The sequence below is a fragment of the Durio zibethinus genome, chromosome 7, assembly GCF_047325235.1.
Source record: "Durio zibethinus cultivar Kanyao isolate XHJ-2024 chromosome 7, ASM4732523v1, whole genome shotgun sequence".
Lineage (NCBI taxonomy): Eukaryota > Viridiplantae > Streptophyta > Magnoliopsida > Malvales > Malvaceae > Durio > Durio zibethinus.
This window is the reverse complement of record NC_143168.1, coordinates 25,422,416-25,484,422: the sequence shown is the minus strand read 5'-3', so window position 1 is coordinate 25,484,422 and position 62,007 is coordinate 25,422,416. Positions and strand designations below refer to the sequence as shown.

Here is a 62,007-nt window from a genome sequence, read left to right as displayed (position 1 = left end):
AAGTCTTGTGCTGTTACTAAACTTTGATAAAGTCCATCCCGATTCCTTTTAAATAAAGTACACCATTGGTCCTGTTACATTATAGGATTCTCCAATTTTCACCATTAATATTCGGTCCTTTGGATTCTCTAGTCATTCATTTTTTTTGTGCTTCCAAGAACCCTTCTTTCCGTCTATGAATTTGAAGTACTGTATAGTAAAGCATGTACCCAGCTGTAACTCAAACATTCGTTTGGAGTTGAAGAAAGATGGAAGTCCGAAGATGGGATGAGCTCAAGCCTGGTAATCACATTTTTACTAATAGGACACTTAAAAGGTATATATTCAACAAATGTTTCTAATTTCCATTTTCTTCTTCTTTCTATGCTTGGTTGTTGTAGCCTTTAAGGGGCGATTTTTATTTTTATTAAGAGACATCAATTAATTTCTTGATTTCGTAACAGGTAGGCATATATGTGGGTAGTTAATAGTACTAGACAAAAGTATTCTTTCTAAAATCAACTTATTAAAAAATATCATACTATTAACCTTTTTCAATATATGAGGTAGACCTTTTTCAAGCTTTAGGCTTGTCAGCTTGAATTAGAACGAGCAGTTCCAATCGTCTCAAGTCGAGTTTTGGATTTTCAAAATCAATTGGATTTGGCTCAACTCATTATATTATTATTTAATTAAATAATTATGTTTTAATTTAATTTTTTAAAATTTCAAAATTCTTAATCCAAATGCACTTGATCTTAAACCGTATTTGATAAAAAAGATAAAAAATATATAAAAAAAGATTTTGTAAATCGAATGTTAAGTTTCATAACCACTTTCTTATTTTGCATAGCTTAATTGTGAATTAAAATTTTTTTTTCATTCATAGACCTTTCCATCATTCCCATACCAAGCAAAATTTTAGTGAAGCCAATCATGCCAAGACCCCTTAGCAAATAAAATATGTTCCTTCAATTAATAAACACTGTAGATACCAAATTTGTCTAAGTTTTTAATTAAGTTTTGATTTAATATTTATCAGATATATGAGGTTTTCGAGTCGAAGTCCAATTTCAATTCAATTAGGCTTCAGGCTGGATTTTAATTCAATTGGGCCCAAAATTAGGCTCGAAGCCCAGCTTCGTTCTTTAAGTCCAAATCCTACTTGTTTTCCTTATTTATTTATTTTTATTTTTTTACATTAATATTAAAAAATATAAAAAATACAAAAAAAAAAAACAAAAGCTAAAAAACAAAAAGAAAAGACAAAAAAGGCCGGTAGCAGTGCCACCCCTTGTTCACCCCTGTTCATCCCTATTCACCATCCATGCCCTATGCTCCTAGCCATCATGCCCTACCACTGTCGGACAAGATAGAAGAAACAAAAAGATTAGGGAGCTCGTGCTTGCACACCCCCTCTACCAAACCTCGTGCCACTTACTTAGGCATAGTGTGTGTAATGTAAATGCATATGATAGTGTGTGTGAAAGAATATATAAGTTTTATGCCCCAAAAAATCAAATAAAAGTCAAAAAAGGAAAAAATGTTAGTAAACAGATAGTTACAATTTAAAACCATTAGACCAAATAATAGGATAAATTCAAAAATTATGGCTTGACTCTCTATAGTATCCCCAGTAGAGTCACCCAACTGTCATAACATATAGATTCGTAAATCTATAGCTAGACTTAACAAATGAATAGAGTCACCACCAATCATTTTTACTAGGTGTGATTGGTCACCCAAGGAATCTATCCTTTTAAGGAACTCTTAAGTTTGACTAAAGGTTCCTAAAAGAATAAATTCGGGTCTACTAACTAGAACAAGATTAGAGAGTAGACCCGAATTCGAGAGTCAATTACATGTGAGGAAAGTTATAGCACCCCCACATGCCCATCCAAAGGATGGTACCATATTATTTCAAATTTATCCTAAGATCTTGAGTCTAATGGTTTCCAATTTTATGTTAAATATTGGAAATAATTTTTAAGATTCTCCATCAATCTGGTAGAACTTTTTAAAAAATACGTCATCACCTTAAGAGTTTTCAAGGATCCCATTTGTTTCCTTAAAGAGGCTTCGTCGTTGGAAAAAGGTTTTATTATTTTTTTTGTTGAAAATATATTTAATTATTCCACTATTTGGGCCAAATTAGAAATATTTTCTTATTTTGAATTTCTAAATTTTTTCACCATTTGTGTCTATTTAGAAATTCTTCTTAATTTTTTTTCTTTGGAAAGAAAATAATATTACAATTATTTTTATTAAAATTTCATCTAAATTATTCCACCATTTGAGTCAAATTTAGAGAAAATTTCTCATCTAGAGATTTCTTAGGAATATACCATTTGAAATTTCTAAGAATCTCATCATTGGGTAATTATCACATATTTTCAACTAAAATTTTTTGTTTAGAAAAGAATACAATTACTTTTATGGAAACTTCATCTAAATTATTACACAATTTGAGCCAAAATTATAGGAAATTTCTCACCTAGAGATTTCTTAAAAATTTACCATTTTTTAAGAATCTCATCCTTCGATAATTTGTATTTAATTAAAAAATTTTATTATTTTTATATTTTTTCATTTGTTTATTTTTTTGTTTGAAAATAAATATTAATTATTATTATTGAAACTTTATCTAAATTATTCCACCATTTGGGACAAATTTAGATAAAATTTCTCACCTAAGAATTTTATAGAACTTACCATTTGAAATTTCTATAAATTTCATCATTGGATAATTAATATTTATTCCCAAAATTTTTATTTTTATTATTTTTATTTAATTTAATAGAAAAGGAAAAAATACTAAAGAAAAAAAACAAATACATAAATAAAATACGTAAATAAAATAAATAAAAAAATAAAAAAAAATCTGAAAGTGGCTCAACTAGGAATTTGGAATGGCTCTACTACAGAAACAAAAAATGGCTCATGGGCTCAACTGGAAGACACGACTTGGCTCAACTCGGCTTTAGGGATTAGTTGGCATGCAAGTCGAATGTGGGTCAAAAACAAGTTGGCACTCAGGTTGGGTCGCTCGATGGCAAAACGTGCGGATCATTTACGATTTTTAATGCCAAAATGACGTCGTCTTGTGCAAGTATAAAAGACAAAAATCTTGTTTTCCCTTTAGACGCCTCTCTTCCTTCTCTCTCTTTTCCTTTCTTTTCTCTCCCTCTCTCTCTAATAGAACCCAGAATCTGATTGAATTTTCGTCGAATTCTAGTAAAGCATGCCAAAATCTATAAGAACACGTCGAAAAATTCAAATTTTGTTGGAAAAATTCATTGGAATCTAGAAATTTCAAAAATTTTTGAGAAAAAAATTTGCTCGAAAATTCCAAAAAAAATCCTAAAATTTCTAAAATTTACCTATGCCTTTTTAAAACACCTTTTGCTTCTGTTTTCTCTCTTTTTTGTGTTCTGTTTCATCTTATTAGTATAAGTATTTATAGAATTAATTAGGAGAGTTCCTAATTAACTCTAAGTCCCCATTTGACTTAATTTTTGCCTTATCTCATAAAAATCCAGTTTAACCATGATTCTGCCACCAATCCTATCCACGGTAAAACCTTTTTTTTTTAAAAAATTAAAATTAAATTTTTTGTCACCTAAAAACTAAAAAAAATAGATAAATAAGCAAAAACAAAAAAAAAAAACAAAGATCGGCCTAAAAATAAAACCAAAAAATAAAAAAAAATGGACAATTAAGACTGACTTCTATATCCCATCGAGCTAGGCCCAATAGGCTGAGGCCCACACCCCATTAAACTAGACCCAATGGACTTGGGTTCGGACCAATTAGGGTATTTACAATTACCCTTTTTTATGCATTTTCTGTGCAACAAGAATTATGCAAAGACATAGACACCTTGTATATGATTATCCCAACACATTCATTTTTTTTCTTTTTTTTTGAAAAAAGTAAACAAAGCTCCTCTAAATAGAGACTCAACAACTTTTAGAAAATAAATTGCTCATCTAAACAGAGACAACAAAACTTTTAAAAAAATAAATTACTCCTCTAAATAAAGGCAACCACAACTTTGAAAAATAAAATGCTCCTTTAAATAGAGGTAACAGAACTTTGAAAAAATAAATTGCTCCTCTAAATAGAGGCAACCACAACTTTGGAAAATAAAATGCTCCTATAAATAAAGGCAACAAAACTTTGGAAAAATAAAATACTCCTCTGAATAGAGGCAACAGAACTGTGAAAAAATAAATTGCTCCTTTAAATAGAGGCAACACAACTTTAGAAAAATAAATAGCTGCTCTAAATAGAGGCAACAGAACTTTGAAAAAATAAATGGCTCCTCTAAATAGAGGCAATAGAGCAACAAAACTTTGAAAAAATAAATTGCTTGTTGACAATCATAACCAAACGAGTCATAGATCATGTCTGATGAAATTTGTAATGAAAACTCAAAAATTCACAATTTGAGTTCAATAGCCAAAGGTTCGGATTCACAAGAACTTTTCAACTTCGTAAAAATTCACTAAAATTTGATTCTCAAAATTTTAATTTCACAAGAATTTGATTCAAAAGATCTTAAGATTTGTATTTGCAAATTGCAAGACTTGTATCCACATTCAAAGAGTCTCATTTGAATTTTGGAGATTCATATCCAAAAGTTTAAAGCTTCTCACATTCGACAAATTCAGGGTTTACATCCAAAAATTTTAAAGCTTTTCGTTTGAATTTTGGAGATTCACATCCAAAAGTTCAAATCTTCTTATTCAAGTTCAAAGGCTTCCATGCAATAAAACTTAGAGTTTCACATCTAAGTTCAAAGGTTTTTACTCAAAAATTTAGAGATTCGCATCTAAAAGTTAAGTTTGAAGCTTTTCGTTTTAATTTTGGAGATTCACATCTAAAAGTTTAAAACTTTTCATTCTAGTTCGAAGATTCACATTCGACAAACTTTAGGGTTTCACACCTCAAAGATTCTCATTTTGAAACTAAAAAATTCTCATTTGAGTTCAAAGACTCCCATTTGAGAACTCAAAAATTCTCATCAAAAGATTCACAATTTGTTTTTCAAGTGACTCAAAATTGTGCATGCAATGAATGTCATGATCAATGATGCAAATATTTTCTCAATGATGCAAATACAACAATTTAGATTCTTGTAATGTCATATTCTTAATCATGATTCAAATATTTACTGCATAATGCAAATGCATATCCAAACCAAAGTTTCAAATAGTCTCCAAACAATAATGCAAACGTTTTGCATGTAATGTGGATGTCAATGTCATGAAATTTTAATCAAAATGTGGTATTATAGTTCTCAAGACTCCACCATCTCACATTTTCCCCTTGTTTAGCTTCTTAACACTTTGGAACAAGTTTCATCAACTAATCATCATTATTTCCATCACTTGATCACCATTTAGAGGCTTCTCAGCACTAACAGATTCCAAAACAAGTTTCATCCACCATCACTAGGTCACTACTCATAGGTGTCTCAGCATTAGCCATTCTAAAACAAATTTTATCGTCCATCACTAGGTCACCACTCATAGGTTTCTCAACCCTAACAAATTCTAGAACAAACTTTGTCACTAATCTATATTATTTTCATCATTCGATCATAATTCATAGGTTATGTCGATCGATTCATCCTAGTATTCATCACTTGGTCATATCACCTTTTTAGGTTTTTGCACTCTCTTTATTTGTTGACTAACCCATCACCATATTCATCATTTGATCACATCATGTGTTATCTTAAATCATCCTTTTTAAGTTTCTATGATCTCTTCATTTTTCCTTTATCATCTTGGATTTTTTTTCAAAGGAATGCAAGACTCGTTTACACACATTGTCATTCACTCATCATCATTTTAAATCATGAAAAATATAATGCATTCACTCATTTTCTCGATTCATTCTAGGGATGCGAGAACACAAAGTGAACTGAGGAAAAGACAATCAATGAAAAATGAGTTTGGTACAAAACAAATAGGGAAAGAAACAAGTTAGATGCATGTCATTAGGATGAATGGTATATCCAAATAATGAATATTCAGACAATTATGAACATTAATCCAAGATTTTTTTTCAAAAACTCATTCCATTGACTTTGAGCTCATTGAAATTTGCCCCAGCTTCAAAAGATCTTCATATGTCTCTGATCTCTCATCCATGTGAACTGTTTATCAAACTTTTAGCTTAAAAATTTTTCTACATAAATTGCCCTTTCGGATTTTCAATTTGAGTCTTCATTTTCTCTCATTTTCTTTCTTTTTTTTTTTCTCTTTTTTTTTTCTTTTTTTTTCTTTTTTTCATTCGTTCACCTATCTTTCACATCAATCTTTAAAGCAACCAAGCATGATTCTATCATTCCATCATGAGCATGTCTTAGCCCAACATATGACCATTCAATTCAAGCATTCAAATTTGATCCAAATGAACTTTTAAAGGTTGTAATGTAGGCCATGGTGAAAGGTCATGAAAGAAATGGATAAAGTAGGCTCAAAACATGTGTTTAAAGGGTTCAAAACCAAAAGATCATCACTTGATGTAGCTTGACATTTTACCTCACTCTACACCATTCATTACTTGTTTTTTTTTCATCTCATTCCTCACAAAATGACTCATATTACTTTACCCTAAATAAGGTGTGACATTTTTCTTTGCTCTTTTTCTTTTTTTCTTACCTTTTTTTTAGATTTTTTGTGATCTTTAGGCTCTTTTCTTTCTAAAAAATTATCCTCCAGTGTGGAGGGTGATCTTTGATTGAGGTTTTTTTAGAAAAAAAAATCATAGTAGGCTCAAAGAGGTAGCAATGAATGGGTTTTCAAATGGTAAAGGAAAGATGGTCACTTTTCATCTCAAATGTTAATGCTTTCCTTGAACATCATCTATTAAGCAAAAATAAGCTCACAAATTATATAAAGGACTGCATATATTCAAGACATTAATTTCACATCTGTTAGTAGCTGACTTCTTTTACTCAAATAGTCTCCTCAAATCAACATGAATGAGTTCTCAAAATTAAATCTCAGAATTATTGTTATCATTGTCTAAACATTCATCATCTGAAATTTGAGAATTGGAATGAAAAGTATGAAAGGTAACGAAGTATGGAATAATGGTTGAATGAAAAAAATGTAATGAAATGCATTAACTTGCCTTTTATTGAAATGATAACAAGTGAAATCCTAATGCATAAAAGAAATCCTAACATTACTCTAAAAAAAATCCTAAAATAGCAAGCAGCCTCCAACCAGCCTTAACATCTTTCTCAAAATTATGTCCTTGTGCAATCGGGTGAAGAATTTTTATCGACATCTTGCCTCCTGATTCATTGCAGCTTTTCAGGCCCTTTTGGATCAACATGTTCTTGATTCTCATTCAGAGCATTGACATTGTGATTAGGCAATGGATTACCACTAACATTAGGTGTTGTTGCTCTTCCTTGATCAAAACTTACCATCCCATCTTTGATTAACCGTTGTACCTTATGTTTCAACGTGGTGCAATTTTTAGTGGAATGACCAGTAATTCCATAGTGGTAGTCACAATGAGCTGTAGGATCATACCACTTGGGATAGGGTGACTTGAGTGGCTTCACACAACTAGAGACAATCAAGTGATTATTGTAGAGCTCTCAGTATAACTCTGTATAAGTCATAGGAATTGAATCAAATACGAGTTTTTTTTAAGTAGCTCGTAGCTCTTGTAAACCATTTGCTAGGCTAATAGGATGAATTAAGGGTCTTATAAGAGATTGAATGTTAAGGCTGTATGTGAAAGCTTGCTGATATATTGGTGGATAGGATGGCAATGAGGTTGGTTGGTATGGGTAGGATGAAGTATTGTTCACTACAGGATAGTATAGAGAGTAACCTTGTGGTGGATAAAGTTGATAACCCTTGTACTGTCTATCAAAGCTCACAACTTGAATTTTGACCTCTTTCTTCTCTAACGCCTTCTTGGTTTCTCCTCTTTTTAACTTACCATTTTTAATGTCTTTTTTAATAATTCCACCTGAGATCACCATATCAGTGAAATTTTTTGTTGCATTCTCTGTCATTTTTTTTTATAATAGAGAGATTTTAAAGTGCTGACAAACAATACTGTGGTCTCTTTCTCAGTCAAAGAAGGCTACACTTGAGAAGTAATATCCCTTCACCTCTGGGCATATTCTTTAAATGATTTAGTTGCTTTGTTTTCCATATTCTATAAAGAAAGGTAATTTGGGACTAAGTCGATGATATACTGATAATGACTAATGAAATCATTGGCCATATCACTCAAAGAGTAAATACGGGTCCTACTAACTAGACATACCACCTAGCAGCAGAGCCCGTAAGGTTGTCTTGAAACACATGCATCAACAGTTTCTCATTATTAGCATGGGCTGCTATTTTTTAATAGTATATGGTAATGTAGGTCTTCAAACACTTTATTCCATCATATTTTTCAAACTTTGAAACCTTGAATTTTAGAAGAATAACCACATTTGAAACTAAACAAAGTCCAGTAGCATTTACTGAACCAGAAAAACCAGTGCCCTCTACAGCCCATAACCTTTCCTCTAATAGGTTCATTTTTTGTTTAGCTTTTGAGGCTTCTAAAGTCTTTTTCTTTTTGGGCCTCAATTTTTTTTATCCTTTGGATCATCCAAATTAGGGACTGATATTGGTTCTACTACCTTTTCAGTAAAGATAGAATTTATGTAGCTCTGATATTGTGGTGGATTTAAAACTGATAGCATTTTAGGGTATGTGTACCCTACTGGATATGTGAACTACCATGGTGGTGGACCTTGTGCAGGTTGGGCTTGATGTGGCCCAAAATTAGAAGGGTATAGTGGGTCATCCACCTCTTGTGATGGTGGTCTTGTTGGCTAGTACTTTCTTCTATCCTTTTTCTCTTGTTTAACTTGTTCAAAGCCTCCAAAATCCTATTCAACTCTCCTTCTAGCTTATCTTGAGCTTTATCTATCTTCTTGAGATGATTAAAATTTTTTTGTTCTATATGTCTAGCTCGAGCTCTTATGTTGTACTAGTGAGTTGATTATGTGGGATTCTTGGTTGATGGAGCTATCCTTGAACCTTGATACCACAATTATGATTAGAAATGATATGCTTTATGCATGGTATGTTTGTGCATAAATGAAATGTAGATCTTCATTAATGAAATGAGAATGATGTAAATGATCATGAAAATGATTCATAGAATGAAATGATGCAGATGCACAAAATTAGACAAACAACATGGTTAGTTTTATGAATGAAATGAAAGTGATGCAAATACTCAATGTTACATATGATAATGAAAATGATGCACAAAGTCAGACAATCAAAATGGTTAGCAAGTCACAAATTGTTCCTTCTTATGTCCTACCTTCAGGTTACATCTATCATTGGGTATGAAGGGTTTTATCCTAAGGCTGGCCTCTTAAGTGTACACTATATACAGGGTTAGGTGATTTTAACCACTAAAGGTTCCCAAATTGTTCTTTATATCATTGTCCATCATAGACTAGTAACGCATTCCAATCCTCACCCATCACTAGCTACCAATGAAAAAAATTCAATTTGAGTGGGAATATTTCGCTAGCCATTGCGGAGATTATCATCTCACAAGAGCGTAGGTACTTTACTCCCTCCTAAAAGGGACGGAGCCTAGGTATAGAGCTCATATAACATAAATGCATGTGATAGTGTGTGTGAAGGAATATATAAGTTTCATGCCCCAAAAAATCAAATAAAAAAATGTTAGTAAACAGATAATTACAATTTAAAACCATTAAACCAAATAATAAGATAAATTCAAAAATTATGGCTTGACTCTCTATAGTATCCCCAGTGGAGTCACCAAACTATCATAACATATAGATCCGTAAATTTATAGCTAGACTTAACAAATGAATGGAGTCGCCACCAATCTTTTTTACTAGGTGTGATTGGCCACCTAAGGAATTTATCATTTTAAGGAACTCCTAAGCTTGACTAAAAGTCCCTAAAAGAATAAGTTAAAGTCTACTAACCAAAATAGGATTCGGGAGTCAATTACATGTGAGGAAGGTTATAGCACCCCCACATGCCCATCCAAAGGATGGTACTATATTATTTCAAATTTATCCTAAGGTTTTGAGTCTAATGGTTTCAAATTTTATGTTAAATATTGGAAATAATTTTTAAGATTCACCATTAATCTAGTAGAACCCTTAAAAAAATACTTTCTCACCTCAAGAGTATTCAAGGATCCCATTTGTTTCCTTAAAGAAGCTCCGTCATTGGAAAAAGGTTTTATTATTATTTTTTGTTTCTTTTTTTGTTGAAAATATATCTAATTATTCCACAATTTGGGTCAAATTAAAAATATTTTCTTATTTTGAATTTCTAAATTTTTTCACCATTTGAGCCTATTTAGAAATTCTTCTTAATTTTTTTCTTTGGAAATAAAATAATATAACAATTATTTTTATTGAAATTTCATCTAAATTATTCTACCATTTGAGCCAAATTTAGAGAAAATTTCTCACCTAGAGATTTCTTAGAAATTTACCATTTGAAATTTCTAAGAATCTCATCATTGGATAATTTGTATTTAATTTAAAAATTTTATTATTTTTATATTTTTTCATTTGTTTATTTTTTTGTTTGAAAATAAATATTAATTATTATTGTTGAAACTTTATCTAAATTATTCCATCATTTGAGACAAATTTAGATAAAATTTCTCACCTAAGAATTTTATAAAACTTACTATTTGAAACTTTTATAAATTCCATCATTGGATAATTAATATTTATTTTCAAAATATTTATTTTTATTATTTTTTATTTAATTTAATAAAAAAGGAAAAAATATTAAACAAAAAAAAGAAATACATAAATAAAATAAATAAGAAAATACCAAAAAAATTGAAAACAGCTCGACTAGGAATTTGGAATAGCTCGGCTGCAGAAACAAAAAGCGACTGGTGGGCTCGATTGGAAGACGTAGCTCGGCTCATGGGATCAACTGGCATGCGGGCCGAGTGCGAGTCAAAAATGGGTTGGCGCTCGAGTCAGGTCGCCCGATGGCAAAACGTGCGAATCCTCTGAGATTTTTAATGTCAAAACGATGTCGTCTTACGCAAGTATAAAAGGCAAAAATCTTGTTTTTCCTTCATACGCCTCCCTTCCTTCTCTCTCTCTTCCCCTCTTTTCTCTTCCTCTATCTCTAACAAAACCCAAAATCCGATTGAATTTTTGTCGGATTCTGGAAAAGCATGTGGGAATCTATAAGAACACACCGAAAAATTCAAATTTCACCGAAATCTAGAAATTTTAGAAAATTTTCAGAAAAAAATTTACCCGAAAATTCCAGAAAAAATCCTAAATTTTCTAAAATTTACCTATGCCTTTCTAAACACCTTTTGCTTCTATTTTCTCTCTTTTTTGTGTTTTGTTTCGTCTGATCAGTAGAATTAATTAGGAGAGTTCCTAATCCACTCTAAGTCCCCATTTGACTTAATTTCTACCTTATCTCATAAAAATCCAGTTCAACCATGATTTTGCCACCAATCCTATCCATGGCAAAACCTTTTTTTTTAAAAAAAAATTAAAACTAATTTTTTTTGTGTCACGTAAAAACTAAAAAAAACAGATAAATCAACAAAAACAAAAAAAAAAAGAAGATCAGCTCAAAAATAAAACCAAAAAATAAAAAAATGGACAATTAGGATTGACTTTTATATCCCATAGAGCTAAACCCAATGGGCTGAGGCCCACACCCCATTGAACCAGGCCCAATGGACTTGGGCCTGGACCAATTAGGGTGTCTACACGTTACTATATCTGGATGGATCCCATGCCTATTTGTGAATCAGAAAGACCCCATATGCGCTGAATATACCGGTTATTTCGAGCACAGGAGAAAGCTGGAAAATTTTGGGGCCGGGGCTATTGCGAGGTTAACAAGCCAGCACTCACTCGCAAATCTATTTATGAGTTCGGTGGGAATAAAAGGTGTCGAAACTTCGGAACCGTTGCATCTGCTTCCTTCTGCAAATCTGACAGTGAATCTAAATCCTCCAACAGATATCACGCAAGCTCATGGGCTATACCAGTGGTGGAGGCCTGACCTGAACTTGAGGTGCAGTGTTTACAAGTACTAATAGTACTTTGTGGTTTTCATTGCAGTGGATTAAGGAAACATAGATTACATTGTCTTCTTCGTGTCATCAACTGCATGATGCCAGCCGATTATCTCAGGAATAATACTATAGGCTTTACAACTCGTCTTTAAAAAAAATGAAAAATGAAAATCTATAATATATAATTTGCTATAAATCCCAATAATAATTTCCTGAGGCTTGTTTGAGTCTCAGTGTGCCCCTGTCTTTGCCTGGTTGTAGTAAGATTGTACTATATTACTGGAAATGAAAAAGCTTTTTGTAGATTGGACTAACTCCTGCCATGTGTTTAATGGCATTCGATCAGGTTTATATTTTATTAGCAGTATCTGAAAGATTTATTTAATATATTAAAAACAATGGTTCGTTCCGACTGACACCCTGTTCAAATAGCCTAAATGGATTGAAAAGACCATTGATTACCGATTGAACCGGTCGGCCAATTCGATTATGATAACACTGCAAAAAGAGACTCGGATATATAAGCTTGCGTTACGTATATATGCAAGCGTTCACTCTTCACTCATCACTTGTAGTGTGTCATGGTCACCATAATAAGGCAGATGATTCATCAACGATGCATTTTGGGTTGCGTAAGAACATTTTCCTCATAGTTAATTCGATTCTCCACTCTTGGCTTGAATGGCTTAATTCCATTGCATACTTATCTGAATTTGTTACGAGGAAGATTTTACATAATAACCCAACTTGAATTTCAAGTCTTGTGCTGTTACTAAACTTTGATAAAGTCCATCCCCATATCTTTTAAATAAAGTACACCATTCGTTCTGCTACTTTATAGGATTCTCCAATTTTCACCATTAATATTCGGTCCTTTGGATTCTCTAATCATTCATTTCTTTTGTGCTTCCAAGAACCCTTCTTTCCGTCTATGAATTTGAAGTACTGTATAGTAAAGTATGTACCCAGCTGTAACTCAAACATTGGCTTGGAGTTAAAGGAAGAAAGATGGAAGTCCGGAAATGGTATGAGCTCAAGCCTGGTAATCAGATTTTTACTAATAGGACACTTAAAAAGTATATATTTAACAAATGTTTCTAATTTCCATTTTCTTCTTCTTTCTGTGCATGGTTGTTGTAGCCCTTAAGGGGCGATTTTTATTTTTATTAAGAGACATCAATTAATTTCTTAATTTCGTAACAGGTAGAAATATATGTCGGTAATTAATAGTACTAGACAAAGGTATTCTTTCTAAAATCAAGTTATTAAAAGAAAAGTATCATACTATTAACCTTTTTCAAGCTTCATGCCTGTCAGCTTGACTTACAACGGGCAGTTCCAATTGTCTCAAGTCTGAGTTTTGGGTTTTCAAAATCAATTGGATTTGGCTCAACTCATGATATTATTATTTAATTAAATAATTATGTTTTAATTTAATTTTTTAAAATTTCAAAATTAATCCAAATGCACTTGATCTTAAACTTTATTTGATAAAAAAGATAAAAAGAAAAAACGATTTTGTAAATCGAATGTTAAGTTTCACAATCACTTTCTTGTTTTGCTTAGCTTAATTGTTAATTAAAAAAAAAAATTCATTCATAGACCTTTCCATCATTCCCATACCAAGCAAAATCTTAGCGAAGCCAATCATGCCAAGACACCTTAGCAAATAAAATATGTTCCTTCACTTAGTGAACAGCAATGAAATTGATTTTCAAGGATGGTTATTTTGGAATCCTTTGTATATTTGGAGTAGCTCCAGTCTGTTAATATTCTCATTTTGAATGCCATTTGATCACTCCTATATTTTGTTGTTAGTAGCCATTCAAATTTTATATAAATATATAAAAGCCAAAGCGTCTAACAAAAAAAAAAAATTTTGATGTGGATAATTTATATTTTTTATATGTGGATAATTTAAAAAATTGATATATATTCAAAATTAATTATGTATTTTAAATTTAAAATTGAGAATTTAATGATAAAATAAATTTAATTTAAAATATCTTATTTCTATTATTATAAAACACATTCAATGATTCTTATTAATATTTTATTTTTAAATGATTAAATGACTAAAATAAAATAAAAACCAAATCAAGAGTAATTTATGCTTGACAATTAGAATAGTCAAGTACAATGTGTATTTAATCCTCTTGAGAGAAATAAAAAATATATTTTTAAATTAATCTAATAATGATAATAAAATTAAATTTTTATGAAATGACAGTTTTTATACATTTCATAAATTACTCTATTACTTCCATTTTTATTTTTTAGTCTATTTATTATAATAAATATTAAATACCTTGAACACCTTATTAATCTTATACTTTATCTTATACAAATATATAAAAATCAAAATCTTCGACAAAAAAGAAAATATTCAATTTGAATGTTCTATTTTTTACATATATACAGTCATGAAGAAATGCCATATATTATCTAATAAATATATTTTATTTTATTTTATGCATTTTTAATTTTAAAAAATCAATATGCTTAATTTGATTTAATTAATTTGTAATGTAAAAAAAAGTAAATTTATTTAACTTAGATTATTACATTTATTTTCTTTTAAATATTCATTACTCTTACATTATATAAATAAGTTTCAATTCAATTTGTAATCAAAGTTAATTGTTTTTTTTTTACCTTAAATCACTCTCAATTAAATTTTATTTAAAATTTTTCTCACCTACTTCAACATTATAAATGGGAATATGTTTTTGTCCATTTGAGATAATAGAATGGGTTTTTGTTCTATAATTCTATTATGTTCCATCTCTTTTTTTTCTTTTTTTATTTGTTCCATTGATATGTTTCTTTTTTTTTTCATTTGTTTTATTCCTCTTTATTTCAAAATGTGATTTCTTTTATTGTTTTTTAATATTACAATATGCTTTTTAGCCAAAAGAAAAAAAAAAAACCTAATTTACTTTTAGTTTTTGAAACAATATCAGTATAATATACAAATATGTTGATATGCCTTTGAAATTAATCTAAACATTTCATACACAATATAAAATGGCTTGCTTTATTTTATCTCTATCTTTAATTTTTAGTTTATTTTTTAATGAAGTAATTTATAATTTTTAAGTGCAAATATATATACATATGTTATATGATTAATATTGACTACAAAATTTTACTAGCTTTTCTAATTGCTAGCAAGTTATCACCAGGAACATGTCTGATCTCAAATACTATAATAAAGGATTTTTGCCATGAAGAAAATAGGATATGATATGCAAGGGAATGTCTAAACAAATATGGATGGATTACACAAAAGAGTCTTGCATGGGATTAACAATTTCTAAATTTCAATTATTCCAATACCAAATGAAATTCAATTATCTTTTACATATAAATGAAAACAAAATTTTAATTTGTTATCTAAATTATAAATGTATTGATTTTTTAAATATTATTATATGTAATGAGAATTATGCTAATTCATTTGCTTGGTCATATCCTTTGAAAGTTCAAAACGAAATTGAAGTTCACATTAATCACTTAACGTACAATCTCCATCAATTACCTTTAACGAAATTAATTAATATCTTTTAAGTTTGAGAAATGCATTAAAAATGTGTTGCAATTCAATGGAGTAAATTGAACAATAGAGATAATAAATTATTGTATTACTCAAGATTTGTTATTTATCCATCAATAGGCCTTGACAATTTGAAAAAAAAAAAAATGGATCCAATAATAAGAAATTGTGTTAATAGGCACAAAGTTTTTAAGAGTAAATTTTTTTTTAAAAATTAAAATAAAAATAAAGTTTTCATATAATGTTAGTATTTATCAAATTGAGTGTTATTAATAAAGCAAAGTTAAATGAAAAGTTAAATCTCTCAAGAGATTAAAAGTTAAGAATTGATTTATCCGAATGGATTATACAGTAAATATAATATTACAATTGTTTTCTTATAAATATCCAATGTTTTTGCCTTTTACGAGTAAATTAAAATTCAAGTTGCAATTAAAATTTAATTTTTCATTATTGTTTACCTTAAATTGATCAAAATTAAATTACATTCTTAACTTTTAACTTTTAACATTCAACATTGACACTACATAAGAATAGGAGTTTGCCTTAATGTATTACCATTTAATGATTAATACTAAAAAAATTTTAAATTTAAATTATTATCAAAAGACCAAATTTTAATTTTATATATTATCTTTCTAATATTACAATACTACATTAAATGAAAGATTTATTTTCTATCTCATGAGAAAAGAATTTGTGTTACTTCTAATTAATTAATTCATATAAAAGATATATTTTAAAAAAATTATTATCTATCAACTATTTCACATTTGAACAAAACTTATAAAATTTGAAAATATATAGTTATTAAATTAATAACTATATACTTTTTATACAAAAACTTATTAATTTCATTGTCTTATTTATATAAATTTTATCTTACATTAAATTAGTACTATGTAGTCTTAATTTGATTTTTATATTATCTAATATTTTATATTTATAATCTAGCCTCAAATATAATTTTCAAATACATGTACATATCAATAGGAAAAAGTGTTATGTAATAAATGTGCTTACTAATAAAATCTTTTAATTTTATTATTTAATGGTTAATTGACAAAGATAAATATCAGTGAATTCACTGCACTTAAATTATTAGATTTTTTTAACATAAAAAGCTAAAATTTAACATATATTTTTTAGATTATAAATTCTCTTAATGTTTTTGTTTGATTGATGAGTTCATAAAAATTAAAATAACTTACTTTAAAGTGAGTGATTGTCCAATCATGAATTAATGTTATATTTTCATGTTCTTTATCACACATTTTACACTAAAATCCAAATTTCTTTTAATTTTATGTTACCAAACCTAATAAATAGGTTGTTGGAAAAATAAAGACAAAATATGCTTTTCAATTTTAAATGAAATTATCTATAGAGAATATTTTATATTTTTATTTCATATTAAATTAAATACAATAACAACATATAAATTTAGTTAAAAGAAATATAATATTATCCTGTTAAATTTAATTAATTAAAATAATTTTATAAAAAAATAAAAATCCCGTGCATCACACATATCACAAACTAGTTGCATTTCAAAAGCAAAGAAGTAAAAACTTTAAAGGCATCTGGGATTATGGATATATGAGAATCTTATTCAAACCAAATGAAACAAAGAATAAGGAAGATGCCATCTCCATTATTATTGGTAGTTTTCCAAAATTTTCAAACGAACTGCCCCATAACTTTTGACTAATTCGATATTACCTTGTGGCAATCAAAGACAGAAATAAGCACCGAAGTTAAAATAAAATCAATAACAAAGGAGCCCTTTTGTTTGAGGGTTGCCCCATATTTGTTGTCCCATAAAGAAGTGAGATATTTTTCTTCCTCGTTTTTATTTTTTTTCTAGTTTCTTTCGATAAGATTTGGTGGATACTTTTCTATTTCCTTCAGGTTTGAATGTATTTAAGTCTCTATCAAGTGGTATGCAACTTATAAGTCTCCAAGATAGGATTGGAGTTGCCTATCCAAGTTTGGTCTTTTTTTTTTTTCTTTTTATGTTTGGTACTAAAGACCGCTTGTCCGCTTTACATTACATATGCTCGTGATATAGGCATACTGAAATTGCCAAAAATAATAATAATAATAATAATAATAAATAATAACTAAAACTAGGAAAGGAATAAAACAATGGTAACAATGACATATGACCATGCCTCACTTGACTAGGCACTTGTCTTGTTAATTAATAGATAATGCATTACCCGACTAATTTTGATCCATGATATAAAAGAGGAATATGATTCATTCAGATCAAATTTTGGACTGGTGAAATCAGCAGTACTGCCTAACAAGCAAGCACTATAATTTGGTGCTTTATTTGGCCTATAGTAATTATATGCCAAAACTAGCATTATGCAAGGGTTCACATGACATTTCTACAACATCATGCCCTAACTAGTTGGGCCACGTGATTTGTTCAAAATTTGGCTTTGCATAAGAATTAAGAACTTATTCATTGTGGGGGGGGGGGGGGGGGTATTTTTCTTACTTTATTCTTTGTAGAAAAAGTTATCAACCATCCGTTGCCTTCTAGATTGTTTCAAAAAAATGATTTTAGATCATGATTTTTCAAAATTGTTCTAAATAAATTATTTCCTTTTTTTGGGGAATATTTTTAAAAGATTGTGGATTCAAAAGTTGAATTTTAAAAGTTTCAAATAAAAATGAAATATTACCAAAAACAAATTGTTCTCAGCTTGGATTATCTTCTACTTCTTTTTCTTTTTTCAAGCCTAATAAAATTAATAATAGTGTATTTCACCACAAATACTGGACAAAATGATGCATCGTATAATGTATTAGCTTGTATATTCCTCTTATGGCTTAAAAAAGAAACATGTTGATAAGAATTAATCGGCAATATATATTTTTACTTTATATACATGTAAGATTCTTCATTCTCACAGTTATGAATTCCATCTATAAATTGTGGTGTTCAGTACAAAGCTGCACATCAAACTTAAATTCTAAGTCTAAAGAGTAAAGAGCGAGAAAAGATGAAAACTGTACGAAGGGATGCCCTTAGGCCAGGAGATCACATCTTTTCTGATAGGAAGTCACGTCTTTACTTTCACCATGGTATATATATACTCTCTCTCTTTTCTATTATTAACAACTCATTAATGCAACTTATAATTTCTAGGAGATGAGAATTTCAATCTTCTATATATAATTTCTTTTTCAACAATTTTATATTTTTATGAATGATTATCTATTATTAATTATTACAATTAAGGTTTGACTTGTGTAGAGATTTTGGCTTCAAATTTGAAGAATTTAGGTCTGGATCTTTTTTCTTTTGATAATTCAGGTCTGGATTTTTAATCAAGAGCGACAAGAAACCTATTTTTAACCCAATATTTGGATTGAGAAGTAGTGAGATGAAGATAAACAACCGATTATGTTTTTATTTAAATTTTACACTTGAGTAATTTTTTAACTTTACAAATAAAATTAGAAAATTATCGCATGTCCAGTTCTTTCTTTTAATTTTTTAATATTTTATTATATCTTAAGAAGCATGTGTATCCTTTTTAATCATATTCTGACAGTATTAGACGTGATAATTTCTCAAAAGTAAAATCTCATAAAAATTTAAGTTTATAGACAAATTTGCCTTGCATAATTTGGAGTAATAGGTTGTCAAATCTTGAAATAAATATATTTTAATTTATTTCTAAAACAAGAGAGACCTTAATTTGACGCCAGGCATATATGTGGGGGATGACATGGTGATTCACCTGATGGGACCAAGCAAGACTTACGCCAGGCCACCATGCAAAAAATGTGGGTTCAAGCCACAGACTGGAATCTTCAAAACCTGCCTCGATTGCTTCCTGGAAGGTCACTCACTGTACCGCTATGAATATGATGTCTCCTACTTGAAGTTGGTTTTTAAACGCCGTGGTTCTTGCAGCACTTGGGATTGCAAACCGGCAAATGAAGTTGTCGAGACAGCTCATCGTCTGCTCCAAGACAAGAGCTTCGGCACCTACAATTTTTTTCTTAACAATTGTGAGGACTTTGCAGTGTATTGCAAAACGGGTGTGGCCATGAGCAATCAAACAGCAGGCTTATTTGGATTTAACTTGGTTGGTGCTGTTGGCTATGCAGTTACAAAAGGGATCTATGAAACCGTGGCCAATTAAGAAGAACTCGGAACTTATCACCACCATAATTATCATATAATTCAAAAGCTCAACAAATTAACTGACAAAATTTAAAGGACCAAACTATATACGTTATAAATATGGTTTAGAAACACTTCTATGGAATTACTCTCTCTATGTCTAGAGAGTGTTCTAGTTGCATATATTTATAATGATAATATATGTACAATAGATAAAAAATAAATGATAAATAATATAGTCAAGATTATGGCTACAGATTAGACAATATATCAGCTAATATTACATAAATTATTGCACAGAATCTGTGATTGGATGTAATCATTATTATTCCCCCTCAAGTTGATGTGTGAGAGGGAAAGAACACCCAACTTGCCACGCAGTATCTGAAAATAATTTTACGGAAGAGCATTGGTGAATATATCAATAAGATAATGAGAAGAACGCACAAAACGAGTAACCAAAGAGCCTTGAGCAACTTTTTCATGAGCAAAGTGGTAGTCGATCTCAATGTGTTTCGTTCGTGCATGAAACACTAAATTATAAGACATATAAAGGGCATTGGTATTGTCACAATATAAAATAGATGGTTAAGACACGTGAACACTAAGATCACACATGAGAGAGGCAAGCCAAGTGAATTTTGCTGCTGTTGAAGCAATAGCTTTGTACTCAGCCTCTGCATTGGATCTTGCAACAGTTTGTTGTTTCTTAACTTCCCAAGATATCAGATTAGTACTATATATAAAATACATAAATATTTGTTATTTTTGTGTGTTACATATCTATTATATGTTATTAATACATTTAAAATAACTATTGTACTTTCAAAATATAAATAATATGTGAGAAAAGTTTAAACCACAAGAGATTTGATGGAATTTACCTTTCATGAATTATACTTTTAAAATATAAATAATTGATTGTTTTGAAAATATAATTAAGAAAATAAACATGTGAAATGAAAAACACCATAAGTAATAGACTTTCACTTCTGATTGCAATTAAGGATTGATATTCATTAACTAATTTTATATTATTTCAATCACAACTTTATTATCATAAATAAAATATTGAAGGAAAATAAAATAAAATAAAAAAATTTAAATTCTATCTTTTGGTGTTTTGGTTAGTGTGGAAGAGTGAGAAACAACAATTAAACTCCTATGTTTTCTTTTTTCCTAGTTATATATGTTGGGCTAAAAGCCTCCAATCCAATCACACCAGCGGAAGCAAAATCAAACACATAAGAGACAATAATTTAATGTGGTTCGGTCCAACTGACCTACATCCACGGATGAGAAAAAAGATCCACTAGTTGTAGAGAATTACAAACATACATCAAATCATCAACCTCACTCAACAATCAATACTCATAAGACACTCTCAATCTCCTCTAGTCTATGGAGTATTCTCAACCCAAACAAACACAAACCCAAACTCTTGTGCACCTTTTCAACACAACCAAACACATACCTATATATTCCCATACATCATACCTACGTGAACCCTTTCAATCTCCTCTAGTCCACTCACAAACAAACATACACACCTATAAGACGTAGAGCCCCAATACTCCTATGGGGTGTCTATCCCACAAAACCCTACAACTTTCTTACATTTTTTTCTCATACCTAACCCTGTAGAGATTTCACCTATTTATAACCATACAAACTTGCCCATTAAGAATCCCTCTCCTCTTAGAATTCTTCTCCTGTAAGTCAAACTTGCCTATTAAGAATCCCTTTCCTTTTAGAATTCTTCTCTTACAAGTCAAACTTACCTATTAAGAATCCTCTTTCTCTTGAAATTCTTCTTTTGCAAGTCTTCTTGTCCATCAAGCAATATCTGACAAATCTCAAACAAATCTCAAACAAATCTCTTATGGGATTTGAGTCAATATTCCCAACAATCTCCACCTTGACTCAAATTTCATCAATCATCTGTCTTTATGCTAGACATGTTTGGCTCCACCTGCAATGGAAGTCTCACAATCATCTTCTCTTCTCTTATGTCTTCACGCTTCATACAAATCAATTATTAATCTTCAAAACTTAAACTCGAACTCTTCTCTTGAATCGAGCTTTTCTGGACTTGCTTCTTCCCATGTCTCAAACCATGCACTTCCTAAACCTCGAACTTTCAGCTCTTTCACGTCTCGAACCTTCGACTCTTTCACGTCTCGAACCTTCGGCTCTTTCCACATCTTAAATCTTCAACTCTTCTCACATTTCAAACCTTCAGCTCTGATACCACTTGTTGGGGAACACCACAGCTCTGATACCATTTGTTAAGGAACACCACAGCTCTGATACCATTTATTGGGAAACACCACAGCTCCGATACCATTTGTTGGGCTAAAAACCTCCAATCCAATCACACCAGCGGAAGCGAAATCAAACAATAAATCAAACACATAAGAGACAATAATTTAACGTGGTTCGATCTAACTGACCTACATCCACAGATAAGAAAAAAGATCCACTAGTTGTAGAGAATTACAAACATACATCAAATCATCAACCTCACTCAACAATCAATACTCATAAGACACTCTCAATCTCCTCTAGTCCTATAGAGTATTCTCAACCAAAACAAATACAAACCCAAACTCTTATGCACCCTTTCAACACAACCAAACACATACCTACATGTTCTCGTACATCATACCTATGTGGACCCTCTCAATCTCCTCTAGTCCACTCATAAACAGACATACACACCTATAAGACGTAGAGCCCCAATACTCCTATGGGGTGTTTATCCCATAAAACCCTACAACTCTCTTACATATTTTTCTCATACCTAACCCTGTAGAGACTTCACTTATTTATAACCATACAAACTTGCCCATTAAGAATCCCTCTCCTCTTAGAATTCTTCTTCTGTAAGTCAAACTTGCCTATTAAGAATCTCTTTCCTTTTAGAATTCTTCTCTTACAAGTCAAACTTACCTATTAAGAATCTTCTTTCTCTTGGAATTCTTCTTTTGCAAGTCTTCTTGTCCATCAAGCAATATCTGATAAATCTTAAACAAATCTCAAACAAATCTCTTATGGGATTTGAGTCAATATTCCCAACAATATATACAGGTTGTAATTAGTTTATTTGGTTTATTCATTAATTTATAATTATGTTAGGTACGTATGTGTTCCCGATTTTTAACGGTGAATCGGTGATTGTAAATTTTAGTTGTACATATAATTTCATTAAAAAAAAATACTAACTATTGTGTCCTATGGCAAAGACAGCTGCTTTTGTGCATGTCTCCCTAACAAACCACATCAAATTTATTTCAAATCTTCATTAATCATCACCCACATCTGGTTTAATTGCACCAAAATCTCAGCAATATTCATGGAAATCAACAAGAAAAAACAAGAATTTCAAGTGTTATGATGGCCTCTGGAAGTGAACATTTTAGCTTTTCAGGGCCTTCGCACTTAAATAGTATTGATTGGAACAATGCAAATAATCGGAGGTCTGTAGCAGCCTGTTTGGTTAGGGGTGTCTACGTGCTGAAAAGTGATCGCCAATCAAAATGTAAAGGTTCTCAATGTCTTGCTCCTCCTTGGCGGGGGTTTTTCCACTTCAAGTTGATTCATTAGCTTGTTGATGATGATGATAATTCCATCTTCGGTGCATTTTTCAATATAATCCTCCATCTTATGCATATCATCATACAATTGATAGGAGCCCTCGCTATGTAATTGTTAGTAGATTTAAGAAAACAGAAATAGTAAGAAAGAAGAAAATATAGCTTTGAGGTGTGAATAACACTGTCTTAAAGGCAATTATGCCTATAGGATACAACAAAGCCTTAAAACTCTCTAAATAAGAAGTAGTGAAAATGGTTATACTAAAAGATTTATTTATAATGAATGAACAAATATGAACTTCTATTCAGATAGTTATGACCTTCTATATAATCATGACATTTATAAATAACAATCTATTTATATTTCAATAGTTATGACCATTTGTCATATGATAATTATTTCTGTTCAATCATAATTATTTAAAATATGAATAAAATTAATACAAAAATTAATTTTATTCATCAATAATTAAATCTTTCTATCCAATGTGAGATGCACCACATTCTAAACTACCAACAATCCCTCACTAGTTTGAAATGTTGGTGCTTAACTTTAACCTTTCACACAAATAAATATTATGAATATAAAAAGGTATCTTTCGATTTAAACCTTCAATTAGCGTATATATCTTAGAATTCTAACAAAGTTGATGATGTCCGTAGATTAAATCTCAACTCCTAATGTTAAAATTGAAGATATAACACACATAATATTTGTTTAATATTCTGTCAGAGGTTTATAATCACTTTAGCACTATTATGACCATGTGCTTATCCTTATTCATAAACATTTACAAGAAAGTTTTCAATTTTCTTGTTGAAGCGGCACCACTTCAATATTTATAGAGGTGGAGTTTCTTATTTATGTCTCCATTGCTATAGACATTTAATTATTAACTCCATTAAGAGTTCAATCTCATCCTCCATTTACGCAATGGCTTACACTAGTATTCCAAATATATAAAATGGGTTGACTAGTGTTTACAGACACATAACAATAATTTGTTATTACCTATTAAACTTTGCAATTAGAGGTTACTAATTCAAAGTTAGGTTCCCATTATTGGTGTCTAAAAGGAATTTTAAACCCATTCCACTTGTGGTGCTTCTTACCAGATTTCTAGGTAATGCCTTGGTAAGAGGATCTGCTAAGTTTTTAGCAGATTTAACATATATGATGGTAATTATCCCATTTTTTATCAATTATCTGATATAATTATGTCTTAGACTAATATGTCTAGATTTTTTATTATAAATTTCACTATAAGCTCTAGACATAGTAGCTTCACTATCACAATACAAGGAAATGGTTGTTATTGGTTATGGCCACAACTCTATATCTATTAATAAATTTCTTAGCCATTCAGCTTCATTGCCTGCTACAGCTAAAGCTATAAATTTAGATTCCATAGTTGAATGTGAAATGCAAGTTTGTTTCTTGGATGCTCAACTAATTGCACAACCTCCAAGGGTAAACATCCATCCTGAAGTGGATTTATTGTCACTTATACTAGTGATCCAACTTGCATCTAAATATCCTTCCAAAATAGCCGGATCTCCAGAATAAAATAAGCCAAAATCTTTAGTTCTTTTAAGATAACTGTAGACACCCAATTGGGTCCGGGCCCAGATCAATTGGGCCTGACCCAAATGGGTAAGGCCCATTTCAATCCTGTATATTTTTTTTCTTCTTTTGTATTTTATGTATTCTATTATTATTATTATTATTATTATTATTATGTATATCTTTATTTATTTATTTATTTTTATTCAGATTAGATTTATATGTATTTTATTTATACAGTTATATATTATTATTATTTTTTTTGTGTAATATATTTTTGGGTTTATCTTATTTTATTTGTTATTATTATTTTTTTAATCATCTGTTAATTCTATCTTCTTTTTCCCGAATTATCTGATATTATTTTTAATTTTTAATTTTTGATTTTCTTTTCTAATTATCTAGTTTTTTTTTATTTTGATTTTGGAGGGCTGAGATTGAAGGCTGAAGAATCCCATTGGAAGTGGGAATTCAATCAGAAGAGTCCAGTGGGATTCAAAGATTGAATTCCCGTCCAAGGAGGAATTGGGATTGATCAGAAACTCCTAATCAATCCCTATATAAAGCACCTCCTGGAACAGTTCAGAAACACAGAAAACAGTAAGCAAAGCTACTGATTTGAGAGAAAAAGAGGCGTATAGGAAGTTAGAAAAAGTTTAGGAGTGTTCTGGGAGTGAGAAAAATTTTTTTAGAAATTTTTGGCGAAAATTTTTTCTGGAAATTTCTGGGAAATTTCCAGATTCCGGCGAAAATTCCGGCGAAGTTTGAATTTTCCGACGAAAATTCCGGCCAACATTGAAGTTTTCGGTGACCTGCCCAGTTTCCGGCGAAGAATCCCAGAAACCGGCGACTTTCCGGCCAACTTCCGGTGAAATTTCCAGATTCCGGCGAAAATTTTCAGAATCCGGCACCGGTGTTCTTCGGTTTCTAGAGAGAAGGGAGAGAAAAAGGAAGAAGAGAGAGAGAGGGGGAGGAGCGTTCTGCCGAAAAACGGAAGAAGGTGCCTTTTATACCCTCCCAAAACGACGTCGTTTTGGCCTTAAGTAACCTAGAGGATCCGCGCGTTTTGCCGTAATCCGACCCGACCAGGGCGTCGACCCGCTTTCTGACCCGCGCGTGCCAGCCCACTCCGAGCCGAGCCGAGCCGAGCCGAGCCGCCAAGCCGCTCCCCCGAGCCGTTTTCTCTTCCTTGAGCCGAGCCGAGTCGAGCCGCGATCCGAGCCGCTCCAGGTTTTTTTTTTTTTATTTCTTTGTTTATTTGTTTATTTTATTTTTTATTTTTTATTTATTAGATTAGGTTTATGTAATATTCTTTTTATTTATTTTTTATTATTTTATTTTCTTTAAATAAAAATAAAAAAATTCTAAAAAAATATTTTTAGGGAAAAGTTGAAAGTATCAATTTTCCTTAGAAATAAATTTTCAAAAAATATTTTTGGGGAAAAGTTGAAAGTATCAATTTTCCTCAGAAATAATTTCAAAAAAAAACATTTTTAGGGAAAAGTTGAAAGTATCAATTTTCCTTAGAAATAAATTTTCAAAAAAAGGGTTTTTGAGGAAAAGTTGAAAGTATCAATTTTCCTTGAAAATCGAAATTTCCAAAAAATATTTTTGGAGAAAAGTTGAAAGTATCAATTTTCCCTAAAAAAAAATTCATTCTTTCCTTCTTTTCTATCTTAATTTTGATTTTGTTTTTTCTTTAAATAATCCGACGACGGAGCCTCTGCAAGTGAAACAGTAGTTTTTCTTGCATACTCTTGAGGTGAGGGAATTTTCTCAATTTTCTGCTAAAAGTATTAGAGTCAATTGAGAAAATTTCCAATAATTAATTACTTGGTAAAATTTTAAGGCTTTTGGATAACACAAATTCAAGCTGGTACCATCTTTTGATGGGCGTTGTGAGGGTGCTATAACCTTCCTCACACGTAACCGAACTCCCGAACCCTGTTCTGGTTAGCAGACCTGAACCTATTCTTTTAGGGACCCTTAAACTTAGGTGTTCCCTGAAAGGACAAATTCTTTAGGTGGCCAATCGCACCTAGATAAAAAAGATTGGTGGCGACTCCTTTAAGTCAATGTCTAGCGATAGATCCCCGGATCTAGACGTTATGACAGCTTGGCGACTCCACTGGGGACTTTGAGAGTCAGGCCAGCAAATAATTTGTGTTATCCAAAAGCCAAATAAAATTGAACCATTTTTGTATATATATGTTATTGTTCATTCATGTTTATTTACTTTGTTAATTATGTCATTCATGTGCATGTGCATAACATGAGCTCTATACCCGAGCTCCGTCCCTCTAGGAGGGAGTAAAGTACCTATTGCTTTCGTGAGGTCTAATGCCTCCGCAGTGGCTAGCGAAATACTCCCACTCAAATTGAACCTTTTCCGCTTGTAGCCTGTAATGGGTGAGGATTAGGGTGCCTTACTAGTCTGTGATGGACAAGGATGTAAGGAACAATTTGAAAACCTTTAGACTTTGACTTTAAAACCACATGTAGTGAACCTTAAGAGTGCCTAACCCTAGGATAGAGCCCTTTCTACCCAATGATAGATATACCCTGAAATTAGGACACAAAAAAGGTGTTTATCTAATCATTTTGATTGCTTAACTTTGTGTATTATTTTTTGTAATGTTATGCATCAGCATCACTTTCATTTCATTCATGAAACTAACTATGTTGTTTGTCTGATTGTATGCATCCGCATTACTTTCATGACCATGTTTTAACACAATCATTTGCATTCATTTCATACTAGATTTCATTCAGAAAAATGTACATTTCATTTGTGTATCAAAGCATCATACATAAGGCACAGCATGACATTTCTAATCATAAGTATGGTACTCAAGGTCCCAGAATAGCTCCATCTAGCAAAAACCATGCTCATCCATACAACACAAGATCCAGAGCAAGACAAATGGAGGAAGAAAATTCTCATAGATTTGAAAAGTTAGAAAAAGCTCAGGAGAAGATTGAAAATGAACTAAGCAAGATTCTGGAAGCTCTAAATAACATGAATAAGAGGAAAGGAGTCGAAGGAAATACAAGCCAACAAGTTTCCCATTTACAAGAAGTGGCTGACCCTTTGTACCCTCTAGGTTTTGGCCCACCTCAAGCCCAGTCTGCTCAAGAGGTCCCACCACAACACTTTGCATATCCTGGAATGCCATCATCCTTCAACCCAGGGCAATATAACAGTTATATAAATCCTGTCTTCACCGAAAAGGTAGCAGAACCAATTCCTGATCTAGATGATTTAAAAGAAAAAGAGAAGGAAAAGATGAGAGTAGAAGCTGAGGAAAGTTTCAAGATTAGTATGCTAGAGCAGAGGCTAAGGGCTGTGGAAGGATTTAGCTTTTATGGGTCAGTAGATGTTGCTGGGCTCTGCCTAGTCCCTGATGTGGTTATTCCCTATAAGTTCAAAGTACCAAAATTTGAAAAATATGATGGTACCAAGTGCCTCAAAACCCACATCACCATGTATTGCAGGAAGATGGCAGCTCATGCTCATGATGAAAAACTCTTGATGCATATTTTCCAGGACAGTCTTACTGGCTCTGCCGCTAGATGGTATGTTCAGTTGGATAGGACTCGTATTCGCTCTTGGAGTGATATGGCACATGACTTCATCAGTCAATATCGACACATTATCGATTTGGCTCCTGATCGTTTATCTTTACAGAATCTGGAGAAAAAGTCAAACGAGTCTTTTAAAGAGTATGCCCAGAGATGGAGAGATATAGCTTCACAGGTACAACCTCCTCTGACAGAAAAAGAGACCACAGTGCTGTTTGTCAGCACTTTGAAACCTCCATATTATGAGAAGATGATAGGGAATGCAACAAAGAATTTTGCTGACATGGTGATCTCTGGAGAAATTATTGAGAGTGCCATAAAAAATGGCAAATTGAAAGGAGGAGAAACCAAGAAGGCATCAGAAAAGAAAGAAGCTCAAGCTCAAGCTGTGAGCTTTGATAGATAACAATTCAGGGGTTATCAACCCTATCCATCCCAAGGCTACTCTCCATACTATCCCGCTGTGAATAATACCTCATCCTACCCATACCAGCTAGCTCCACAACCATCTTATTCATCCACTTACCGCCTTAATATTCAAGCTCCGGTAAGAACCCAAATTCGCCCTACTAACCCAGCAAGTGGCTCACGAGAACAATGGACTGCTCGAGAAAAACCTGTATTTGATCCGATCCCTATGACTTATACAGAGTTATATCGAGAACTCTATAATAGCCACTTGATTGCCTCCAGTCATGTAGAACCACTTAAACCACCCTATCCAAAGTGGTATGATCCTACAGCCCGTTGTGATTATCATTATGGAATTACTGGCCATTCTACTGAAAATTACACTGCTTTAAAATATAAGGTGCAACGGTTGGTCAATGATGGAATGGTAAGTTTTGATCAAGGAAAAACAACAGCACCTAATGTTAGTGTACTGAGCGAAAGTCAAGAACAGAAAGGATCCGGAGATTCACAATGAATTGAGGGGCAAGATATCAATGGAGATAAGGCTGGTTGAAGGTTTCTTTTGTCATTTTGGGATTTTTTTCAAACAATGTTAGATTTTTTTGCAATATGACTTCACTTGTTATCATTTTAATAAAGGCAAGTCAATGCATTTCATTACATTTTTCTCTTTCACTTGACCATTACTCCATGCTTTGTTACCTTCCATAACTTCACATCCCCATTCTTAAATTTCAGATGATGAATATTTAGACAATAATAACAATAATTCTGAGATTTAATTTTGAGAACTCATCCACGTCAATGTGAAGAGATGATTTGAGCAAAAAGTAAGCTATTACTGAAGGTGAAATAGATATGTCTTGAAGGTGTGTAATCTTTTATACAAGTTCATGAGCTTTGTTCAATAGATGATGTTCAAGAAAGGTATTCACAATTGAGATGAAAAATGGCCATCTTTCTTTTACCATTTGAAAAACCATTTATTGTTACCCCTTTGAGCTTATCATTTTTTTGAAGAACCCCAACCAAGGATCACCCTCTACACTGGAGGGTAATTTTTGAAAAAAAAAAAAAAAAAAACCATAAAAGGTCTCAAAGATGAAAAGAGAAAGAAAAGCAAAAGAAAAAAATAAATGCCACACATGACTTGGGGCAAAGTAATGAGAATCCTTTGTGTGAGGAAAGAAAAAATAGCGAAACGATGTGGGGCAAAATGCCAAGCTGCATCAAATGATCCTTCGGTCTTGAACCTTTTTAATACATGTTTTGAGCCTATTATATCCATTTTTTTTATGACCCTTCACCTTGACCTACATTACAACCTTGAAAAGTCCATTTGGATCAAGTGTGAATACTCAACTTGAATGATCATATGTTGAGCGAAGGCATGCTCATGATGAAGCGATGGAATCATGCTACATTACCTTAAAAGTTTGATGTATGAAGGATGTCAATAATAGGTGAAGAATGAGAAAAAAAAGATGATGAAAAAAAAAAAAAAAAAAAGAAAGAAAGAAGAAAAAATGAAAAAAATGAAAAAATGAAAAAATAAAAAAAGAGATTCAAATTGAAAACCTGAAATGGTGATTTTGGTACCAAAAAAAAAAAAAAAGATCCAGGTCAAATGGCTCACATGAATGAAAGATCAAAGACATCTGAAGATCCCTCAAAGACTGGGGCAGAGTTCGCCAAGCTCAAGATGACTTCAACAGTAAATGGAATGAGTTTTTGAAAAAAAAATCCTAGATTAATGTTGAAAATTGTCTGAATATTCATCATTTGGACATACCATTCACCTCAATGACATCTAATTTATTTCCTTTCCCATTTATTTTCTACCAAAATAGATCTCCATTGATTATCTTTACCATAATTCACCTTCTGTTCTCTTATTGTTTCACCCCTAGAATGAATTGAGAAAATGCTTGATTGCATTGTATTTGTCAGGATTTGAAATGATAACGAATGAATGAATATGTGCTTAAAAGAGTCTTGCATTCATTTGAAAAGAAATCTAAGATGATGGTGGAGACAAAATGAAGAAATGGTAGAAACCTAGAGGAGATGATTTAGAAGGATATATGATGTGATCAAATGAAGAAATGGGGCAGTGATACAATCAAGTGATGAGTACGAGGATGAATTGGTCAATATGACTTGCAAGTTGTGATTGAATGATGAAGATAAAATCTGTTTTGGAAAGGTTAATGCTGAGACACCTATGAGTAATGACCCAGTGATGGTGGATGAAACTTGTTTTGAAATTTGTTAGTGCTGAGAAATTCATTGAATGATGGTCAAGTGATGATCGATCGATGAAGCTTATTCCAAAGTATTGAGAAACTGAACAAGGAAGAATGTGAGTGGAAAAGATAAATTGAGAGCTACATTGGTTCGATCCTAGAAGAGCAGTGCAATTGGATCCTTAAGGAATCAAAGGGCTTGACGCCCAAGAAAGAAAAAAAGAGCTTGAGAAACTTGAGTACCATACATTAAACAGGAATTAATTGGCCAACATTTGCATAGCATGCATTGAAAATCATGCACATTGCATAGCATACACTACTTTCAGGAAAGTATAGTGTACAAATTCAAGAAGCAGGGGTGTTCCAACATCCCATATGGAGAAGACAAATATGAAAAGACTTTGCAAGTTTGAGAAGAAACTTGTCAGGTAAGTTCCTAATCCTTGAAATAGGATGTCTCTTGGTATCGGGGTTGATTTATAAGACCTTTGGGCATAATCTCCTGAAATCCCTTCAAACACAACTTTCAACTCCTTCAGACATGATCGTCTAGGAGTATTTACTTTTCCAAAGTCGTGGTACCTCTGTTTAGAGGAGCAATTTACTTTTCCAAGTTCGTTGCCTCTGTTTAGAGGAGCAATTTACTTTTCCAAAGTCGTGGTACCTCTGTTTAGAGGAGCAATTTACTTTTCCAAGTTCGTTGCCTCTGTTTAGAGGAGCAATTTACTTTTCAAAGTCGTGGTACCTCTGTTTAGAGGAGCAATTTACTTTTCAAAGTTCGTTGCCTCTGTTTAGAAGAGCAATTTACTTTTCAAAGTCGTGGTGCCTCTGTTGAGAGGAGCAATTTATTTTTCCAAAGTCGTGGTGCCTCTGTTGAGAGGAGCAATTTACTTTTCAAAGTTCGTTGCCTCTGTTTAGAGGAGCAATTTACTTTTCAAAGTCGTGGTGCCTCTGTTGAGAGGAGCAATTTATTTTTCCAAAGTCGTGGTGCCTCTGTTTAGAAGAGCAATTTACTTTTCAAAGTCGTGGTGCCTCTGTTGAGAGGAGCAATTTATTTTTCCAAAGTCGTGGTGCCTCTGTTGAGAGGAGCAATTTACTTTCCAAAGTCCGTTGCCTCTGTTTAGAGGAGCAATTTACTTTCAAAAGTCGTTGAGTCTCTGTTTAGAGGAGCTTCGGCCAAAAAAAAAAACAAAAAAACAAAAACAAAAAAAATCAAAAAAATCAAAAAAATAAAAACAAAAATAAAAAAAATCAAAAATAAAAATGTTGAGTTGAGTCTTGATTGGGTGTCTACGTCTTTGCGCAATTTCTGTTTCACAGAAAATGTGCAAAGAGGGGCAGCTGTAGACACCCAATTGGGCCTGACCCAAATGGGTAAGGCCCATTTCAATCTTGTATATTTTTTTTCTTCTTTTGTATTTTATGTATTCTATTATTATTATTATTATTATTATGTATATCTTTATTTATTTATTTATTTTTATTCAGATTAGATTTATATGTATTTTATTTATACAGTTATATATTATTTTTTTTTTTTTGTGTAATATATTTTTGGGTTTATCTTATTTTATTTGTTATTATTTTTTTTTAATCATCTGTTAATTCTATCTTCTTTTTCCCGAATTATCTGATATTATTTTTAATTTTTAATTTTTGATTTTCTTTTCTAATTATCTAGTTTTTTTTTTATTTTGATTTTGGAGGGCTGAGATTGAAGGCTGAAGAATCCCATTGGAAGTGGGAATTCAATCAGAAGAGTCCAGTGGGATTCAAAGATTGAATTCCCGTCCAAGGAGGAATTGGGATTGATCAGAAACTCCTGATCAATCCCTATATAAAGCACCTCCTGGAATAGTTCAGAAACACAGAAAACAGTAAGCAAAACTACTGATTTGAGAGAAAAGGAGGCGTATAGGAAGTTAGAAAAAGTTTAGGAGTGTTCTGGGAGTGAGAAAAATTTTTTTAGAAATTTTTGGCGAAAATTTTTTCTGGAAATTTCTGGGAAATTTCCAGATTCCGGCGAAAATTCCGACGAAGTTTGAATTTTCCGGCGAAAATTCCGGCCAACATTGAAGTTTTCGGCGACCTGCCCAGTTTCCGGCGAAGAATCCCAGAAACCGGCGACTTTCCGGCCAACTTCCGGTGAAATTTCCAGATTCCGGCGAAAATTTCCAAAATCCGGCACCGGTGTTCTTCGGTTTCTAGAGAGAAGGGAGAGAAAAAGGAAGAAGAGAGAGAGAGGGGGAGGAGCGTTCTGCCGAAAAACGGAAGAAGGTGCCTTTTATACCCTCCCAAAACGACGTCGTTTTGGCCTTAAGTAACCCAGAGGATCCGCGCTTTTTGCCGTAACCCGACCCGACCCGGGCGTCGACCCGCTTTCTGACCCGCGCGTGCCAGCCCACTCCGAGCCGAGCCAAGCCGCCAAGTCGCTCCCCCGAGCCGTTTTCTCTTCCTTGAGCCGAGCCGAGCCGAGCCGCTCCAGGTTTTTTTTTTTTTATTTCTTTGTTTATTTGTTTATTTTATTTTTTATTTGTTTATTTAGTAGATTAGGTTTATGTAATATTCTTTTTATTTATTTTTTATTATTTTATTTTCTTTAAATAAAAATAAAAAAATTCTAAAAAAATATTTTTAGGGAAAAGTTGAAAGTATCAATTTTCCTTAGAAATAAATTTCCAAAAAATATTTTTGGGGAAAAGTTGAAAGTATCAATTTTCCTCAGAAATAAATTTAAAAAAAAAACATTTTTAGGGAAAAGTTGAAAGTATCAATTTTCCTTAGAAATAAATTTTCAAAAAAAGGGTTTTTGAGGAAAAGTTGAAAGTATCAATTTTCCTTGAAAATCGAAATTTCCAAAAAATATTTTTGGGGAAAAGTTGAAAGTATCAATTTTCCCTAAAAAAAAATTCATTCTTTCCTTCTTTTCTATCTTAATTTTGATTTTGTTTTTTCTTTAAATAATCCGACGACGGAGCCTCTGCAAGTGAAACAGTAGTTTTTCTTGCATACTCTTGAGGTGAGGGAATTTTCTCAATTTTCTGCTAAAAGTATTAGAGTCAATTGAGAAAATTTCCAATAATTAATTACTTGGTAAAATTTTAAGGCTTTTGGATAACACAAATTCAAGCTGGTACCATCTTTTGATGGGCGTTGTGAGGGTGCTATAACCTTCCTCACACGTAACCGAACTCCCGAACCCTGTTCTGGTTAGCAGACCTGAACCTATTCTTTTAGGGACCCTTAAACTTAGGTGTTCCCTGAAAGGACAAATTCTTTAGGTGGCCAATCGCACCTAGATAAAAAAGATTGGTGGCGACTCCTTTAAGTCAATGTCTAGCGATAGATCCCCGGATCTAGACGTTATGACAATAACCTAGAACTCTTTCTATGGCTTTCCAATGATTTATACTAGGCTTACTTGTATATCTCGATAACTTGCAAATAGCAAAATCTATATCTGGCCTAGTATAATGCATAGCATACATAATACTTCCAATAGCACTAGCATATTCAAGTTGTGCAATTACATTATCTTGATTTTCTGTTAATTTTATACTTGTATCATATGGAGTATTGGTTTCTTTTATATTGAGATACTTAAACTTATTAAGTAGTTTCTCAATATAATAACTTTGATTAAGAATGAAACCCTTATTATATCTCTTAACTTTAATTCCCAAAATGATATCAACTTCATTTAAATCTTTCATTTTGAAATTAGAAATTAGATACCTTTTGGTTACATTCATGCCAATCATATTAATACCAAAAATTAGCATATCATCCACATAGAGACATATTATAACTCCATATTCTTTAGTAAATTTTGAGTAAATACACTTATCTGTTCCATTATGTTTAAAACTATTGGCTACTATAATTGAATAAAACTTTTCATGCCATTGTTTAGGAGCTTGCTTTAGCCCATAAAGTGACTTAATTAATTTACAAACTCTATTCTCATTACCTGGAAGAATAAAACATTCTGGTTGTTCCATGTATATTTCTTCCTTTAAGTCACCATTTAAAAAGACTGTTTTAACATCCATTTGATGCACATGCAGTTTATGAATGGAAGCCAAAGCTATAAGAACTCTAATGGATGTTATTCTAGCTACTGGAGCATATGTATCAAAATAATCTATGCCTTTCTTTTGTTTAAAACCTTTTGCAACTAATCTTGCTTTAAAGGTTTGTATAGAACCATCTGTATTATATTTCTTTCTAAACACCCATTTACATCCTATAGGTTTAGAACCTGGAGGTAAATCTACCAAGACCCATGTATTATTGGACATGATTGAATCCATTTCATCATTAATAGCTTCTTTCCAAAAAGCAACATCTCTTGAAGTCATAGCTTTATTAAATGTTTTAGGGTCTTTATCTACATTTAGTAGAATTGATGTTTTCTTAAGCACTTTGGTTCTATTCCCTTTTACTAGGAATATTATAGAATCTGGAGAAACAAAATTAGAAAGCAAAAAATTATCTTTCTAACTCTTTTACTCCTTCTAATTTCAACAGAATCATTACTTTCTTTTTTTTTTATTTTCGTTCGTAGGAATCATTTCAATTTGTTTCTCCATATCAATTTTGGTATCACATATAAACTTATTTTCAAAAAATTCTACATGAATAGATTCAACAATAACATTAATATTTAAATCAAGAAGTCTATATGTTTTTGAATTCTGTGCATAACCAACAAAAATACTTTTAATACGTCTAGGTCCTAATTTTGATTTATGAGGATGAGGTATTTTATAAAAGGCAATGCACCCCCACATTTTAAAATAATCCAAATTTGGTTTTCTGCCATGGTTCCAAAGTTCATATGGTGTCTTTAAGAATTTCTTTGAAAGAATTCTATTATGTATGTGGCATGTTGTTAAAAGTGCCTCTCCCCAAAGATTCAGAGGTAATTTAGCATTTAATAATATACTATTTACCATATCAACCAAGGTTTTATTTTTTCTTTCGGCTAAACCATTTTGTTGGGGTGCATAAGGGGCTGTCCTTTGTTGAATAATTCCATTATCTTCACAAAAAAGAAAAAATGAATCTGGAAAATATTCGCCACCCCTATCTATTCGAAGAATTTTGATTTTCATCTCCTTTTGATTTTCAACAACTGATTTATATTCTTTGAATTTATCAAAGGCTTCATCTTTTGTTTTCATTAGATACATAAAAGTATAACGAGAACTATCATCTATAAATGCTATAAAATACCTTTTTTCTCCCCTTGTTAATAAACCATTTAGCTCACAAATATCAGAATGTATAAGTTCTAATAATTTTGTATTTATTTCAACTTTAGGAAAATGATTCTTAGTCATTTTTGCTTTGACATAGATTTCACATTTAATGTCATGATTTTTCTAGTATGTTATATAACCATGCTTAGTCATATGATTCATATAATGATAATTTAAATGTCCTACTCTAGCATGCCATAAAGAAGAAGAATGCTCAACAATATAAGCAGAAACATTATTTATTTCATCAATGTTTAGTTTAAACATACCATCCAATGAATACACCATTGGAATATTCTTTTCCAATGAATACACCATTTTTGGAGACTATAACTTTATCAGACTCTAGTACAATCTTAAAGCCTTTTTTTTTTACATAATAGATTTACAGATACAAGGTTCTTTCTAATCTCAGGAACATGAAAAATATTAATTAGAGTTAGTTTTTGCTTTAAGGTGAATTTCAATTCAACCATTCTTTTTCCAATCACTTTGGCAAGAACATGATTTCCCATAAGGATGTTTTCTGGTTTCTTACATTCTTTATAAGTTTTAAACTACTTTTTGTTGTTGCAAACATGAATTGTTGTACCAAAATCTAGCCACCATTCAGATGACTTATTTGTAATAGACATACGAACTTTGGTGATCATTCCAATTTGCATGTCAATCACCATTGCAACAAGTTCATTAATTTCTTGCTTAACCAGATTTGTCTTGCTTTCAAAACTAGAACCAATGTTAATTCCAACGTTTTTAAATCTGCAATCTTTAATCAAATGTCCTTTCTTTCCACAATAGAAATACATTTTGTTCTTGTTAAATTTAAACTTCTTAAATCCATTCTTCTTGACTTTAAAATTGTTTTGAAATTTACCAAAAGACTTGTTAGTTTTTTCAGAATTTTATCCACTCACGTAATTCACTTTGGAACTTCCAAAGAAGAGTGCATCTCTTGCATGATTTTTTACTTCAATCTGTACGTGAGTTTGAAATTTTTTAATAGTGAAAGTATTTGTTGAATGCAGAACTTTCTTCCTATATCCATTCCATGATGGAGGAAGTTTTGACAAAATAGCTCTAACTTGAAGTGAATCAGGAACCTTAATTTCCAGCTCACTTAACTTAGAGACCAAAATTTGCAAATCGTGCACTTGGTCCATGATTGGTTTATCATCAGTTATTGAAAATTTAAAGTATTTCAAAGCCAAAAACTTATCTGTACCCTTCTTTTCGTTCATGTATTTGTGCTCAAGAGCAGTCCATATCTCTTTTGGTGTTTTCGTATTTCTGTATAGGTCATATAAATGGTCAGATAATGAATTTAGAATATAACCTCGACAGACAAGTTCATCTTCTTCACGTTTGCTTCTTGTTGCCTTAATAGTATCAGAATCTTCAAGAGTTGGTTTTGGAATTGGTTTCAAATTTGGATCAAGTACATAAAACATCTTCAATGCTATCAATAGAAAAACCATTTTGTCCTTCCACCTAGTGTAGTTTGATCCATTAAAACGATCAAGTCTGATTACATCTTGATTTTGAAAATGAACCTTCATGCTTGATTCCAAATCCATAGCAGTAGTAGGGACAATAATAAATGTAGTATCCATAATTGCCTTTAAATTGTTAGTAGATTTAAGAAAACAAAAATAGTAAGAAAAAAGAAAATATGGCTTTGAGGTGTGAATAACACTGTCTTAAAGGCAATTATGCCTATAGGATACAACAAAGCCTTAAAACTCTCTAAATCAAAAGTAGTGAAAATGGTTATACTGAAAGATTTATTTATAATGAATGAACAGATATAAACTTCTATTCAGATAATTATGACCTTCTATACAATCATGACCTTTATGAATAACAATCTATTTATATTAAATAGTTATGACCATTTGTCATATGCTAATTATTTATGTTCAATCATAATTATTTAAAATATGAATAAAATTAATACAAAAATTAATTTTATTTATCAATAATTAAATCTTTCTATCCAATGTGGGATGCATCACATTCTAAACTACCAACAGTAATTGTCTTTCAAGGTACCTTAATGAAATGAGACTCCTTTGCAAGATATCTTCACTTGGATATCGATGTAATCCGAAATGGACTCCACCAGACTACTCGTTTTGCGATTGCCATAAAAGCTGTTCGAGACGTGGTTTTTGCTGTGCGTGGTTCAAATGTCTGGTTAACTGGTCATTCCCTCGGAGCAGCCATGGCAATGCTTGCTGGAAAGACTATGGCCAAGACAGGCTATTTCTTGGAAGCTTTCCTCTTTAACCCGCCATTCGTACTCCCCCAATTGAGAGAATCAAAGATAAGAAAGTGAGACATGGACTTCGATTTGCAGGCACTGTAATCAAGGCTAGCTGGACTTGCTTTTGCTGCTGCTACAAATGGTAACAATAACAATTCAAGGAATGGAAATGGATATGAAGATTCATTCACTGCTATATTTGGATGGATCCCATGCCTATTTGTGAATCAGAAAGACCCCATATGCGCTGAATATATCGGTTATTTCGAGCACAGGAGAAAGCTGGAAGATATTGGGGCTGGGACTTTTGCAAGGTTAACAAGCCAGCACTCACTGGCGAATCTATTTATGTGTGCAGTGGGAATAAAAGGTGTGGAAACTTCGGAACCGTTGCATCTGCTTCCTTCTGCAAATCTGACAGTTAATAAATCCTCCACCAGATATCATGCAAGCTCATGGGCTATACCATTGGTGGAGGCCTGACCTGAACTTGAGGTGCATGTTTACAAGTACTAATAGTACTTTGTGGTTTTCATTGCAGTGAATTAAGGAAACATAGATTGCATTGTCTTCTTCGTGTCATTAACTACTTGATGCCAGCCGACTATCTCAGGAATAATACTATAGGCTTTACAACTCGCCTTTCAAAAAAATGAAAAATGAAAATCTATAATATATAATTTTGATATAAATCCCAATAGTAATTTCCTGAGGCTTGTTTGAGCCTAAGTTTGCCCCCTGTCTTTGACTCGTTATATTAAGATTGTACTATATTACTGGAAATGAAAAAGCTTTTTGAATATTGGACTAACTCCTGTCGATGAGTTTAATGGCATTTGATCAGGTTTATATTTTATTATCAGTATCTAAAAGATTTATTTAATATATTAAAAATAATGGTTCGGTCCGACTAGCAACCTGTTCAAATAGCCTTCTTGGATTGAAAAGACCATTGATTACCGATTGAATCGGTCGGCCGATTCGGTTATGACAACACTGCAAAAAGAAACTCGGATACATTGGCTTGTGTTGCATATATATGCAAGCGTTCACTCTTCGTTCATCACTTGTACTGTGTCATGGTCACCATAATAAGGCAGATGATTCATCAACGATGCATTTTGGTTTGCGTAAGAACATTTTCCTCATAGTTATTCGATTCTCTACTCTTGGCTTTCATATGCAATTTGATGGCTTAGTTCCATTGCATGCTTGTCTGAATTTGTTATGGGGCCGATTTTACATAATACGCCAGCATGAATTTCAAGTCTTGTGCTGTTACTAAACTTTGATAAAGTCCATCCCTATATCTTTTAAACAAAGTACACCATTGGTCCTGCTACTTTATAGGATTCTCCAATTTTCACCATTAATATTTGGTCTTTTGGATTCTCTAATCATTCAATTTTTTTGTGCTTCCAAGAACCCTTCTTTCCTTCTATGAATTTGAACTACTGTATAGTAAAGTATGTACCCAGCTGTAACTCAAACATTGGCTTAGAGTTAAAGGAAGAAAGATGGAAGTCCGGAAATGGGATGAGCTCAAGCCTGGTAATCACATTTTTACGAAAGGGACACTTAAAAAGTATATATTTAACAAATGCTTCTAATTTCCATTTTCTTCTTCTTTCTGTGCATGGTTGTTGTAGCCCTTAAGGGGCGATTTTTATTTTTATTAAGAGACATCAATTAATTTCTTAATTTCGTAACAGGTAGAAATATATGTGGGTAATGAATGGTACTAAACAATGGTATTCTTTCTAAAATCAAGTTATTAAAAGAATATCATACTATTACCTTTTTGGAGCTTTAGGCCTGTCAGCTTGACTTACAACCCTGCAGTTCCAATTGTTTCAAGTCGAGTTTTGGGTTTTCAAAATCATATTGGATTTGGCTCAACTCATGATATTATTATTTAATTAAATAATTATGTTTTAATTTAATTTTTTAAAATTTCAAAATTCTTAATCCAAATGCACTTGATCTTAAACTTTATTTGATAAAAAAGATAAAAAAAAATAAGAAAAAAAGATTTTGTAAATCGAATGTTAAGTTTCACTATCACTTTCTTATTTTGCTTAGCTTAATTGTTAATTAAAAAAAAAATTCATTCATAGACCTTTCCATCATTCCCATACCAAGCAAAATCTTAGTGAAGCCAATCATGCCAAGACACCTTAGCAAATTAAATATGTTCCTTCAATTAGTAAACAGCAATGAAACTGATTTTCAAGGATGGTTATTTTGGAATCCTTTGCATATTTGGAGTAGCTTCAGTCTGTCAATATTTTCATTTTGAATGCCATTTGATCAGGTCTATATTTTGTTATCCGTAGCCAATCAAATCTTATATAAAAATATAAAAGCTAAAGCCTCTAACAAAAAAAGAAATAATTTGATGTGGATAATTTGCATTTTTAACATGTGGACAATTTAAAAAATTGACATATGTTCAAAATTAATTATGCATTTCAAATTTAAAATTTAGAATTTAATGATAAAATAAATTTAATTTAAAATATCTTATTTCTATTATTATAAAACACATTCAATAATTATTATTAATATTTATTTTTAAATGGTTAAATTACTAAAATAAATTAGAAACCAAATCAAGAGTAATAGTATATTAAATTGAGATTAATTTTTGCTTAATAATTAGAATAGTCAAGTATCATGTGTATTTAATACTCTTGAGTGAAATGAAAAATATATATTTTCAAATTAATTTAATAATGACAATAAAATGAAATTTTTATTAAATGACAGTTTTTATACATTTCATAAATTACTCTATTACTTCCATTTTTAGTTTTTAGTCAATTTACTATAATAAATATTAAATACCTTGAACACCTTATTAATCTTATACCTTATCTTATACAAATATATAAAAATCAAAGCATTTGACAAAAAAAGAAAATATTCAATGTGGATGTTCTATATTTTACATATGTATAGTCATGAATAAATGCCATGTATTATCTAATAAATACATTTTATTTTATTTTATGCATTTTTAATTTTAAAAAAATCAATATGCATAATTTGATTTAATTAATTTGTAATGTAGAAAAAGTAAATTTATTTAATTTAGATTATTACATTTATTTTCTTTTAAATATTCATTACCCTTACCCTTACCTTATATAAATAAGTTTTAATTCAATTTGTAATCAAAGTTAATTTTGTTTACCTTAAATCACTCTCAATTAAATTTTATTTTTAATTTTTCACACTAACTTCAACTTTATAAATAGGAATATGTTTTTGTCTGTTAGAGATAATAATATGAGCTTTTGTTCTATAATTCTATTATGTTCCGTCTCTCTTTTTTCCTTTTTTTATTTGTTCTAGTGATATGTTTCTTTTTTGTTCCATTTGTTTTATTCATCTTTATTTCAAAATGTGGTTTCTTTTATTGTTTTTTAATATTACAATATGCTTTTTAGCAAAAAAAAGAAAAACCTAATCTACTTTTAGTTTTTGGAACAATATTAGTATAATATACAAATATGTTGATGTGCCTTAGAAATTAATCTAAACATTTCATACACAATATAAAATGACTCACTTTATTTTATCTTTATATTTAATTTTTAGTTTATTTTTTAATGAAGTAATTTATAATTTTTAAGTGCGAGTATGCTATATGATTAATTTTGAGTACAAAATTTTACTAGCTTTTCTAATTGCTAACAAGTTATCACTAGGAACATGTCTGATCCCAAATGCTATAATAAAGGATTATTGCCATAAAAAAATAGGATATAATATGCAAGGGAGTGTCCAAACAAATATGGATGGCTTACACAAATGAGTCTTGCATGGGATTAACAATTTCTAAATTTCAATTATTACAATACCAAATGAAATTCAATTATCTTATACATATAAATGAAAACAAAATTTTAATTTGTTATCTAAATTATAAATGCATTGATTTCTTAAATATTATTATATTTAATGAGAATTATGCTAATTCATTTGCTTGGTCATGTCCTTTGAAAATTTAAAATGAAATTGAAATCAACATTAATCACTTAATGTACAATCTCCATCAATTACCTCTAACTAAATTAATTGATATCTTTTAAGTTTGAGAAATGAATTAAAAAAGTGTTGGCATTCAATGGAGTAAATTGAACAATATAGATAATAAATTATTGTATTACTCAAGATTTGTTATTTATCTATCAATAGGGCTTGACAGTTTGAAAAAATGGATCCAATAGTAAGAAATTGTGTCAATAGGCACAAAGTTTTTAAGAGTAAATTTGTTTTTTTTAAAAAAAAAAAATCAAGTTTTCATATAGTGTTAGTATTAATCAAATCAAGTGCTATTAACAAAGCAAAGTTAAATAAGGATTTAAATCTCTCAAGAGAATAAGAGTTAAAAATTGATTTATCTAAATGGTTTATACAGTAAATATAATATTATAGTCATTTCCTTATAAATAACTAATGTTTTTGCCTTTTATGAATAAATTACAATTCAAGTTGCAATTAAAATTTAATTTTTCATTATTGTTTACCTTAAATTTATCAAAATTAAATTCCATTCTTAACTTTTAACATTCAACATTGACACTACACAAGAATAGGAGTTTGCTTTGATGTATTACTATTTAATAATTAACACTGAAAAAAAAATTTAAATTTAAATTATTATCGAAAGACCAAATTTTAATTTTATATATTGTCTTTCTAATATTACAATACTACATTAAATGAAAGAATTCTTTTCTATCTCATGAGAAAAGAATTTGTGTTACTTCCAATTAATTAATTCATATAAAAGATATATTTTAAAAAATTATTATCTATCAATTATTTGACATTTGAACAAAAACTTATAAAATTTGAAAACTATATAGTTACTAATTAATAACTATATACTTTTTATACAAAAAGTTATTAATTTCATTATCTTATTTATATAAATTTTATCCTACATTAAATTAGTACTATGTACTCTTGATTTTATTTTTATATTATCTAATATTTTATATTTATAATCTTGCCTCAAATATAATCTTAAAATATATGTACATATCAACGAGAAAAAGTGTTATGTAATAAATGTGCTTACTAATAAAATCTTTTAATTTTATTATTTAATGGTTAATTGACAAAGATAAATATTAAATTATTAGATTTTTTTAACATATAAAAATAAAATTTTAAAACTTAATTTTAACATATATTTTTCAAATTATAAATTCTCTTAATGTTTTTGTTTGATTGATGAGTTCATAAAAATTAAAGTAACTTATTTTAAAGTGAGTGATTGTCCAATTATGAATTACTGTTATATTTTTATGTTGTTTATCACACATTTTACACTAAAATCCAAATCTCTTTTAATTTTATGTTACCAAACCTAATAAATAGGTTGTTGGAAAAATAAAGACAAAATATGCTTTCCAATTTTAAATGAAATTTTGTATAGAGAATTCTTTTATATTTTGATTTAATATTAAAATAAATACAATAACAACATATAAATTTAGTTAAAAGAAATATAATATTACCATATTAAATTTAATTAATTAAAATAATTTTATAAAAAATTAAAAAATCCGTGTATCGCACAGATCGTAAACTAATTGCATTTAAAAAGCAAAGAAATAAAAACTTTAAAGGCATATGGGATAATGGATATATGGGAATCTTATTCAAACCAAATGAAATAAAGAATAAATAAGATGCCATCTCCATTATTATTGGTAATCTTCCAAAATTTTCAAACGAACAGCACCATAACTTTTGACAAATTCGATATTATCCTGTGCCAATCAAAAACAGAAATAAGTACCCAAGTTAAAATAAAATAAATATCAAAGGAGCTCTTTGTTTGAGGGTTGCCTCATAGTTGTTGTCCCATAAAGAAGTGAGATATTTTTCTTCCTCGTTTTTATTTTTTTTCTAGTTTCTTTCGATAAGATTTGGTGGATACTTTTCTAATTTCTTTCAGGTTTGAATGTGTTTGAGTCTCCATCAAGTGGTATGCAACTTATAATTCTCCAAGATAGGATTGGAGTTGCCTATCCAAGTTTGGTCTTTTTTTTTCTTCTTCTTTTTTTTTTTTTTTTGGTACTAAGGAGCGGTTGTTGACTTTACATTACATAAGCTCGTGATGTAGGCATACTGAAATTGCAAAAAAAAAAAAAAAAAGAATAAATAAAAAATAAAACTAGGAAAGGAATAAAACAATGGTAACCAGGACATATGACCTTGCCTCACTTGACTAGGCACTTGTCTTGTTGATTAATAGATAATGCATTACTCGATTAATTTTGATCCTTGATATAAGAGAGGAATATGATTCATTCAGATCAAATTTTGGACAGGTGAAATTAGCAGTACTGCCTAAGAAGCAAGAACTATAATTTGGTGCTTTATTTGGCCTATAGTAATTATCTGCCAAAACTAGCATTACGCAAGGGTTCACATGACATTTCTACAACATCACCCTAACTAGCTGGGCCATGTAATTTATTCTTCAAAATTTGGCTTTGCTTTGCATAAGAATTAAGAACTTATTCATTGGGGGGGGGGGGGGGGGTATTTTTCTTACTTTATTCTTTGTAGAAAAAGTTATCAACCATCCGTTGCCTTCTAGATTGTTTCAAAAAAAATTATGTTTCAGATCATGATTTTTTCAAAATTGTTATAAATAAATTATTTATTTTTTTTGGAATATTTTTAAAAGATTGTGGATTGAAAAGTTGAATTTTAAAAGTTTCAAATAAAAATGAAATATTATAAAAAACAAATGGTTCTCAGCTTGGATTATCTTCTGCTTCTTCTTTTTTTTTTTTTTTCAATCCTAATAAAATTAATAATAGTGTATTTCACCACAAATACTGGACAAAATGATACATCGCATAATGTATTAGCTTGTATATTCCTCTCATGGTTTAAAAAAGAAACATGTAGATAAGAATTAATCGGCAATATATATTTTTACTTTATATACATGTAAGATTCTTCATTCTCACAGTTATGAATTCCATCAATAAATTGTGGTGTTCAGTTCAAAGCTGCACATCAAACTTAAATTCTAAGTCTAAAGAGTAAAGAGGGAGGAAAGATGAAAACTGTACGAAGGCATGCCCTTAGGCCGGGAGATCACATCTTTTCTGATAGGAAGTTACGTCTTTACTTTCACCATGGTATATACACTCTCTCTCTTTGCTATTATTAACAACTCATTAATGCAACTTATAATTTACAGGAGATGAGAATTTCAATCTTCTATATATAGTTTCCTTTTCAACAATTTTATAATTTTATTAATGATTATTTATTATTAATTATTACAATTAAGGGTTGGCTTGTGTAGAGATTTTGGCTTCAAATTTGAAGAATTTGAGTCTGGATCTTTTTTCTTTTGAAAATTCGGGTCTGGATTTTTAATCAAGAGCAACAAATAAACCTATTTTAAACCATATATTTGGATTGAGAAGTAGTGAGATGAACATTTGACAACCGATTATGTTTTTATTTAAATTTCACCTTTAGTGAAAATTTTCAATTTTATAAGCTAAATTAAAATACTGTCACATGTTCAATTATTTCTATTAATTATTTTTTATTTTTTTATTATATCCTAAAAAATATATGTTACTCTTTTTTAATCCTATCATCATGACAATCAGCAGGTGTGATAATTTCCCAAAAGTATAGTCTCACGAACATTTAAATTTATAGACAAGATTGCCTTGCATAATTTGGAGTAAAAGGTTGTCAAATCTTGAAATAAATATATTTTAATTTATTTCTAAAAGAAGAGAGACCTTAATTTGACGCCAGGCATATATGTGGGGGATGACATGGTGATTCACCTGATGGGACCAAGCAAGATTTACGACAGGCCACCATGCAAAAAATGTGGGTTCAAGCCACAGACTGGAATCTTCAAAACCTGCCTCGATTGCTTCCTGGATGGTCACTCACTGTACCGCTATGAATATGATGTCTCCTACTTGGAGTTGGTTTTTAAACGCCGAGGTTCTTGCAGTACTCGGGATTGCAAATCGGCAAATGAAGTTGTCGAAACAGCTTATCTTCTGCTCCAAAACCAGAACTTCGGCACCTACAATTTTTTTCTTAACAATTGTGAGGACTTTGCAGTGTATTGCAAAACGGGTGTGGCCATGAGCAATCAAACAGCAGGCTTATTTGGATTTAACTTGGTTGGTGCTGTTGGCTATGCAGTTACAAAAGGGATCCATGACGCCGTGGCCAATTAAGAAGAACTCGGAACTGATCACCACCATAATTATCATATAATTCAAAAGCTCAACAAATTAACTGACGAAATTTAAAGGACAAAACTATGTACGTTATTACTAAGGTTTAGAAACACTTCTATGGAATTGCACTCTATGTCTAGAGAGTGTTCTAGTTCCATATATTTATAATGATAATATATGTACAATAGATAAAAAATAAATGATAAATAATATAGTCAAGGTTATGCCTACAGATTAGCCAATATATCAGCTAATATTACATAGGTTATTGCACAGAATCTGTGATTGGGTATAAATTATTATTATTTCCCCTCAAGTTGATGTGCAAGAGGGAAAGAACACCCAACTTGGCACGCAATATCCGAAAATGATTATACGGAAGAGCTTGGGTGAATATATCAGTCAATTGATGAGAAGAACGCACAAAACGAGTGACCAAAGAGCCTTGAGCAACTTTTTCACGAACAAACTGGTAATCGATCTCAACGTGTTTTGTTCGTGCATGAAACACTAGATTATAAGACATATAAAGAGCACTGGTATTGTCACAATATAAAATAGATGGTTAAGACAAGTGAACACCAAGATCACGCATGAGAGAGGCAAGCCAAGTGAATTTTGCTGCTGTTGAAGCAATAGCTATGTACTCAGCCTCTGCGTTGGATCTTGCAACAGTTTGTTGTTTCTTAACTCCCCAAGATATTAGATTTGCACCAAGAAAAATTGCATAGCCAGTTAGATCAATGAGTTGTCATAATGTATTGGTTTGAGAATTCGATCATTAAACAGAAAAAATTTAAAAATCATAAAAAAATAGAGTCATCACCATTTTTTTTTCAGATATAATTAATTACTCAAAAGTTTATCTTTTAATAAAACGATAAAAACGAGTTTAAAATTTATTAAAAAGATAATTTTGATCTATGAAAATATATTAGATTTGCGAGTTGGTTATGTATGAAAAATGATTAATACCCCACAACGTCCATAAAATTGATCCAATTAATCATGCATTATTTATAATTTTAGACAAAAATAGATTTTATATTTAATTATAATTCCCTTTGTTTTTAGGAAATAAAATTAGTTTTAAAAAATATTTATTTATGGATATTATGAAAATCTTTAAAATAAAAAAATACATTCAAAGCCTTTTACATAAATATAGAATTCAAATATAGTCTTTTCATTTAAGATTTATCATAGCATTTATTTTAAAATAATAAATAACACTCTTTGTAAATAATAATCATTAATGGCTCTCCAACATCTAGATAGAGTACTAATAATTATATTTTATTAAATATTATTTTAATTTTATTTGTTAAAAACTAAAAAATTTTAAGAAAACTTTTTATGCTGTAAAAAAAAAGAGTAATATAATTAATAATAAGCATCAATAAACATGTATATGAATTATGAATGTACACATTATTCTAAAAAGGAATTATATGCAGATAATGATAAAATACGAATTTAAGAATCAGGTTTTCAAATATAAAAAGATAACTTAAACTTTTCAACATCTAATAAGAGTTTGAGTACAACTTTTTATTTTTAAAAATCCCATCCCATTATTTTTATTATTTTATATTACTTATATTTGTTATTTCAACAAAATAAATTTATTTTAAGTTGTAAAAATATATGAAAATTCTTAATGAAATAAAATTTTTTAAATATCTTAACATCTAAGTAATATTCAAAAATAAATTATTTTATAAAAGGTTTTCGAGTAAATATTCATAAAATTTCTTAAATATCTCAATATCTAAGTGATGTTAGAGAATTTAATTAATTTATTTGCATTAAATTAACACATGATTTTTGTAAGGCAAAATTAAAATTATGTTCTTAATAATTTAATATGCAATAACAATAATATTTATTTATTTATTTCATTATCAATAGTTAAAAATAATTAAATATTTATCAATATAAAAAATGCATGCAAAAATAAATAAATAATAAATAAGTGAATTGAATTTACTTACATTGGACTTAAATCTAACATGATCCACAAGAGTAGCCCAATTTAAAGGATATCTGAATAGGCCTGGATTGGACCGGTGGGCTAGGTGAGGTGAACGGGTTAGAGCTTAGGCCAATTTGGATCATCAGTCGGGTCACGAGTCTGGGTCAGGCTGACCCGATCCTCCCTTCTTTTTTTTTTTTTAGCTATAAATGCTAAATTTTTTTTAATCTCATTTCAAACCCTCTTTTCTTTATATAAAAAAAGTTCTCTTCTTTAAAAAAAAAAAAAAAAAACTAGAGGCTTTCCCAGCCCCCAATTTTCCGCGAAGCCTCGCCGGCATTGTCACAGCTGTGTCGCCGACACTGTCAACGACCAGTGGTCTTTTGGCTCCCAAATTTCAACGGTAGCCTCTCCTTGATGTCCCAGTTATAGATCCAACCTTAATTTTTGCTAGAATGACCCCAAAATCGGTAGATCTGAGACTGAAACCAAAAAACTTAGACCGTGAAATCTCTCTCTTCCACCGTTGAATTTCTACGAGGTTTTAATATGATATTCTCCTTTCCTTTTTCTCCCTTTCTACTATTGTCGATTGCTCGAGGGAAGCCACCACCGCTCACACCGTCTCTACAGCCTTTCTTTCGTGGCTTCCGAGGTTTTTTTTCTTTTTTTTTTGTTCTCTTTTTTTAAAATCAACTGACCTTTTTTTTTTGTTTTGTTTTGCAAGGCTTGCTCGGCGCTGGGTTCCTTTCTTGTGGAGAACTATGGATATTTTTTATTTTGATTTTATTTTGGGTTTTGGTTTCTTGGTTGCAGATGGGTTTTTTGGTGGGTTTGTACGGGCTCTGGTGTGGGGTTTTTGGCTGGAGATTGGTGCTGTGTAGATGGTTGCTTTTTGTTGGGGAAGGGCAATGATGGCCGATTTGGGAAAGGTCGGATTGAAGGGCTTATGGAGAAGAGTTTATGTTGGTGAGGGTGAAAAGGGGTTCTCCGGGGTTGGTGTATGTGCTGTGGAGGTGGCGAAAGGGGCTGTTTGGGAGTTTGGGATTTTCGGCTCTCCGCGGGGCTTTGGTGGGGTTGCTGGTGGTCTCTGCTTTTGGTGGCCGATTGGCATCGGGGGCTATGGGGTAGAGGTGAAGGGCTTGGTGCTTGGAGATGGTTTGAAGGTTGTGCGGGTGAAGGGGCTTTGGCAGCGCGGGTGTCAGGTCTGGGTGCTAAGGTGAAGGGTGCAAAGGGGCTGTCTTGGGTGAAGAGGATGGATGGTTTAATGGGACTTTTGTGTGTTCCTCCTGCCCCTAGGTGCTGTTCTCCTCCCTTGGTTTTTAATCTAGCCGTTTGTAATCAGTCCAAAACTTGCAGAGTCGCAGAGTAGTGGAGTGTAGGGTAGTGGTGGAGCATGGATTACAGAGTGTGTGGTGCTGGCCTGGTGCGCAGGGGCAGGGGCAGTGGCTGGTGCACTGCAGAGGCCTGGGCATTTGGCTTGTTGTGGCAGTGGCTGCTGGCTACTTTCTTTGCTTTTTTTTTTTTCCTTTTTTGTAATTCATTTATTTTTATGTAATTTAAATTTTTTTGTAATTAATTTTTATTTTATATTTTTTAGAATTTGATTAACTAATTAATTATTTATATATATTTTTTGTAATTTTTCTATTAATTAAATAAATTCTAAATGATAATAAAATTAAATTCAAAATAATTAATTCAAAACAAGTTCAACAAATTTAATTTGATTTAATGTTTAAACAATTCAAATAAAAACATGTAAATAGTGTTTAAAAGATCAAACAAATTCAAATTAATTAAAATAAAATTAAGTATTTACAATTATCTTTTTTTGTATTTTTTTAGAATTAAAAATAATGTAAAAATATAAATGATAATTTTATTCGGATGGTGCTTTTAAGTAAGAGAGAAACCTTTGTTCTTTTTTTTCCTTCCTTTTTGTTTTGTTTTGTTTTGTTTTATTTTTATTTTTATTTTTATTTTCTTCGAAAAAGTTGAAAAGTTCATGAATTGCAAAAAATAGTTCAAAATGTTACATAAGTTAGCGATTAAGAATGGTTAGGATTGACTCGTAAACCAAAAATAAAAGATTATTGATTATTAGGATTAAATAACAAGTCATGAAATAAAAATGATCAAGATTAAATTACGAGCTGAAGAATAAATATAATTTGAACTAAGCTGCAAGTTAAAAAATAAAAATAACTGGAATTGAACCGTAAGTCAAAAGATAAAATGATTGGGACTAAATGGAGAGTCAAAAAATAAAGATGATCAGAATTAAACTGTAAGTTAAAAAATAAAGAAGCTTGGGACTGAGCTACAAGTTAAAAAAAAAAAAAGACTGAGATTGAACCGTAAGTCAAAGGATAAAGATAATTGAAACTAAGTCGAAAGTCAAAAAATAAAGATGATCGGGATTGAATTGCAAGTCGAAGAATAAAAATAATCGAAACTGAATCGTAAATCAAAAAATAAAAATGATCAAGATTAAATCACACGTCAAAGGATAAAGATCATTAAGATTAAGCTGAGAGTCAAAAAATAAAGATAATCGAGATTGAATTGTAAGTCGAAGAATAAAAATGACTGAGACTGAGTCGTAAGTCAAAGAATGAAAATGACTAAAATTGAACCATAAGTCAAAAAATAAAGATGATTGGGATTGAATCGTAAGTTAAAAAATAAGAAAACGATCGAGATAATATCGCAAGTTGAATAAAGTGACCGTTAATCTGGATTTTCATGCCAGCTAATCTTAGGCTTATATGCTAGTTAAACTGGGCCTAAAATTTTATTAGAGGTTAAGTAAACTGAGCTTAAAATTAGGTGTTAAATAAACTGGGCTTAAAATTGTGTGCTAGCTAAGCTGAGCTTAAAAATTCATTGGGAGCCAAATAAATTGGGTTTAAAAAATTTTTTTGATGCCAAATAATCTGGGCTTAACTTTAGGTACCGGCTATCTTAAAAACATTGGGGTAAGATAAACTGAACTTAAAATTTTCATTAAGGGTCAGATAAACTAGGCTTAAAATTTCATTAAGGGCTAGATAAACTACAATTAAAATTCAGTGCCAATCTGGTTTAAAATTAGGTGATAGTTAGACTAGGTTTAAAATCTTTTCATGTCATGCTAGATCAATTGGGCTTAAATTTTCACTGAGAGCTAGCTAGCTAAGCTGGGCTTTAAAATCTTCATTGGGTGCTAAGTAAATCAGGGTTAAATTTTTTCTTTGGTGCTAGATAAATTAGGTTTAAAATCTTTTTTGAGTGGCTTGAAAACTAGGCTCAAATTTTCATTGATGCTAAGTAAACTGGACTTAAAATTTTCATCAAGCACCAAGTAAATTGGGTTTAAAATCTTTGTTTGGTGTTAGATAAATTGGACTTAAACTTTCATTGGTGCCAAGTAAACTGGATTTAAAATTTTCATCAAGTGCCAAGTAAACTGGGTTTAAAATCTTTCTTTGGTGCCAAATAAATTTTGGCTTAAAATTTTATTGGGTCCGAGCTAAGCTCAGTTTAAATTTTCACTAGCGTCAGGTAAACTGAGGCTTAACTTTTTGTGTAGACTTAAATTTTTATAAGGAATTGACAATTCCTTTTAAAAATGAAAGAAGTGAACAATCTCTCTCTCAATGAATTGGATGATTGCACCCCTAAAGATAATTGTTAATTTAAAAAGACTTTACTACTTAAAGGGGATAAAAGGGGTATATATTTTTTAGCTAATTTGGGCTTATGTGCCAATTAATCTAGGCTTATGTGCCAACTAAACTAAGCTTATGTGCCAACTAATATGGGCTTAAATCTCATTAATGCTAGATAATCTAGGCTTAAGACTTCATTGGTGTCAGATAATCTAGGCTTGCCAATTACACTGGGCTTAAGATTTCATTGGTTCTAGATAATCTAGGCTTAAAACTTTATTATTGCTAGATAATCTAGGCGTCAACTAAACTAGGTTTGAACTTTTTTAGAATTTGGCAATCCTTATCAGAAATGAAAAAAGTGAAACTTTTTTTTCCTAAAGGATTAAATGGTTATGTAGACAAATATTCTTATATATTCAAAAGGATTTCAATACTTGAACGGAATAAAAGAGGCATATAATTTTTCATGCAAGCTCACAAATGAAATATAAGCTTTTCTAAAAATATGGATTTCTTGAAAACCAAACATATTCAACATTTTCCTTAGTTTCCAAATGCTATATTTTGATATATGTCAAGGTTAACTGTAAGGGTTTGAGATTTTGAAAAATTATTTGAAAATGGACAAAAATTGAGATTTTTTAAATCAACTCATCAAACTTATGGGAGTTTGATATTTTAGATCTTTCAATAAGGTTTGGCTTATCTGTTTAGCATCTACCATGTTTAGCATTAAGAGTGACATTTAAGGTTTGCTCTAAATTGCTCTTTTTAGGGTTTTCACCCTAGAGCCATTTTTATTTCTATTTTTTCTCCTTTTTTTAAATTTTTTATTAACACACCATGCACTTAAAAAAATTCAAAACTAATCCAAAAGAGGACAAGAATTTTTTTGAGAAGGGGTTAACGATCCAAACAAGAAATTATGTAATAAATGGGGACTCAAAAGATTCATGGTCAGTTTTTTAAGAAAAACTTTTCAATTTTAAGCCTTTATGTTTGATCCAATATAGACTTTTCAAAGGTTATAATGTAGGTTAATGTTTGGGGTTGTTAAGGAAAAAGACAAAAAGGTCTAAAATAAGTCTTTAAGGATATTTAAAACTAAAGATCATTTTTTCGTTCGAAGGATACACTCTGAGGTCTATTCTTTTTTACTTTCCACCCATTCATTTCATTTCTTTTTCCTTCTTTTATTATTCCTTTCCTTTCCTTTTTTCTTTTCTTTTCTTTTGCATTCTTTCACTAAGTGGATTTAAAATTTATTATGAACTTTTATATTGAACCTTTGCCTCAATGTATGGGATTCCATTTAGGTATCCCTATTCTTAATCCTTAAATGTGTTCATTTTTACCCTTAAGTATAGAGGGTGATCTTTAATTAAGATTTATTGTAAAAGAATTCAATCAAGTTCAAAGGAGTAATAAAGGATAAATTTTTATATTTGTGAAAGGATAATAAAATACAACTATTTATTATTTCAAGTATAAACATTTAAATTGAAAAGCAGTTCCCTTTAGAAAAATGATTTCGAAAAAAGGTATTCATTTCAACAAATTTTTTTTGGCATTTTCTATTTTGGATTTTTTTTCTTTATTCATTTCAATAGTGCATGATGTCATAATAATTTTTTTCTTTTTTTTTTCTCTCTCTTTTTTTTTTTTTGACATATCCCTGTATAATAATTGATTATAAAGATATAACACTTGATTATAAATAAAACCTCAAAAAAAATCTTTAATTATATTTAAAAATTTGTGAAACAATTAATTCATGTTAAGTGCAAACATGCTATTATTTTCTTGAAAAAATAATTAATTATCAATTAATTATATGTGATTATTAAATGATAAATATTTATTAATATTTTTACATGCACATTTTTCAATGAAAAAGATGAACTATTTCATTTAATTTGTTCTCATATTGTATTTAGACTAAATGTGCCTTTAATAAAATTAATCCTTACCTTGGCAGTTTGATTCTTGTACCGTATTTCTGCTTCAATTTATTTATTTTATTTTTGATTAAAAAGAAGTCATGATGTTTGAAAAAAGAATTGTAGATATTCAAATTTAAAATTTAAATTTATTAAGTATTATTTTTTAAAAATAATTATGTGAATTAATTGGATTAAGTGTCCATTTTTTTTCAATCAATGAAACAATACATATGATTTTTTTAATTTATTATATTATAGTGTAATTTAACAATTTAATTACTTGATTACAAAAAATAATAAATAATTGTCTAATTAAAAAAATCTTTTCATATATGCTTATGCCATAACACATGCAATTTAAATAATTACTTTTTTTTTTAGGTTTATGAAATTGGACAAAAATACTTAAGTAGTACTTGAGTCTTGCATGTTTTCTTTCCTCTTAGACCCAAAATCATAATCTTCTTATCTAAAGTTCACTTCCGATTTCCCGTTTTATTTTTTTTATTTTTATTTTTTCAACCCAAACAAAAGCGATAGTGCACTCCGTTTAAATAGTAGTCAATTAAGTACGGATTCTACACACGTTTCATTGGCTTATTTATTCTGTTTTTTTTTTTTTTTTAAATTATATTCCTCTTATTAGATATGTATAGAACTTTATTTTTTTGTATGTTAAAAAAATGTATAGATGAGAATTTGGTATATCCAATTTTATTTTGTTTTTCTTTAATATTCTTATTCGTCTTACCGTCCCCTATTATTTGGTTCCCAGACACCTTTCTCCCATCTATAAATTGGTTGTGTTTATTACAAAGAAAGTAGACAAACTGAACTCCAAAGTTCAAAAGAAGAAATTAGGATGAGAAGTTTATTTCTCACTTATCCTATCTTGGTATTCTCTTTCTCTCTCTCTCTCTCTCTCTCTCTTTTAATTTGAGATTATAAAAATTTAAATCTTAATTAAGAGTCTAGCATTATATTAATATATAGTCCACGCAACTGTTGTCATTTATTTCACTCTTTTTCTCTCATTCTGGCCTTTATTTATCTGTTTTTTTTATTTATATTTTGTTTATTCTTTGAGGAAAACCCCAAGACTGGGGGAACCTCGATTGTTCTTCTACTTACTTAGTAATATATATAGAATACATAAATATTTGTTATTTTTGTGTGTTACATATCTATTATATGTTATTAATACATTTAAGATAACTATTGTACTTTCAAAATGTAAATAATATGTGAGAAAAGTTTAAACCACAAGAGATTTGATGGAATTTAGCTTTTATGAATTATACTTATAAAATATAAATAATTGATTGTTTTTAAAATATAATTAAGAAAATAAACATGTGAAATGAAAAACACCATAAGTAATAGACTTTCACTTCTGATTGTAATTAAGGATTGATATTCATTAACTAATTTGATATTAATTCAATCACAACTTTAATATCATAAATAAAATATTGAAGGAAAATAAAATAAAATAAATTTAAATTTTATCTTTTGGTGTTTCGGTTAGTGTGGAAAAGTGAGAAAAAACAATTAAACTCCTACGTTTTCTTTCTTCCCAGTCACAGGGTGTAATTAGTTTATTTGGTTTATTCATTAATTTATAGTTATGTTAGATACGCATGTGTTGTCGATTTTTAACTGTAAATCTGTGATTGTAAATTTTGATTGTACATATAATTTCATAATATATAAATATTTATATATATATATACTAACAATTGTGTCCTATGGCAGAGACAGCTGCTTTTATGCATGTCTTCCCAACCAAGCACATTAAATTTATTTCAAATCTTCATTAATCATCACCCACATCAGGTTTAATTGCACCAAAATCTCAGCAATATTCGTGGAAATCAACAAGAAAAAGCAAGAATTTCAGGTGTTATAATGGACTCTGGAAGTGAACATTTTAGCTCTTCAGGGCCCTCGCACCTAAATAGTATTGATTGGAACAATGCACATTATCGGAGGCCTGTAGCAGCCTGTTTGGTTGGGGGTGTCTACGTGCTGGAAAGTGATCGCCAGGCAAGATGTAAAGGTTCTCAATGTCTTGCTCCTCCTTGGTGGGAGTTTTTCCACTTCAAGTTGATTCATCAGCTTGTTGATGATGATGATACTTCCATCTTCGGTGCCATATTTGAATATAATCCTTCACCTTATCCATATCATCGTACAATTGATAGAATATATCATCGTACAATTGATAGGAGCCCTCGCTATGCAATTGCCTTCCGAGGTACTTTAATGAAACGAGACTCCTTTGCAAGAGATCTTGACTTGGATATCGATGTAATCCGAAATGGACTCCACCAGACTACTCGTTTTGCGATTGCCATAAATGCTGTTCGAGACGTGGTTTTTGCTGTGCGTGGTTCAAATGTCTGGTTAACTGGTCATTCCCTAGGAGCAGCCATGGCAATGCTTGCTGGAAAGACTATGGCCAAGACAGGCTATTTCTTGGAAACTTTCCTCTTTAACCCGCCATTCATATCTCCCCCAATTGAGAGAATCAAAGATAAGAAAGTGAGACATGGACTTCGATTGCAGGCACTGTAATCAAGGCTGGACTTGCTTTTGCTGCTGCTACAAATGGTAACAATAACAATTCAAGGAATGGAAATGGATTTGAAGATTCATTCGCTGCTATATCTGGATGGATCCCATGCCTATTTGTGAATCAGAAGACCCCATATGCGCTGAATATATCGGTTATTTCGAGCACAGGAGAAAGCTGGAAGATATTGGTGCCGAGGCTATTGCGAGGTTAACAAGCCAGCACTCACTGACAAATCTATTTATGAGTGCGGTGGAAATAAAAGGTGTCGAAACTTCGGAACCGTTGCATCTGCTTCCTTCTGCAAATCTGACAGTGAATCTAAATCCTCCACCAGATATTATGCATGCTCATGGGCTATACCAGTGGTGGAGGCCTGACCTGAACTTGAGGTGCAGTGTTTACAAGTACTAATAGTACTAAGGAAACATAGATTGCATTGTCTTCTTCGTGTCATCAACTGCATGATGCCAGCCGATTATCTCAGGAATAATACTATAGACTTTACAACTCGTCTTTCAAAAAAGTGAAAAATGAAAATCTATAATATATAATTTGATATAAATCCCAATAGTAATTTCCTGAGGCTTGTTTGAGCCTGAGTGTCCCCCCTGTCTTTGACTGGTTGTAGTAAGATTGTACTATATTACTGGAAATGAAAAAGCTTTTTGTATATTGGACAAACTCCTGTCGATGTGTTTAATGGAATTCGATCAGGTTTATATTTTATTGCCAGTATCTAAACGTTTTATTTAATATATTAAAAATAATGGTTCGGTCCGACTAGCAACCTGTTCAAATAGCCTTATTGGATTGAAAAGACCATTGATTACCGATTGAATCGGTCGGCCGATTCGGTTATGACAACACTGCAAAAAGAAACTCCGATACATTAGCTTGTGTTGCGTATATATGCAAGCGTTCACTCTTCATTCATCACTTGTAGTGTGTCATGGTCACCATAATAAGGCAGATGATTCATCAAGGATGCCTTTTGGCTTGCGTAAGAACATTTTCCTCATATTTATTCGATTCTCCACTCTTGGCTTTAATGGCTTAATTCCATTGCATACTTGTCTGAATTTGTTATGGGGCCGATTTTACATAATACCCCAGCTTGAATTTCAAGTCTTTTGCTGTTACTAAACTTTGATAAAGTCCATCCCGATATCTTTTAAAGTAAACCATTGGTCCCGTTACTTTATAGGATTATCCAATTTTCACGATCAATATTCGGTCATTTGGATTCTTTAATCATTCTTTTTTTTTTTTTTTTTTTTGCTTCCCAGAACCCTTCTTTCCGTCTATGAATTTGAAGTACTTTAAAGTATGTACCCAGCTGTAACTCAAACATTGGTTTGGAGTTAAAGGAAGAAAGATGGAAGTCCGGAAATGGGATGAGCTCAAGCCTGGTAATCACATTTTTACTAATAGGACACTTAAAAAGTATGTATTTAAAAAATGGTTCTAATTTCCATTTTCTTCTTCTTTCTGTGCATGGTTGTTGTAGCCCTTAAGGGGCGATTTTTTTTTTATTAAGAGACATCAATTAATTTCTTAATTTCGTAACAGGTTGGCATATATGTGGGTAATTAATAGTACTAGACAGAGGTATTCTTGCTAAAATCACTTTATTAAAAGAATATCATACTATTAACCTTTTTCAAGCTTTAGGCCTGTCAGCTTGACTTACAACGAGCAGTTCCAATGGTCTCAAGTCGAGTTTTGGATTTTTAAAATCAATTGGATTTGGCTCAACTCATGATATTATTATTTAATTAAATAATTATGTTTTAATTTAATTTTTTAAAATTTCAAAATTCTTAATTCAAATGCACTTTGATCTTAAACTTTATTTGATAAAAAAGATAAAAATATATATATATAAAAATATTTTCTAAATCGAATGTCAAGTTTCATAATCACTTTCTTATTTTGCATGGCGTAATTGTTAATTACAATTTTCTTTTTCATTCATAGACCTTTCCATCATTCCCATACCAAGCAAAATCTTAGTGAAGCCAATCATGCCAAGACCCCTTAGCAAATAAAATTTGTTCCTTCAATTAGTAAACACCTATGAAATTGATTTTCAAGGATGGTTATTTTGTAATCCTTTGTATATTTGGAGCAGCTCCAGTCTGTCAATATTCTCATTTTGAATGCCATTTGATCAGGTCTATATTTTGTTGTCAGTAGCCAATCAAATTGCATTTAATAACAAAGAAGTAAAAACTTTAAAGGCATATGGGATTATGGATATGTGAGAATCTTAGTCAAACCAAATGAAATACAGAATAAAGAAGATGCCATCTCCATTATTATTGGTAATCTTCCAAAATTTTCAAACGAATTGCAACATAACTTTTGACTAACTCCATATTTACCTTGTGGCAATCAAAGACAGAACTAACTCCATATTTACCTTGTGGCAATCAAAGACAGAAATAAGCACCAAAGTTAAAATAAAATAAATATCATAGGAGCTCTTTGTTTGAGGGTTGCCTCATATTTGTTGTCCCACGAAGAAGTGAGATATTTTTCTTCCTCGTTTTTATTTTTATTTTTCTAGTTTCTTTGGATAAGTTTTAGTGGATACTTTTCTAATTTCCATCAGGTTTGAATGTGTTTGAGTCTCCATCAAGTGGTATGCAACTTATAATTCTCCAAGATATGATTCGGGTTGCCTATCCAAGTTTGGTCTTTTTTTTTTTTTTTTGGGTACTAAAGAGCGGTTGTCCGCTTTACATTACATCGGCTCGTGATATAGGCATACTGAAATTGCCAAAAAACTAAAAATAAAAAATAAAACTAGGAAACGAATAAAACAATGGTAACAATGACATATGACCTTGCCTCCCTTGACTAGCCACTTGTCTTGTTGATTAATAGATAATGCATTACCCGATTAATTTTGGCCCTTGGTATAAAAGAGGAATATGATTCATTCAGATCAAATTTTGGACTGGTGAAATCCGCAGTACTGCCTGACAAGCAAGAACTATAATTTGGTGCTTTATTTGGTCTGTAGTAATTATATGCCAAAACTAGCATTATGCGAGGGTTCACATGACATTTCTACAACATCATGCCCTAACTAGTTGGGTCACGTGATATATTCTTCAAAATTTGGCTTTGCATAAGAATTAAGAACTTATTCATTTGGGGGGGGGGGGGGGGGTATTTTTCTTTATTCTTTGTAGAAAAAGTTATCAACCATCCGTTGCCTTCTAGATTGTTTCAAAAAAATTATGTTTTAGATCATGATTTTTTTCAAAATTGTTCTAAATAAATTATTTACTTTTTTTTCTGTAATATTTTTAAAAGATTGTGGATTCAAAAGTTGAATTTTAAAAGTTTCAAGTAAAAATGAAATATTACCAAAAACAAATGGTTCTCAGCTTGGATTATCTTCTGCTTCTTTTTTAATTGTCAATCCTAATAAAATTAATAATACTGTATTTCACCACAAATACTGGATGTAGACACCCAATTGGGTCCGGCCCAGATCAATTGGGCCTGGCCCAAATGGGTAAGCCCAATTCAATTTTATCTTGTATTTTTTTTCTCTTTTCTTCTTCTTTTGTATTTTATGTATTGTATTATTTATTATTATTATTATGTATTAATATATGTATATATTTATTTATTTATTTTTGTTAATATTTATGTGTATTTTATTATTTATGTATATATATATATTTTTTATCTTTTTTATTTTATTCATTTTTGTATTTTTACTTATCTAATTATATATCTGATATATTTTTTTATTATTATTTATCCTATAATATCTGCTGATTTATCTTCTCTAATTATCTAGTTTTTTATTTTATTTGATTTTGATTTTGGAGGGCTAAGATTGAAGGCTGAAGAATCCCATTGGAAATGGGAATTCAATCAGAAGAGTCCAGTGGGATTCAAAGATTGAATTCCCGTCCAAGGAGGAATTGGAATTGATCAGGAACTCCTGATCAATCCCTATAAAAGGGACTCTGGAACAGAATGCAAGACACACAGAAAACAGTAAGCAAAGCTACTGATTTGAGAGAAAAGGAGGCGTATAGGAAGCTAGGAAAAGTTTAGGAGCGTTCTAGGAGTGAGAAAAAATTTTTAGAGATTTTTGGCGAAAATTTTTTATGGAAATTTCTGGGAAATTTCCAGAATCCGGCGAAAATTCCGGCAAAATTTGAATTTTCCGGCAACAATTCCGGCGAACATTGAAGTTTCCGACGACCTACCCAGTTTCCGGCGAAGAACCCCAGAAACCGGCGATCTTCCGGCCAACTTCCGACGAAATTTCCAGATTCCGGCGACATTTTCCAGAATCCGGCACCGGTGTTCTTCGGTTTTTAGAGAGAAGGGAGAGAAAAAGGGAAGAAGAGAGAGAGAGGGAGGAGCGTTCTGTCGAAAAAACGAAGGAGATTGCCTTTTATACCCTCCCAAAACGACGTCGTTTTGGCCTTAAGTAACCCAGAGGATCCGCGCGTTTTGTCGAACCCGACCCGACCCGGGCGTCGACCCGCTTTCTGACCCTCGCGTGCCAGCCCCCCCCGAGCCGAGCTGAGCCGAGCCGAGCCGCCAAGCCGCTCCCCCCGAGCCGTTTCTCTTCCTTGAGCCGAGCCGAGCCGAGCCGCGATCCGAGCCGCTCCAGGTTTTTTTTTTTTTTTTTTCTTTGTTTATTTTATTTTTTATTTATTAGATTAGGTTTATGTAATATTCTTTTTATTTATTTTTTATTATTTTATTTTCTTTAAATAAAAATACAAAATTTCAAAAAAAAATATTTTTGGAGAAAAGTTGAAAGTATCAATTTTCCTCAGAAATAAATTTCAAAAAAAAATATTTTTAGGGAAAAGTTGAAAG

At 30.9% G+C, this 62,007-nt stretch overlaps 2 protein-coding genes, 1 long non-coding RNA gene and 3 pseudogenes across 4 annotated transcripts; all 6 read left to right on the top strand.

Annotated features, from left to right (window-relative positions):
* Positions 1 to 11,745: 11,745 nt before the first annotated feature.
* On the top strand, positions 11,746 to 12,111 carry LOC111277563 (GDSL esterase/lipase At4g10955 pseudogene; annotated as a pseudogene).
* Positions 12,112 to 18,593: 6,482 nt separating this feature from the next.
* Positions 18,594 to 20,098, top strand: LOC111277877 (protein LEAD-SENSITIVE 1-like). The gene is made up of 2 exons (XM_022864305.2): positions 18,594 to 18,745; positions 19,376 to 20,098. The coding sequence occupies exons 1-2, from the start codon at positions 18,664 to 18,666 to the stop codon at positions 19,813 to 19,815; spliced, it is 522 nt and encodes a 173-aa protein (XP_022720040.1). The 5' UTR covers positions 18,594 to 18,663; the 3' UTR covers positions 19,816 to 20,098.
* A 2,477-nt stretch (positions 20,099 to 22,575) lies between these two features.
* Positions 22,576 to 39,349, top strand: LOC111277876 (GDSL esterase/lipase At4g10955-like; annotated as a pseudogene).
* A 6,415-nt stretch (positions 39,350 to 45,764) lies between these two features.
* LOC149518240 (protein LEAD-SENSITIVE 1-like) lies at positions 45,765 to 47,222 on the top strand. Its single transcript, XM_089764002.1, has 2 exons — positions 45,765 to 45,909; positions 46,550 to 47,222. The coding sequence occupies exons 1-2, from the start codon at positions 45,828 to 45,830 to the stop codon at positions 46,987 to 46,989; spliced, it is 522 nt and encodes a 173-aa protein (XP_089620128.1). The 5' UTR covers positions 45,765 to 45,827; the 3' UTR covers positions 46,990 to 47,222.
* A 1,845-nt stretch (positions 47,223 to 49,067) lies between these two features.
* On the top strand, positions 49,068 to 50,609 carry LOC149518239 (uncharacterized). Of its 2 annotated transcripts, none has more exons than XR_016343699.1 (2): positions 49,068 to 49,508; positions 49,695 to 50,609. It is a non-coding gene; the product is annotated as an uncharacterized LOC149518239 (long non-coding RNA). The 2 variants fall into 2 exon arrangements; XR_016343698.1 differs by having other exon boundaries at positions 49,068 to 49,622.
* A 5,709-nt stretch (positions 50,610 to 56,318) lies between these two features.
* On the top strand, positions 56,319 to 57,814 carry LOC111277875 (GDSL esterase/lipase At4g10955 pseudogene; annotated as a pseudogene).
* The last annotated feature ends 4,193 nt before the right edge of the window (positions 57,815 to 62,007 follow it).

Excerpts from the sequence above, each read along its gene's own strand:
- LOC111277877 (XM_022864305.2), top strand. The coding sequence starts at position 18,664 with ATGAAAACTGTACGAAGGGATGCCCTTAGGCCAGGAGATCACATCTTT. Across the intron at positions 18,746-19,375 it reads ACGTCTTTACTTTCACCATG|GCATATATGTGGGGGATGAC; the intron begins GTATATATATAC and ends ATTTGACGCCAG.
- LOC149518240 (XM_089764002.1), top strand. The coding sequence starts at position 45,828 with ATGAAAACTGTACGAAGGCATGCCCTTAGGCCGGGAGATCACATCTTT. Across the intron at positions 45,910-46,549 it reads ACGTCTTTACTTTCACCATG|GCATATATGTGGGGGATGAC; the intron begins GTATATACACTC and ends ATTTGACGCCAG.